The following is a 72089-nucleotide window of genomic DNA, read 5'->3' as shown; positions in this document are numbered from 1 at the left end:
ATATAATGAATTAATGATAATATGATATTATATTATATGGGATATTATATCACAAATTATGATAATATGATACCAAGTCACCAACGAATCTTTTTCTATTATTTTGATTTTTTAAAAATAAAAAATAGGGTTCATAAATTTGACCTCTAAGTACATAATATATATATATATTTATTTATTATAACCGAGTTGCGAAGGATTAATGTACAAATTCATTAAACAAATAAAACTATAAAATGCCAAATTTAGGTATTGGGGACCAGAGGGGGACAAAAGAAAAAAATATGACCTCTAAGTACATATGCAAAGCAACATAAAATGCACGTATAAATAATATCTACAGTAAAATCAAATCATGTCAATAGAGTATTGAATTAGTAAAATTGCGACTTAGGTCGATTCAAAATCATATTTGGTTTAGCTGTAGACCTCTAGTGCTCTACTATAGTATTATACGTCTATACTCTATAGTCTATAGTTCTATACCCATCAAGGCATCAACCTCCACAGCATCAGGGTAAATCGAGGAAAGTAAGACATGGATGTTACTAATTTTAGTATGTCACAGAAGCAAAGAGCAACAGTAAGAGAGAACGAAACTTAGATTGACTGCAATCAGAGGTCAACTAATCATAAATGACCTAACTCAGTAATTTTTTTTTTTGGATTAGGACAAAATCACCGATTTAAGGGAAAATTAGACTCACCAACACAGGGTCTAGTCATTTTCTAAGATTGACAACTGATGAATGTCCATGAGACCATGACTCTTGAGCAGATTTTATAATCTTTTAATCAACTTGGGTGACTCGTCTTGACCGAGTCAAAACCTGGTTCAACTGTCCAAGTATGATTTAAATGTCAAAGTATAAAATGACTAGACCGGTCCAAAACTCTCTTTTCTTTTTTGGGTAGAAAGCGGTCCAAAACTCAAAGTTAATAGTTTATTTAAAAAACCCCAAAGCAAGTGTTCTCTTTTTTTTTTTTTTTGGGCTTAAGCAAGTGAAGTCTTAAAAAGAGTGAATCTCATTCCTTTAAACTCTTCGTTTCCCATTCTATTCGAACCCTAGCAGCCGCAGTCTGCCCCCAAACCCCAATCATCTTCTGATTCTTCTCCATCTCCGATCTACAACCGCCGGTGAATCTTCCTACAAGACTCAAAGCCTCAACTCCTCAACGGTGACGGCGACGACAACAACTCTTTTCCTCCTCTTCTCCATCTCCGTTCGGTTGCAACGACGATGACTCTGTTCCTCCTCTTCTTCTCCATCTCTGTTCGGTTGCAGTGGCGACAGATCTGTTCCACCTCTTCTTCTGCATCTTTGTTGTAACTTGTAAGTTCACAACAACAAAAATAAAGTAAAGATAAATTCACAGAACCAGAAAGCACCACAACACAGCTCCACCGTCTATGCATCCCTCCCTTGTATTTATTGTCTGCTGTCTAGAGATCTCAATTCCTCCACAAGCCCTTACTCGGTTACTCTAGTTTGTTGTAGTTATCTTGGCCATGACTAGTTACTCAAGTAAGTTTTTAGATTATTTGTTTTTTTATTATCTTTTTAATATGAGATTGAGAGTCCTAAATTTGTTTCCCTACATTTTTCAGTGAGTGGCTTTTTCTCTTGTGAATTATCTTCCCTTGCTTCTACAATTTGATGACTGAATAGTCTTTAGAATCCTTAAAACGTTTCTTATTTTCCCCTCTTTGAACATGGGTTTTCCTCTTCTCCAATTCTTCTCTCCTTTTATTAGTGCTTTTTTTATGTGTGTGACGTTGCTGTGTCTGTACAACTTTATATAGCTGAAAATGGTTTTAATGCTGTTCTAGACTCTTTTTTTTTCTGTAATTATTGATTAATTATTTTTTTTTTTTTATTTCTTCATTCTTTAGATGGAAGGCTGAGCATGGTTTTGAGACTGTGAAGGAAGCTCTAGTGTTCAAAGTGAGAAACCCAACCAGTTGTTCATGGAAGCAGGGTCAGGGTCAATAAGCCAAGCCCGGCCCAATCAGGGCGGGCTTAGGCTGGGCTTGGCCCGTCAGGGTCAGGGCGGGTCTGGGCCGAGCTAAGGGGACTCACGGTTGGGTTAGGGTTTTAAAAAACCCGACCCAACCCGACCCTATTGCAGCCCTAGTTTATGAGATGAGAAGGTCAGATTCTAGTGGTGTTTACTTTGGGTTTTGAGAGCAAGAGGTGAGCAAGGCTCCTTCTTCTTATTCTCTTCTTTTAAGTTTTGCTGAACTAAACCCAACGAATATGGGTTCCCTTTTATACTTTATTTTATTTTATTTTATGTATGATTTATGAGAATACAATTTTACCCCTTCTTTATCCTTGTATAACCAATATATTATTTTCTTTATTTAGTATCTTGGGTACCCATCTAAATGTGTAAGGACATGAATGTCCCCATACTTTAAATGAAAAGTCTCTAAGTCCTAAACCTATGAAATTCCAGTCCTACCCTTCCTTGCCTCCATTTTCCACCAATAGTGATTAGTCTTCTTCTTTGTGTAAGGACATGAATGTCCCCATACCTTATAAAGTGAAAAGACTTGATTATCCATTAGTCTTATGTTTTATTTCAATCATATCTACCCTATCCCAACTTGCCACCTATTTATTAATTTGATTTCTTAATTCTCACCAATAGGATCCTTCCACATGGAATGCCATGTGGCCTCCAACTATTGTATGCATGTTCAACATGCAACCTATGTCACTGCTTGAGTGTGTCACGTGACTACCACTTTAGGTGAGCCCCACATGCATATTTGTTTTTAAAATTAAATTTCCACTTCACCACATGTTTTTTATTTAACTTATTTAAATTTTTATGTATATATGTAAAAATATACATGGGTGGGGATTTGAACCTACAACCTACCACTTAAATAGCCAAAGTAACAAACAGTTGGGCTAAGACCTTAATTTGTTATTTTTCGAAGAATAAATTATTTTATCCTTTTGTTCCTACTGTTTTGATCAAAATTTTGTCTAGGAAATCTGGAATTGACTTTTGTCAGCTGTATAGGTTTTGTTTTAAGGTTCTTTTCAATAATTTATTGATCTTAAGAATTATTTCATGTTGTCAAAACTTAATTTCTCATAAGTTGGTATAATTACCCTAGAGTCCCTATATTACAAATATAAATTGTTTTATTGTTTACCGATCGCCAGGTTAGACCGGTGATGCACGAGAGTGTTATGCCAGTACAATCCTAACTTCAAGAGCCTCGGGGGAGACACTATGAATCATGATTGAAGGCCTCCGCAAGATGCAAAAACATGTTAGAATTACAAAACAGTTAGGGAAAGACTCACTTAGATTCTAGTAGAGGACGGTCTGCAGACTGCAAGACATAGCCTCCATGACAAGAGTAAACAGCAAAGGCGACATGAGGCACTCTTGATGAATCCCAACCGAGCTAGAGAAATATCCAACACCTGATCCCAGTCGGTTCAGTCAGACCTGTACTGAATTCAATCTTGTGTATTCCATTGGAGATCTTTGGCAATACTAGCTGGAGGGGCTACCCTAATTATTGTAGACACTGTGGAAACAAATGTTTTTTTAGCAAGGAAGTCCACCACCATATTCACTTTACAAATGCAGTGTGAAATTCTCCATGATATCCTATCTAAGAAATCTTTAAGAAACCGCTATTGTTGGATGAAATACCATGAGATGTTCTCATCTTGAATGCCCGAATTGTTTATTAGTCTAAGTTCACACAATTTATAACTCTAATAAAATGCGTATTATAGATTCTATGGAGAATAGTGGTGCTAACATTTGAATGCCATACATATCAACTTGGTCCAAGTATTTTTTTTTTTGTTTTTTGGAGATACTCAATTTGGTCCAAGTCATTTGAGTTTGATAAAGGGTCTCTTCTTTTTGTTGTAATCATCTTTTTTCTATTAAAATTTATATTAAGTATTAAAAAAAACCATCAAATAATCACAAAAAGCAAATAACAAGGTTGAAAACACCTTTGCATGATGTATTGGCACCAAATGGGGAACATTTGGTTGCTAAGGCCCCTTAAGTGGGTATTCATCCAACCCATACGAAGGAATTTGGATGATCGTCTTGACATAGGCATAAAAATATTAACTTAATAAGCATAGTTCTTTTGGACGTGTAGAAGAAAACAATTCAAATATTGATTTGAATACCTTCAACAACTATGGAAGCCCAACACAATTGATTGGTAGTGACAAGGATCTCAAGGATCTCATTACACATTGTTCAAATATCTTGGAATACAGAGAAGGAAATAAAATCAATAAAAAGGCTGTTGAGAGAGCCAACCGTCTCCTAAGAGATAAAAGAGTCATTGTTAGACTCAATCTCACTTCAAATCATTCCCTTGTCAAGAAGATACACATCCCTTGATTGACTTAATCATCTCCTATAAAGATTGTAATTGCAAACATGTGAGAACATAGTGGAGCTTCAACCCTGAGGACATAGGTTCAGCAAGAACCGAACCACATTAATTCTCTTGTGTCTCTCTTTCTCTCTTCCTCTCTTCCTCTCTCACTCTCTAATCCTATCTTTAACATGGTATCAGTCGTCCAGGCCTTAATGAATAACTCCACTACATCTCTTCCTACTGCTACAACCCTTCCACAAATCCCCTTTACCCCTTCTTTGGATCATGTTGTTTTTATCAAGCTCAATGATTCCAACTACTTGTTATGGCGATCTCAGTTTGTTCCACTGCTCAAAGGCTACGATCTCTATGACTTCGTCACCGGCTCTAAACTATGTCCACCTTAATTTCTTCCCACCGAGAATGATGGTGTCGCTGCATCTGGAAAGAATACCCCTTTAGTCAATCCTGCCTACCTTGTCTGGATTCGCCAAGACCAACTCATCCTAAGTTGGTTAATCTAATCTCTCATAGAATCGGTGCATGCCCAAGTGAAGGGTGCGAAATCTGAAATAAAGGAATGAATTAAGATGGAAGGGAAGGCTATGTATTGAAACTAGCAAGCGATGATTCTTTGAAGAAATAACAAGACAGGAGGTTCATTGGGTTTTATAGAACTCAGAAGTTTGAATGGATCCATTGGTTGATCCACACAACCATGTTTTGAATTTTATTATAATCACTTAGACTTGGAACGAAGTTGCCTTTTTTGAAACCTATTTCAAAGAGGAACCACTTGAATCGAGCAAAGCAGTGATTATGGACCACTTGAATTCACCGTTGTTTAAAGGAGACTCTCCGTCACACGGACTTATATGGTTTGCTGTTATCAAGAGGATCCACTTGAATATGGGGTTTTTAAGCCTACGCTCCATATACGTGTGGTTTCTTTTATCGTCATGTGAGGCTTCTGCTAACGTTCTGTTTGTTTCAACATAAAATTTTACTTGGAAAAATTTACATATAAAATTTTTCATGTTGAAATATTTTCTAGTGTTTGTTTCAAAGAGGGAAATATTAGTATAAAATTTTTTGATGTTTGTTTTTCATTTATTTTACATCAAAAAATTCTTTAAAATAATTACATAATATGCCATTATTACAAAGTTGAATTAAGCAAACCATTTTTACCAAAAAAAAATAAAATTAAGCAAACCATATTATATGGTTGTAAAAACAATGTATTGACCTTTACCCAAAAAATAAATGTATTGACATAGTGCACACAAATACACAAGCCTTATGTAACACATCCAAGGCAACGAATGGATAACAAACAGCCGAAAATTTTCTTTCATATGAATTTTACAATGTTTACAACAAATAGCCGAAAATTAAATTTTACAGTAAAATTTTCATTTTCATCTATCTTACATCGAAACAAATGGATAAGAAAAACCAAAAAATAATGGCATGTGAGACAATCGTGGGAGAATGACGTTTAAAATAATGATCATTTTCCAAGCCAACATGCGAGTTGGTTGGTTTAACGGCATCGGGTTCAAAAATATTATTTTGAGGCACAACTTCATCACTAGGCAAGCTCTTTCTCCATTTTTACCTCTCAATTTTGAAAAGAGTGGTTCGTAGGTGCTAACGTTTTCCAGATCCATTGGTAGTTTCGAGTAAGAGTGACGTAATGTGAAGCGCTATTTCAGTGGGAAGACTTGTTGTGATTATATAGCTAAACTTGTGTTCTGAGCCGTGGTGTATCATATTTTGTTTGAGAGGAATCAAAGAAGGTGGTTGACCTAGTCAAGAATGAACCGAATCATTTGGGATTCGATTGGTTTTGATATTAGATGGTCCATCGGTTCTACAGTACCTAGTTGTTACACCCGCACCCAAAATACACCCTAATACCCCGGGTCAAATTGAACTTTTGCTGACGGGTGATGCCAAGATGGCAATGGTCAACACCTGTGACCTTGAACTCTAGCAGTCTAGGGGGGAAAGCTCGAACATAAGGAATTGTGTTCACACCTTGATGGGCGGTTGGACCACCCCATGGGTAAAACTTGAACCCCAAATTCCATTATAGGTATCCCCTTTGGAGTCCTGGGGGTACGGGTTAAAGCCCCACAACTTTCCTCATGGTTTGGGCCCTTACAGCAACAACGGAGTCATGAACGGACTCACTAGATTGGTTCCATTCGTGGATCTGTCTATACTATTTTTTGCCCTTTTCGATGTATTTTCATGTAGGACCCACGTCCCCGTGTTCCGAACATGATAATTGGATCCTCGGACAAGATGGACTCCAATCCTTACCTTCTTAGAGGTTGTTGGGCCATGAGGGTGGGCCCATAAGACATAATTAAAATAAATAATGGGTTCTTTTAATTAACTTGAGCCAAACCAACCCTAAAACTAAAATGCTGTTATAGGACCTTAGGCTAAGCCAAACGTGCCCTAACTAGTTGGATCTAATAGGGTCTGTGACCTTAGCCAAACAGGCCTTAAGGCCCACTTAAACTTAAAAGATCATTCTTGGCCTTGGGGGCACCTAGGCAAACAAGCCCTAAGGCCCATCTTATCTTTAAAAGAGAGGGCTTAGCTCAAGATCCTCCCATCTCTCCCCCTCCAAGTAAGGGTGTCAATTGGGACGGTTCCCTGTACTTGGGACGGGACGGTACCGGTACCGGTACCAAAAGTGTCAATCCCAGTACCGTTCCATTTACTGAACGGGACCAAACCTAGATCCCAGTCCCGATTACTAGCGGGATGGGACGGTACCGGTTCCTAAACCGTTCTAGGCACTGTAGAAAAAGGAAGAAGTTTAATTGTTCCTAATGGAAAAATCCGATTGTGTTTTCCTCTTTGATTTCCCAAACAAAACCTTATTATCACACATGTTACTGTCACATGGTACTACTGAGTGGAAAAAAGAAAAACCTAGTACATGAAGTTGCTTGCAGGAAGAGAGAGTAGCACTGAACCAGGAATTTGAGAGGCGAGACTTCAAGAGCTGCGGCTGTCCCGTCCCTAATGCATGATAAATATAATTCTTATACCCTATTTTTTCTCCCAAAAAAAAAAAGATCTTATATATTTTTTCTTTTTTAAACGGTACTAGTATGTCCGGTACCATTCCGGTACCTTATTGGTATTTCGGTACTGGTACCGTTGGGAATCCCGTCCCAGAACCGTCCCTACCCATTTATCATTCGGTACCAAAATCAGATGCCAGTACCGTCCCATTTACTAATGGGACGGTACGGTATCGGGTTTTAGCGGGACGGTATTGGGACGGTTCCCAGTTCCGGTCCCAAATTGACACCCTTACCTCCAAGCCAAACCGTGGAGGAGAAGAAGCAAGGAAGGAGGAGAAGAAGAAAGGAAGGAGAAGAAGAAGAAAGGAAGAGGAATGGGAGGGGAAGGAAGAAAGTGGAGGGGGAAGCAAGAGGAGTCTTGCTGCCCTACCTCCTCTCCTATTGCTGTCCGGACAAGGATTGAAGAAAAGAAGAAAAAGGGGAGAAGAATAGAGGAGAAGGTGGATCTTCAAGGCTGGCTGGAGTTGGGGTTTGAGCTCCACTCACCAAGGTATGTTCTATGTCTTGGTACCTCCCTCTTCTCCATCTATCCTTGAGTTGAGTAGGTTTATTGAGGTAGAGCTAACCGAGGGTTTTATTTGGGACTCAAGGAGAAGCTTAGCCCTTAAATGAGGCTCTATTAACGAAGACCAAGCTCTAATGTAAGCTCCCATCAGCCACCTTGCAACCATTGTTGCTGATTCTATGATTTTCAAACCCCAAACCCTATATTGGACCAAAAAGGAGTTAGATCCTTGTGTGATCTTGGATCCATGAGGTAGGATTAGGTTCTAAGTGACCCTAGGAAAGCCTATGACTCCCCTCCATGACCCTCAGGGCCATGTGAACCCCAGGTCCCAAGATGGAATAGAAAACCTTAAGAAATCTCGGAAAGAACCCCGACGGATGCACGAACGGAGTGACGATCGTGGTTCCGTCTGTGAGTCTGTCTAGTGTATGTTAGTGATTGGTTCGAGCGGAGCCAGGAACAGATTTACTCTGTTGCCTCCGTGCGTGGTTTCGTTCCCTCTTGGGAATGTCTCAAGAATGCGGACGGATACACGAACGGATTCATAGAGAGGTTCCGTCCGTAGTTCCGTTCGCTCTCGGGTATGTCTCAGGATTTGAACGGATGCAGGAATGGATTCAGGTGGAAGTTCCGTCTGTGGGTTTGTCTCACCCTGTTGCTTCTATCCGTGAGTCCGTCTGTGTTGTCTTGATTAAAACTCAACTTTAATTTTGGGGGCATAACATAGGACCCCTCTATACATCTATTAATGATTGCTCTTGCATTTTTAGGCCACCCAACTCGATGGAAAGAATGTGCACCTGTGAGATTCATGTCAACCACGCCGGGTGATACCTGAGTTAGGTGAGTGGGTTTTGGGTGACTTGTTTGGGCTTGAATATCTATTAAATACTTAGTATCATGCTACTATATGATTTATAAGCATCTTGCACATTTGCATTATTTATCTTGATTATGAACTGGTACGAATGTGATGTGTTAATGGTTTCATTATTGAAATCGGGTCATGGTGCAGGGTGTACCGGTATCGAAACCCCAGAAATAATTATAAACATATTGACTGTCATCCTGCCTTGTATGCGTCGTGCCGTGCTGGTACCCGGATACTAGATGGAATGGGAAGTTGATGCACCTGGAATACCTCTCGGGACGATAGGACTTGCATGTAGTATATCTGTGGTTAGGATTCTTGTTCCCTTATGCTACGACCCTTACCAACAGGGGTTTATGTGTTGGATAGTCTGAGCACCTATTGCCTGTGGGGGAGAGAGGCCAGGTCAGGGGTAGTGATGGCTATTGGGGTCTGCCACTGAGTGGTCTGATAGCTTCGACCGATGTAGGCTCCCTTGTGATAACAGAGGTTTCATTGTGATGATAAGTTAAGTGACCCACAGTGTCTCCCGAGTTATCATAGTAACATACACTTGACTTAGAATTGTGTTCTACGTGAAAAATAAATCTAACATGTGCATGCATCATGGATTATTTTCAAATTATTTGTGTGTATGTGTGTGCATTTCCCTTTGCTCTCTCACTAGCTTGTGGAGCTAACCCCCGTTGCTCAACCTTTTTTAGTTGATATGCAGAAAATCTCTTGATGAGCTCCTATGGATGCAAATCGAGTGGGGCCGGTGGCTTGGACTTGGATGTCAAAGTACACCCAAGAATGATGTCCTTGTGGCGTGATTTAAATCTTTACTTTTGTATTCATCTTCATTCATGTACAGATTCCACGTATAAATTTATGAGATTTATTGGATGTATATAGGATATAGAGATTATATGTTATCATTAGTGAACCGACATCTTGTATTAGTTGATTTTAAAATGAATTACGCTTCTGCTGAATTTGATCTCTTTATTTTGGAACGATTTACTCCATCGTTTTATGTACCCTGACATCATCAGGCCCTGATATTGGGTAGGCTGTGGATCGGGACACTGTATCTGTGATCCTGGTAGTATTGGGATGACACCTGTCGTCCCAATTACCTCTTTTCTTATAATTTACCTTTTAAAAGGTATGGGGGCGTGACACTAGTGCTCTAGATTCCTCCAGAAACCAGCACTTAGCTAATTGTTGGGGAATTTCTATTTCTTTCTTGTAAACCCTTTGTATTTTCCTTGTTGTGGCGGCCTCCTCCCCCTCCCCCTCCCCCCCTCCCCCTCCCTTTTTTTTCTTACCTCTCTCTTTCCTCTTTCTCTTGTAATTTCCCCCTCTTGGATGGGGTGTTCTTTGAGGTTTGTTGTATAAATTTGATGTTCTTTTTTTTTGGCTAAAGATCAACAACGTATGTATTGATAATAAAAAGAAGTTACAAAGTAGAAGTCTGGAAAACTACCAAACAGCCTTTATCGAAGATCCGACCTATCACCTTCGGCATTGCTATCAACAATAGGCCTGACCCCGAAAAGAACTAAACTCATACATGGATTGAATCCCAAGACCTCTAAAGAGAGAATTAAGAAAATTTGTAACGAGGGTGACCAAGGGCATCCCACAAAACAGCTTGAGAAATGAAAGATGGTGAGTCTTGCCAGGAATTAGAAATGTTCCCTTTTGCAGCAAAATTTGCTAAAGTATCTACTACGACATTAGCTTCCCTATAGCAATGAGAGATTCTCCATTCAATAGAAGGGAGGAATGGAGAAACTGACCACCAACGCTGCATTAAGTTCCAAGGAAACTTGGTAGTGATAATTTCCGCGACAGCCGATGTCGATTCACTTTCAATCCAAAGCTTGGTAATGCTTTACTCACTAGCCTCTTTTATTTGAACCAAAAAAGCCGCCATCTCTGCCAAGTAATTCATTCCAATCCCTTGGAAAGAGGCAAAGCATCTAAGTGGTGAGCCTAAGTGATCTCGAAATATCCCCCCCAACTCCTGTACATCCTGGATTGGCCAACGATGAACCATCAATATTAAGCTTCAACCACCCTGGAGGTGGTGGGATCCATTTCACTTCATAACTAATTTTTGTTGATGACTTGGTGATAGCAACTCTGAATTTCTTTGCAAGAATTAGATCTTGGACTGAAGTAACCCTCACCTCTTCAATACTAGAACAATCTGAAACTTCCCTAAAGCATAGGTTAATTACTTGAGGTGGAGATCGCTTCAGATTTTCATACTGCCGCCTGTTTCACTCCAACCATAATTGATGACAGACAATAATAAGGAGAGACCTCCATACCTTGGGGAGGGGCACTACCTTTGTTTTCCTTCGCCACCATGAAAACAAAAGCTCTATTGAAGGAAAACCACTCCAACTTTCATTAAAGAAATAAAGGATTTCTCTCCAAATGCTGCTTAAGAAAGCACAGTCCATAAAGATATGGTTTCCAGATTCACAATCTGCACCACATAGATCACACCTGGAGTCCAATGCTACATCCCTGCGATGGACTTTATCATCAATTGGAAGAGCACCATAAATCAATCGCCACCCAAACACTGATGACCTGGGTTGTAAACCCTTTCGCTAGACCGCCCAGCCCCACTCAGTAGGAGCAGCCCTGACCCTCAAAGCCTTCCAAGCCGATGCCACTTAAAACACACCCGAGTCAGAGTGAGCCCAGACACGACACTCCCCCCTATTTGTAATCACCAGCTCCCTGCCTTGTATTGTTGAAAAAATATTTTGAAGAGCCAGGTTCGATGTCTCAGGAAAGGTCCATCTTCCCTCCTCCACAAAATCTGAAACCATCACAGAGAGGGAACGAGGAATCTGGGAAGGCTGCAGTAAGTCTTCTACACTTTGATCTCCTAGCCATTTATCATACCAGAACTTGATTGAGTTTCCATCTCCAACCTCCCAACGTTCCGCCAAGCAAACAAAATTCTAAACCTTGCGAAGACCCGGCAGGATCGATGAAGAACCCAATGATTTTTTTAGTGCACCATCGGATTTTACAAACCTGCCATGCATGAATGCTGCAAAAATTGTATCATTCCCTCTTTATAGACCAGGCCAACTTAGATAGCAATGTCAAATTAAGGTCTCGTAGACGACGGATACCAAGACCCCCTTCCGCCTTGGGTTTGCAGAGAGAGTCCCATCTAACAGTGATTGCCTTCACGCTATTAGCATCCCCTGACCATATAAAATTGCGAACCCACCTCTCCATTACATTGATTATTGCAGCCGGCCAGAGATAGACTAAAAAATTATGGATCGGTATACTTCCCATTAAAGATCAAACTAGCTCCACTCGCCCTGCCATAGATAGCATGTGACCCTTCCACGCCGCCAGTCTTTTTTTGAATTGATCAACAAGAGGCATTATCATCTGTCGATTCACCCTACCTTTCATAAGCTGAACCCCCAAATACCTTGTTGGAAATGTACAAATTGGTATTTGCAGCTCCAAGTTCAAGCGTTGTCGTCTGATCACCGAAATACGCCCCATGAAAACTTTGCTCTTAGCAAGGTTGATTACTTGGCCCGAGCACGAACCATAGTCATCAAGGAAACGCTTTACTTTCTTTACCCCTTTTAAATCAGCCTTCTTGAAAATAAATAAATCATCAACATAAAGAAGATGGGATGGGCTAGTCACCTGACGCGGGCCTGGCAGGCCATTGATCCAACCCTTAGCACGCAGCTCCCTGAGACCTCTGCAAAGGACCTCTTCAGATAAAATAAACAGAAGAGGGGACAAAGGGTCTCCTTGCCGTAAACCTCTTTCCACCCCAAAAAACCCCACAGGGCCCCCACTAACTAACACCGAGAGCCTCGTAGATAGAAGAATCTGATGCTGCAAAGAAATCCATAACTAGGAGAAACCAAAAGCTCTTAGGACATCAAACAGATAATTTCATTCCAAAGTGTCAAAAGCTTTTTGAATATCTAACTTCATCCCCAAACCTCCTCCTCTGCACTTTACAAACATTAGATTGGTTAATTATGAAGCCACCCCAATATTTACAAAAATTACTTTTCCTTTTTGGAACGCCCCTTACTCTGCCGAAACCAATTTATGAAGGATGGATGACAGTCAAGTAGCCATAATCTATGGGATCAGCTTGAAGAAAAAATTCCCCAAACAAATCGGGCGAAACTGCCCCACCTTATTTGCATTATCCACCTTAGGGATCAGGCTAAAGAAATTGCTGTTTATCCCTTTAGTAACCACACCTTCCCTTAAAAAATTTTGGATACCCCGACAAACATCATTTCCTACAATATCCCAGCAAACTCTGAAAAAAATTCCTAGAAAGCCATCCGGACCTGAAGCGTTGTTGGATCTAAGTCGAACACTGCAGCCTTTATCTCATCATGCAAAGGGATCTTGACCATCATCTCATTGTCAGAATCCGAAACCAGGGCCGGAATTACAGAGAGTAAATCCCCATTCTTATTAGACACCCCTCGTTTGAAAAAGATTCAAAAAGATTGACCAAACAATTTCCGATCTCAATTGAGTCTGTCAACACCGTACCATCCTCCATTTTGATTTCCCGAATGGAGCTGCGAATTTGCCAAATTTTTGCAGTCAAGTGGAAGAATTCCGTGCACCTATCCCCACACTTGAATTTTTTTCTCTCTGGCCTTTTCACTCCACAGCTTCTCTTGTAGCAACACAGCCTTATCATAAACCTTTCTTGCCGTTAATTCTCGATCAAATAATTCTTCAGAAACTCCATCCGCCTCCATTCCACCTTGGATGGAATCAAGCAAAGCCCTGGTGCGCGAAACCTCATGATCAATATGGGGAAAGGCCTCCCTTGCCCAGGCCCGAAGTGGACCTTCTAAACGCTTCAATTTACTAGCCACGACGAAAAGAGGAGAACCACGCACAGCCTCAGCCTATGAGATTTGCACTATCTTCTTGAAATCCCCATGCTCCAACCAAAATTGTTACATGCGAAAAGGAACATTTGAAGGGCGGAAAGTCGCCTCACAAGAGACCAGAAGAGGGGAGTGATCTGAGGGTCCCCTGACTAGTACCCACTGCAAACAACCTGCATATTGCTGCCACCAACAGTCATTACAGAAACTGCGATCTAAAATTGCTCTAACATTGCTAGCTCTTCTATTATTTGTCCAGGTGAACTTTGGGCCAGAAGATGGAATTGGTGAAAGAGCAGCTGACTCCACCATCGATGCGAAGTCTTCAGCCGATCCCAAGTTGAAACGCCCAGGACCCCTTTTTTCAAAAAAATATAGGCATGCATTAAAGTCCCCTACCACTAGCCATGGACGTGATACCCCTGATAGAGACACTAGATCACACCAGAGTTGACAACGGCCAGCTCTCAAGCAACTGGCATGTATAAATTTGATGTTTGCCAAAAAAATAAAGTATCTAATCTTTTTATTCTTTTTGTTAAACCGACTCATTAGTAGGGAGAAAAAAAAGAAGAGAAAATACTTGGAAACAAAAACCTATGCATACCAGGCAGAAAACACAAGAAAAGGAGCAGCGAGCAGCCCCAACTATGGTAATGCCATCAAAGCTTTGTACTTTATGATTTCAATTTCTGTAAACTTTTTTTTTATCTTCTATTTTGAATATATTTCCCATAATTTAATTAAAGAGGTTGATCATTTTGCTATTGATGGGTCAAAGTATCTATTCCACATACTTTTTCCCCAAACTTCCAAACTTGCTTAATAGACCTAAGTTTTACTTTCATAGTTGACCTCACTATTGTAGTCGCCAAACATTGTTACAGAAACAATTTTTTTTTTTGAGACAAGAGGGGTATCCGACTTTAGGCTGACTAAAGCCCCCCTAGGCTCGTACATGACCCCTGCGCCACGCACGAACTGGGAGCTTCTGGGCCCTAGTGAGTCTCAGGCGGGTGGCCCCAAGAAATTATGCAGCGATGAAGGTTTGATCACGAGACCTCGCTTCCTGAGGCGGAGTCTCATATCCCTTAATTTCTTTGACTGTTTTACTTAGTCATTCATAAATCCATGGGTGGGGTCTATTTGTAACTTTCTTGTCTTTAGTTTTAAATAAAGAAAGAGAATGGATGCGGTGAGAAGCATCAACTGCAATTTCAATCGACTTGGACCAAATCCCTAAGGCATGTCATTTGTTTTTATATATCACTTCATTTCTTTGACTTGGACAATTGAGACCATGTATTTTTGTTTTTTTATAAGACAATTGAGACCTTGTATCCGTCTTCCATCATGTGGCAAGTTTATCTTTTCATTTCATCCGTTGGATTTGCCATGTGGCAAATGCATTCATCTTGAGATTCTTCTCTAGATGGGTCTACATCAAACATCAAGGCCACCCTTTTAAAACTTTTCTTCTAACAGATGACAAATTCAATTTTAAAAGTGGGCCATCTATTCATAAATTACAAAATTTGAGTGCCAATCAAGCGACTTTTCTTCGAACATATGACAAATTCAATTTTAAATGTGGGTCATTTATTCATAAATTACAAAATTTGAGTGTCAATCAAGCGCAATTTAGAATTCGGCTGTTGATAATATTAATAAAAAGAGAAGAGATATCGATTGTTACCTTCGTAGCGTGACATCTACAACGAAACGGAAAAGGATCGAGACCTTTTTGATTGACGGTTGAATGAACAGCAGAAGAGAGCAACTTTCTCACGATGGTGCACTCGATAGGTGATCAAGACAACTCGACTGTCCACACTCCAAGACCAGAGACAGTGGTGGAAGCCTCTTGGAAATACACTCACGATGGCGAGAGAGAGAGAGAGAGGGGAGAAGGAACGTGGGAATTGAGAGGAGCGGCAATTTAATAGTTGTATATGTGCTTCTCCTTCTCATTCAATGTATATAAATGGGGGGGGGGGGACCACCATTTGCCCCCCTTCCTCTAACCCTAACCCTAGTGGGCCCTCTTGACCCACAGCTGCTTCAAGTGGGCACGGGTATGGGCTCGGGTCCGAACCCAATTTGGTTACATCTCTCACTCGCCCACACAGGGCAGATCTACTCAATCGCTCATCTAAGTCTCTCTCCTACATGTATCCCCTCATACAGTAAATGGACCGTGTGATTTAACGAGATAGAAGAAAGGTAGGAGTGCTATATCAAGCTTCTATCTAACTAACATAACACATCACTCACAATCTATCTGGGGTACCCAAAACAATCCAATCACACCAGATCCAACACTTTCCATCCCTCTTGATGAGCAGTGCTAACCCCAAAACATGTAATGTGCTCATGACTAAGTCGAAACACAAATTAGACAAGTCGCCTGGGCAATGAGTCAAACAACAAGGGTGTAATTCGGAATAGTTTTCCCTGAGTCCCACACATCAATCCGACTATTTCCAACCGCTTTCCCAATTGTGTCCCGTTGAACTACATCATCCATGATCCTGGGGAACACGTCAAAGTAGTGTCATTGGTTGTCCTCCTCATGACATGGTCTCAGGTAAAGGGTATCCATAGGATCAATTCAGTTTGATCCATGTGGCTCACACAGTGATGAAGCAGGGATCCATTCAGTCACTCTTACAAATGATCTCAACAAAGCACATATAGTATGAAATGTATGCTATGGTGCTTATTCCACTGAAGTGGGCATGTCACTCATAAAGTATAAAAGAATACCATACAAGTCTTGATCCAGTCGCATTGTCAAGCGTCTAACTTGAGTCTTTCAGTCCGGTTGCCTCCACGAGGCCTCCCTGAAGTCTCACACTCGGATATAAGCAGGCTACACTGAGACGTGGAATCTCTATGTTCGACCATAGAAAGGTCTCATCTTAGCTTTAACTAAGGCACCACTTAGCTTAAAAGTTGTCTGTTCATCTTGCTTGCTATCTCTAAGCACCAAAGTGAATTTGGCTCATCTTGCTCGCTATCTCAAGCGCCAAGGTGAATCACCCTTGTGATTGGATCGATTCAAGCCCAGTGACATATTTATTAAATGCATGTGTACACAATGAATTGCTCAAAGCATAACTTAAAAAAAAATAAGGAAGTAATTTATTTTATTAATGTCCAAATAAGGTGTCCTTACAAGTAGCAATAACTCAAATAAGACGTGCCTAGCAATAGGCTTGGTAAGAGGATCAACCACCATGTTGCTAGTAGAGATGCTTTAGGACCACCTCACCTTGCACAAACCATGTCCCGAATGTAGTGATAACGAATAACAATATGTTTGGCCTTCCCATGATATTTGGGATCTTTAGCATATGCCATGGCGGCTGTATTGTCACTGTGTACAATTACAACTTCATCTAAATGAGCTGAAACACCTAGGTGCCTCAAGAACCTCCTGAACTGCTGTCGAACAAGGAATGTACTCTGACTCCATCGTAGATAAGGCAATGCAGGTCTGCTTCTTGTTGCACCAAGATACAACCCTGTCATCAAGGACAAATGCATATCCCGAAGTGGATTTACGCTCATCTCTATCACTGGCCCAATCCGCATCGCTGTAACCTCTCAGTCTTAAATTTGAGCCTGCTGTAGCTGAGGATGAAGTCAGCGGTATCACATAGGTATCTAAAGATTCGTTTCACTTCCTGCCAATGACTTGGACCAGGGTTACTCTGATAGCGACTAACCATGCCAACTGCAAAGCATATGTCCGAATGTGTGCACATCATCGCGTACATTAGACTACCCACTGCAGCTACATAGGGTACGCTAGACATTTGATTCTTCTCTTGATTAGTTTTGGGACATTGATCAGTGCTCAAGACACAAGCCTTGTCCATGGGAGTTTCAACGGCTTTGAGCTGTACATGTGGAATCGTTTAAGGATTTTCTTGATATAAGTCTCTTGAGACAAACCAAGAAAGTTCTTAGATAGATCTCTAATAATTTTAACTCCCAATACAAAGTTGGCTTCACCCATGTTCTTCATCTCAAATGTGGAGGACAACCATTCTTTAGTGGCGACAATCATCTCAAGGTCATTCTTAGCCAATAGTGTGTCATCTACATACAAAGAAAGAATAAGGAAGTTCTTATTGGATTGTTTGACATACACACAGTGGTCTTCTTCAATCATCTCAAATCCAAAAGATATAACGGTGTGATGAAATCTAAAGTTCCACTACTTGGACGATTGCTAGAGTCCATAAATGGATCGCTTTAAGCAGTAAACTTTGTGCTCTTGACCTTTGACTTCAAAACCCTCTGGTTGAGTTATAAAGATCTCTTCATCGAAATCTCCATTGAGAAATATTGTTTTAACATCCATTTGGAAGAGTTCCAAATTCATTTTAGCGACAATGGTTAGAATGAGTTGAATAGAGGCAATTCTCACCACAGGGGAGAAAGTCTCTTCGCAGTCAATACCCTCCCTTTGGGTACAACCTTTCGCCATAAGGCGTGCCTTATACTTGTCGATTAAACTATCCGCTTTGCGCTTAATTTTTAAGACTCATTTGTTTCCAATAACCTTGCGCCCTAGCGGAAGATCAACCAACTCCCATACTTGGTTCTTACTCATAGAGGCCAACTCTTCTTCTACTGCAGCTAGCCACAGATTTTTGGTAGACAAGGAGAGGGTTTCTCATATAGTAGGCTCATCCTTAATCATTTGGTGCACCAATGGCAATATTCCCCTCAATTGGGTGACGACGAAGAGCTCTGTGTCCATGTGCACTCTTGCACGTAATGGAATCTAGTAGTATACTCCCACTGTCTGGTACACTCCCACTAGGTTGATGATCACTCTCGTTTCCTCCAGCGATTATAGGATGAGGTGATTCCCCACCCTCGCCTGAAGGAGATGTGATGTTCTCAACATCTTCAACCTCGAAAAGGTCAAGGTTCCTTTGTGCATAGAAGGAAACTCATTCTCAATGAAATTGACATCGCGGGACTCAATCTTAGTCATTCCTCTGTCAGGGTGTTCACCATACATGACGTAACCTTTTGAGCTTTCAGGATATCTTATAAGGATATGCTTTCTAGCTATAGGACCTAGTTTCCCAAACTTATAGGTAGTACTGTGAACATAGCCTGCAGCACCCGAAGGGCGCAGGTACCCAAGTTTGGCTTTGTACCCTTCCATAACTCATATGGGGTGGAGAAAACCGACTGGGATGATACTCTGTTAAGGATGTAGGCAGCAGTCAATAGTGCATCCTCCCAGAAGGATATTGTGAGATTAGCTTGCACCATCATCGACCTAACCATATCTAATAATGTCCTATTCCTTCTCTCTGCTACACCATTTAGTTGCAGGGTGTAAGGAATAGTCAATTTCCTTTGAATTCCTTTTTCCTCACACAGGTCTTTGAACTAATCAGATAAATATTCACGACCACGGTCAGTGCACAAAATTTTTAAATTCCTATCTAGTTGATTCTTAACCTCTGCCAAAAATCGCTTGAAGCAATCCAACACTTTGTAGCGGTGAGAAATTAAGTAGACATAACCGTAGCGTGAATAATCATCAATAAATGTGAAAAAATAGGAGGCGCTGTGGCGCGCTTTTACATTCATTGGTCCGCATATGTTTGAGTGGACTAGCTTTAAGGGATGAATCGCACGGAATGCCTTACCAAAAGGCTTCCGATGAGCTTTGCTTTCTAGACAAGGCTCACAGGTTGGTAAGGTGACTTTAGCGAGTGAGCCTAATAGGCCTTCTCGAGCTACCCTAGTCATCCTATCCCTCCCTATGTGTCCTAGTCTAGCATACCAAGTAGTGGATTCGGAACACGTTTTCACATTAATCACACAGACAGAATCATAAGGAGAAGAATCAACAAGATCTAATTTAATAAAACCATCATAAATTAAACCATGTCCAACAATGTCATTATCTCGAAATAAAGTCAAAACTTCTGAGTCAATGGTAAATGAATATCCTAAAGGTAACATAGCTGTAAGTGAAAGTAGATTATGATCGATGTTAGGTGCATAAAGCACATCATGGAGTAGGATGTTGTGCCCAGTGCGCAGTTAGAGTTGGTAGACTCCAACACCTTTGGCATCGTCACTTGTTCCATTCCCCATGAAGATACTCTGAGAGCCAGCTGAAATCCATCTATAGTCTACAAACCTTACTAGATCTCTAGCTATGTGTTTTTTCGCTCCTATATCCACAATCCAATCAGACTGTGTGTTAACGACAAAGACATCTGTATGCACAAAGGTACATAGAGAGCTAGGATGATATGGTACCTTATTCGGCTCAGTGCAGTCACGAGCGAAGTGTCCCTTTTTCTGGTAGTTATAGCTAGTCATCTTACTGATATCCTTCTTACCACCGCGTTTACCCCTTTTATGCTTGGTGACCTTTTCTTCTTGTGGCGCATCGTTCTTAGCCTTACCCTGACCTCCTGGCTTTCCTTGTCTAGTACACTTCTTGTTATTGCGCTTGCCACTTTGGGCGACTAGGGCAGTAGCGCGGTTCACTTCTCAATGCTCCACTTCAAGTTTCACATGTTGAGCAATATCAAAGAAGGTCCTTGATATTGTCATTATGTGTAAGAACAATTTTCATCTAGTTCCAAGAGTCTGGGAGTGTTCAAATAACGGCTTGAACTTGCTACTCATCTGTTAGGGTATTCCCTGCTTCTTTTAGTTTCCTGATCATTTCTCTGACTACCTTAAGATGTTCAGAAATGGTGTGCTTGGGATCCTTCCTATACATTTCAAATTTCAAGGTGAGGCCCCTCAACCTGATGGCGGACGTACCACCATAAGCTATTTTCAGTGCATCCCACATCGATTTTGCTGTGGTGCATGTCTCAAATTCATCAAGTAGGTCGTCATGCATGCTGCTCAATAAAATGTAGCACGCACTACGATATGTTTTGAACCGGGTATTGTATGCCTCAAGGTCCCTGCAAGCTTAGGTCGTAGTGCCCTCAGGGGGCTTTTGCATCTCAGTGGTGATATTGTCCAGAGATTCTTGCTCATTGAGAAGGAATTGAACCTTCTTAGCCCATAGGTCATAGTTGGTGCCATCCAATTTTCCACCTTTGTTCAAGTCAGCAATCTCATTTTTGGTGGCCATTGTTCTACAAACAACAATAGTGCGACATTAATTACACATCTATTAACAGATTCACTCCAAAAAATCCTATCAAAGTAATGGGTTCCATGTACCACGAAGGGTGACCAAAAATTTTGCCTTAGCTCATAATCAAATCTCACATAAGTGGTGGTGGGACCTATAATTTTGATTGATTTTGAATGAATCAAACACAAAAGGAGCAATGGGCATCTCCTATCCACAAATTGCGCCATACATACGTGTGTGCATGGGTCCTACAAAGGAACCCGATTGGTACTTAAAGTGGCATGTCGAGGTAGTGTAAGTGTGTGATATGCAGTGTGGGACGCTAACCTTTTACAAGGCTTCTAAAATCATAATTACATTGTCCAAAAAAAATTACAAATTTCAAATCTTATTACATCATCTATTGAGTAGGGAGCGCCGCACTTTACATCACACACGAAGACTACCTCTAACGCACATACATAGAAACATGTCCACTTATATAAAATAGCAATCATGATCTCCAACCCTAAACATGCATAAACATCTCTAGGCCGGTGGGTGGAGATCGACCACGCATCCCAACAAGTGGAGCGAGTCATAAGTCAATTATCACCGTGGGAGGGTATGATTGAATTGGCAACATACATTCATACATGCCAAAAACACATTAAAGCATTGACGTAAATAAAAAACAACCAATCAAACATAGCCAAGCATCACAAAAAAAGAACACACCATGGCAATCCCAATATGCACATGCCCATTAAATAACCCCCCCCCCCCCACCAAAAAAAAAAGACTCAAAATAAAAGGCCAAAAACCATATTCCCTTTTTTTTTTTAAGTCAAAAGCTGACTCATCATAATAGTGCCCATATTTCCTTTTAAGTCAGAAATATGGGCTCATGAAGGTCCATACAAATGAGGCTCAAAACAATTTGGAAAGAATATGGGTGAAGGGATTCCAATCCTTGACCCATCTTCATCCTCCAAATAAAACAGAATGATGGCCGAAAAGAAAAAATACAACAGAGGCAAGAACAACAACAGCCGCACGCGAGTATAATAACACAGTCAGAAGCCAGCGCAGCCCAAATAGGCGCATGGCAGCAGGGGAGGCTAGCAAGGGAGGAAGCCCGCGACCAACAGGGGAGGCGTGACCAGTCAGATCTCGAGTGGCAATAGAGGAGGGGGGGTGGGGAACGACCACGAAGGCTAGGGAGGTGCGGCCAGTCACAAGAAGGGGCTGGGATTCCCACTGAGTTGGGCCATGCTCACGGTAGCAAGGAACCATGGCGGTGAGGTCTCGCAAGTTATACAAAGCAAGAGGCCAGAGGTCTCCAATGGCAGAAAACAAATTCATACCAGAGGTCAAGCATGCAGGGAAGGATAGGGCATAAAGGCTAGGGGTCATGGGCCAGAGGTTTCACAAGCCAAACCAGGCCAGCAGGGTCATGCGCATAAAAAATTAGCACCAGCATGCCTTGATCGTGTGAGTCACACAGACCCACAAAAGGAGAAGCAAGGAGTCGCGACCATTAATCGCGCAAGCCACACAGGCCCGCGCTGCCTGCGGCAAGATGGCCTCACGGCCGAAAAAAAATAAAATCTCATAAGAAAAATGCAGCATCCATTGCTGCAATAGTGATGTGCACAAAAAAAAAAAGGTTTTCACGATATGGCATAGCTACGGCCAAACACGGTGAGGTGCCGCGATTTGTGACAGTTCACGGTGCAACCAATAACTAAAAAAGGTTATGACATCAATATTAATCAAAAGAGAGGGGATATCGATCGTTACCTTCGTAGCATGATATCCACAATGCAGCGGAAGAAGATCAAGACGTTCTTGATTGATGGCCGAATGAACAGCGGAAGAAAGCGACTTCCTCGTACCGGTGCACTCGATAGGTGATTGAGACAACTCGTTCGTCCACAGTCGAAGACCAGAGGTAGTGACGAAAGCCTCTTGGAAATATACTCACGGTGGAGAGAGGGAGAGAGCAAACCGAGAGAGAGAGAGTGAGGGAGAAGGAACGTGGGAATTGAGAGGAGCGGCAATTCAATGGTTGTATATGCGCTTCTCCTTGTTATTCAATATATATAAATGGGGGGACCACCAAGTGGCCCCCTTCCTCTAACCCTAACCCTAGTGGGCCCTCTTGACCCACAACTGCCCCAAGTGGGTACGGGTATGAGCCTCAGGTCCAAACCCAATTTGGTTGCAGTACCGTTTCAGTTTTTGATGAAAAGAATTTGTTTGATAATCCTAATTTGGGAGAATTTCATGACATATTTTTAGATAAAAAAACATATTTGGAATGAGTATAATAAATTTTTTCTTAAATTTTATGCAAACTTTATTTTTGGACCCATTCATAAACCATAGTCCTGTCATCTAAAATACCTTTCGACCTATGTGCCAAATCATCACTAATACGTTCATTTATATTTTGAAAATACCCTTAAGAACAAGTTAAAATAACCTGATGGAATAAGTAACTAATGTCATTACTAGGGGTGTCACTACGTTGGTCAGTTTCAAACTATTATTGGTGAAGCCTAATCTAAGTCCAGAAAGTGTTGTGGTGATTCTTCGCAGGGCCGTTTCGCCTTCGAAATGCACCAGAAGGGCTAAACAAGTGCATACATCAATGCCGTAGGCACTGATCCCTTAAGAGCTCGTAGAGAACTTCGATTTGATATGTATTCCGAACCGGGTGGGTTTTTTTGGGAGCAATTTTGTACTTTCTGGGTGAGAATTTTCGTATATATTGTAACTATCTCTTTGAGAGATATGAGAGAGGGTTTGTATTTGCTTCACATAAACAGTGTCATACTATCTCTCGACCGTGGATGTAGCCTTCCTTTTTGGGGGTGAACCACGTAAATCTTGTCTTGTGTGTGTGTGATTTCTCTTTCCCTTTACATTTCTTCTACAAAATTGCCATTCTGCTGCATTATTTTTCTAACAGAAACCAGGGCCCTATATTTTTTTGGATTAAAATAGTGTTTTCTAGTATGAACGAGGACTAGATCTGGAGGAAAGAAATGTCCTATATCCCAGGACATGGATGTATAGATGTTTTATTTTTTATACGAGGATTAAGTTAATGTTAGCTATTATTTTCATGCAACAAATTCATGAGAAATTTTTGTCCTTATTTTATGATTTTTATATGGGTAATAGATCGCTACTTGATTGTGTAGTCTCTGCACCAATACGGGGGCCAATGAGAATGCTGGCAAGGACATCAATACAGATAGAATTTTTTATTTCAGAAGATACTAGGTGGTAATTTCATGAGCTCCCATGTCTTGGCACCAAAGCCATGCAACCAAGCAGCGTTATTTTTCCCTTTTTATATTATTCACGTCATTTGTGTTGTTTTATTTCATTTGTTAGAATTTCATGCCATAAGCTAATTTAGTATATTCTGGGAAGTAGCTTTTTTTATTTTTTGAAAATAAGTCGAAGAAGCTTAGAGTAATACAACTAACAGTCTAACAATTGACTAAGGTTTCGGGCACCTTAATCAATACTCGTGTTAATCTAAGTGAACCCATTCATTAAAATTTGAGTAAAGCAGTGATTGTGGACCAATTATTCACATTTGTTTGAATTAGACTTTGCCATATTGACTTATATGGGTTGACGTTATCAAGAGGATCCACTTGAATATATGGGTTTTTTTTTTTGTTTTTTTAAATGAGACTTATGCTTTACAAAAAGAAAATAACAACGGCATATGAGACAACTGCGGGAGAACGGCGTTTAAAATATTGATTATTTTTTTTAATATAACTTATTTAATCTTTACCTTAATAATTTCAATTTCTACAGAGATTTTTTTTATTTTTTTATTTTAAACATATTTTTCATATTTTAATTACTGACACTACATTTTGACACCATGGAAAAGTGTCTTGATGATGATAATGAAGGTTCGATTGAATGATCATGAGGTGACCAAATGATAAATTTTACTATTTTACCCTTGACCTATTTCCATCACCAGCTGTCTGAGATAGAGCCAAGACCCCAAGGACAACCTCATTTAATCATTTTTGACCCATGCGTGAAGTTTCATCCAAATCTGGCATCATTTACAAAGTTGAGTTTCGCCCTCGGTAATTTTCTCGATTTCAAACACCCCGATTTTGATCGAAACTCTCTAAATAAAATATCATAAAAATTCGAAGTGGTTTAAACTTCTATTGGCATGAAACATCATTTCTACAGATTCCTCAATTTTCGTGCCACTTTTCGACAGAATCTGGTCATGGCCACTCTATAGATGGAAAGTACTTGCCACAAGCTTCGGAACGATATGTTGTGCGTTGGATCAACTTATATTGGTATTTTAACCCAAAACCTTTAAAATGGAATCTAAATAAATTTTTTTTTGGTGAACTTGAGTTGAGCCAGCCTAAACCGAGTCAACCCAACCTAGTCAAAACTTGGCCGAGGCCTAGCCAAGGCCATGCCATACTGCGCCTAGCATACCGTTCAGGAATATTGGGATGTCTTGATCCTTTTCTGAATTAACTCAATCTTATCACAGGTCCTCTGTATGATCTCTTGAGCCAATAGCTTGCTCTCTTCTACCTCATTCCAGCATACTGAGGATCTGAACTTTTTTACCATATTGTGCGTCACATGGTGCCATACTAATTTTGGCTTGATAATTGTTGTTGTATATGAATTCCACCAATCGTAAGTACTCATCCCAACTTCTCCTTGAGGTCAATGGTACAAGCTTCAATATATCCTCCAAGGTCCTAATAGTCCTGTCAGTCTGTCCATCTATATGTGGATGAATGGTTGTACTGAAGTTCAGTTGAGTACCCATAGCCTTCTTCAAATTCTACCAGAAAAGTGGAGTGAATATGGGGTATGTGTTATACCCGCACCCCAGATCATAATTAATTATTATTTCTCCCTCATGACGTACAGATACCGTTGCCATGTATGCTAGTGACCTGTTCTCGATGATGGTCAAACCCAGCTACAAAATTATTGACCATGGTACGGGCTTGCCTGTGGAGGAAAGATTTCTCAACCGGCAATGGGGGAAATTCGTTGACGGTGACTTTGTCGATTATCCTCCAAGTACTGGCCCGGGAAGTGAAGGATTCCAAAGGGGGCATCCTGGACCGTTGCCTCAGTTGGACACTTCGTTCAGTGATGAACTTGGCATTGCTGTGGCGAAGCTATTCGGGGTCATGGGGGACAAACCATGACAAGGGAAAAGTAAGTTCTAGCCCTTAATTTTATTTATTTATCCTTTCCTTCGATGTCCTCAAAGTGCGGGTCAAAGTTTGAACCGCCCGGGCTATTTTAGTTGAGTAGAGAATATTTTATTTGTGGGTCCCACTTGCCTTGGGGAAACATGTGAAGAACTTGTATACCCATATCATGTGAACCCATCTTTTATTAGGTTCTTTCCTATTTAGAACTAATGGGTGGACCCATTTAGCTCTCATGACCCATTTAACTTACAGGAATAAGACGTTGATGCATTCGGAATACCTCTCGGGACGATAGGACTTGCATAGAGTATATCTACGGCTAGGACATTTGTACCCTTATGCTATGGCCCTTGCCAATAGGGGTTTAGGTGTTGGATAACCAGAGCCCAGATTCTGTGGTGTGAGAGAGAGCCAGTCATGGTAGTGATGATTATCGGGATCTGCCACTAGATGGTCTTGGAGGCTTTGACCGGCGTAGGCTCCCTAGTGACAATTAAGGATTCAATGTGGCGATGATTGAAGTGACCTACAGTGTTTTCCGAGTTGTCACAGTAGCATATACCTTTGACTTAGTTGTGTGTTAGGTGGAAAATTAATTTAACATATGCATGCATCATGGACTATGTGACTTGTGTGTTTGTGCATCCCCATCCCCTCACTGGCTTAGTGGAGCTAACCCCCTCGTGTACATACTTTGTAGAATGTGATGTAGATGGCAGGTATCTCATGGGACTCGAGGTCCAATCCTCGGGGTATGATGACTTTGGTACGGAGGAGCCGAAAACTATGTTTGAGGAACATGGCGACGGGTATCCTTGTGAAGATTACGCCTACGACCCGTGAGGATATTTGGGACTTGGTCCCCTTTTGATTATTTTGGGGCTTAGGCCCATGTTTAAACAATTACTATTATACCCTTTTGATCGTTATTAGATGGTCTTTGGGAAATGTATTAACTACTGTATTTATCATTAGCCTTTGAACATCTTGAACTAATTGATTTTATACGCTTCTGCAAAATTACTGATCTTTTGGAAATATAATATTTTCTTTCCGCATTCTGATGTATATTACTTTAATATTGGTTATAACTGTGCGTTGGGATACTATGTCAGTGATCCGGGAGGCTTAGTAGGATGACACGCATTGTCCTAGTCACCCCTTATATTGTATTATGTTCCTTGACTGGAATAGGGGCGTGACAGCGTGGTATCAGAGCGAGATGCTCTGCACCAACTACAATCTCGCAGATTCATGATTTATTCTACACAATTAGGGTCTAATTTAAAAGCTTTCAACAAGAATAATTGGAATGTGTGTGAAACTTAGGGAGAAGACTAGTTAAGTGTGAAAGCCGTTGACAATAGTAAATAATAAGAACAACAGTAGAAGGAAAGGACTTATATATATTCTTTAAGTTCAGCTGTTGATTACATTGTCAACAAACCCAAAAGAAAATTACAAAACTTCAGCTAAAATACTAACTATAAGTTCTTACAACTGGAAATAGTTAAAAGGTACTACATGTTAAGGCTAAATAACTGAAAGTCCAAAGGAGAAACATGCTAGGAAAGGACTGGGAGTCTATAACTCCATCTCATCACCACTGCCAGACTCGTCATCGGTCTCTTCATCATGAAGGTAGGAGTGTAGATCATGCATCTGCTTCTCGAGGCTTTCGATGCATTTGTCAGACACATCAAGTCGAGCATTCACACCATCAAAGCCCTGGGCCATGTTGGTGCTCATCTGACCCAAGACTGCGAGGACCCTGTCAATATCAGACCCTCCTGGAACAGTGTCAGATGATGAGGCCATGTGCACAGCTGGCTAGGGAGGAGGCTCCGGTGCATGGTGCTCCGGCATATAACCCTTTGCTAGGGGAATCGATTTCCCGTCGATGTATGTGTCAACTTTGATTCGCATCCTCGCAATTAGATTGCGATCTATAGGAGGATCCTCGGTTAAGTCCTGGTCCTCACCACTGAAGTCAACCCCAAAATGCTGGAAGATGGTGGTGAGCAGCCTCCCATAGGGTAAGTCCAAGTTCTTTGTAGGATTCTATCCTATGTGAGCCATGGTACGCATTATGATGTAGGGTAGGCATAATGGTATGCCCTTGTAGAGATGATATGCCATGTACCCCACAAAGATCAAGGGCATGGTGCGATGTCCTGCTATGGGTACTAGGTTGTGTTGTGCAATTCTACTCAACACCCTCGGGGACGCAGCAAATAGAATTTTGGGCACCTTTTTCTTAAATTTTCCATGGGTAAGTTCTTTGTATAGCTCCATATATGCCTCTTGCCTGATGAAGGAGTAGGGACTCTTTCCCGGTGAACAATGTTTTTGCTCCTCCAGTGGACACATTGATAATGCCGGCCAGTTGTTCTGCCGTGAAGGCTATGGGAACCCCCTTGACATATGAGACAACCCGGTAATTTTGTGTGCCCGGGTTCTCGGTATCCAAATTTGCATAGAAGTGGGGAATGAGTTTTGGGTAGTATGGTTCGGGGAGACTGAGAATATTGGTCCACCCCAATGCCTCGAATCTCTGCCCCACCTTGTAAGCTTTGAGATCATCCACCACTACATCCCTCCCTTCCACTATATTTTTGAAGCGGAAGTAGTCTCGGTAAAGCTCTTGGTCCTCTACCTTTTGAAACCATAAAGGATCTAGGATAGTTGGTGCAGCCTGTTCAACGCGTGCATGTCGTGTTCTTGGGGCCATTGATTGTGTTAACCTGCAGCTAAGAGCCAAATATATGACAAGTTAGTACCTTGAATACTAAGGCCTAAGTAGATGATCAATGTAAGGGTATGGGGTTTAAACCCAGCCTTTGGTTCCTTACCCAAAGCAATTTAAAATTTCAGTAGGATCCTTAGGCTAGAAATTTTGATTTTTTTTCAAATGTGATCAAAGAGAATTTGGGAAAAAAGGAAAGGCATGGCCATTATGTGCATGACATGATAAATAATAAAGATTCATGGTCATATTATGCCTAGAATATGACATCTCATGCAAAACAGTAAGTTCAAGCAAGAAATGAGTCTAATCGATCGTGAAGCATGCTATAAACTTCCAAAAGAATTTTTTAGATGTTGCGCTTGGAAGTTTAAATCATAAGAGATAAGTAAATATGGCTTGTGGCAACTTAAATTAGTGTAGACTAAGGCTACATAGCAAAACCGATTCTAACATGGCAAAAGAGAAGAGGAAAATTCGGTTAGGGTTGAGGTTTTTCCAAAATCCAACCCAAATCATTTAGTTAGATGCTAAGATCGTGTGCAAGCCTCATATAGGTTGCATATGGTGGGAAATTGGTTAGGATTGAGTTATAAATAGCCTAATTAGCAAGAAGGAAGCAAAAACCCCAAGTTTCCAAAACCAAATCGCATTTTGGGGTTTCTCCAAGAGAGAGAAATTGTTGGGAGAGAGAGAGATCGATGGGAGAGAGGGAGATCTTACCTGAACGATTGGGTGTTGTTGAGGAGTGATTTGATCACCAAAATCCACCTAGGTGTGATGAAGAGAGCAAGTACAGTTGCAGTTGGGCTTTCTCCAGAGCTTTAGAGTGTGTTTTGAAAATTAGGAAATGAGCCTTTAAGTCGCGGGTTTTGAATTTTAAAGTTTTGGGCCATGCGGTTTTATCCATGGTTGCAGCCTAGTGAAACCACTTGTGAATCCGCGCTTAACCAAGGCTATTTTCTGGCTTCTGTTAAAGTCGGATTTACCTGCAGTTCTGAAATTTGAGTGAAACCACCCTTAAAACCGCCCAGGCCAGAAAGAGTTTTTGGCTCTGTTTGGTTTAACCAACTTGTTTCTAATGCTTGTTACCTTCATTGTTGCTTCCCTCACTGCTCTTATGACGTGTGTTTACCCTTGTAAATCGATTTTATGATTGGCTTGCTTATGATTAAATTTAACTGTACACGTAATTGTTGGTGTTGACTTTGTTCAAGTGTCAACCATGGTTGATACCCGATCGACTAGGAACTGTCCCCCTCCTAATGAAGAGGTCGGGGAAGCTTTGAACAAAGCCTTATCAGTAGCACCACCAGTCAATAAGAATGTAGATGTTGCCGTGTTATTGGGTAATATATTGCAAACCATACAACGTGGGCATAGAGAGGTGCAGCAAGAGCAACGCCAATTTATGCAAGATATGACTACTCCCTTCACATAGGAAGTCAACTTGAACTCATCGTCCTCCTTAACCAGCACTAAGTTTGAGTAAAATTTCCTGACCAGTGTGGAGTAATAGAGTTCTGGCTGGATCAACATGCTACTCCACCTCAACCTATTGGACCTCGCACCCACCTTGTATGCCAGTAGTCCTTCCACTGTCACATCTCTCGCTACTAGGATCTTTTGGTTGAATAAATGCTCTCGGATGGTCCCCTCGGTCTTTTTCTAACGTGAACCGTCTCACATTATAGGCTATGGGAATGGCTAGTACTATGGCAAGGTACCTCTTTCTTTTGGGAACTATGATCGTTTTTCTACACATAAGACATCACCAAAGAAGGGCAACTAATGTGAGCCAAATTGGGATAAATAAGTTATGACTAGCAATTAAAATTATAGAAGTGAAATGTCTACAAGATATGAAAACTGTATTGCGACAAGTGCATATGAGGGAAAATGAAACATGATAATCATAGGAAGCTGTTTGGAGTGAAGAGAAATGAATATGATCAACGCACGTGTAAAATCCATATGAGATCCCTAGTGCATGGATGCGAATAATGAGACCAATGTGAACAACATGTGCTTTTGACTACTTTACATCTCAACCAATACTAAACAAGCAAGTTATTGGATGAAAATACCCCAACAAGATATAAGAATTATTTATCTGAGGAAAAGAGGAGAAATTCAAGGATTTTATCAACAATCTTGTGTACAAGAGAATATGCTTGAAGATAAGACAATGGGATAATTTTCTATGAGATTTTAAGGCATGCAAAATAATTAATCTTGAACTTGAAGAGTTTTCCCAAAACATCGTGAAGTTAGGATTTTACCACAACCAATAACCTAGACATAATCTAAGTGAAGTTCCATTAGGCATGACGATATAGCAATAATCTCTAAAGTGCTTGCAAAGCCTTGGAAATTTATAAAAGATGCAATAATCAAACAAGGATCCAACAACTTAGTGCCATCGATCAAATAGGGCTTGGTTTACACCTAAAAATTCTAGTCCCAATCGGTTTGGCATGGATTTGGTGTACATGGCTATGGAATTACAAGCGAAATCAAGACATGATCACAACTTGAGATGATTCATCCCAAATCTAAGAAAAAGGAAACGAATATGAAGAGACACAAGCCAAAACTCCACAAATGGAAAGAAGAAGAAAAGAGAAAGGAGACGTAGGAAGAAAGCCATACCTTGAACAAGTGAGAGTTGAACTTTGAGACTTGAGATTACAAGAAAACCATCCAAGGGAGTGCAAGGAAGCTTGAATGGAAGTCCCTGTAGAGCCTTTTTCCCCTGCGGTTGTGTCCGTCTCTTTGGATCCAAAAGTGAGTTTTAAAACTTGTGGCTCTATTTTGTTAAGATTCTGTGAACGGACGAACGAACGGACCCACTTATCGTGACACCGCTCGTGAGCCTGCCTAATTTCTTTAGGATTTTGAGTCCAGATTTTTGGAGACCGACTGACCACACCTATATGTGATGATTATGTGCCTATACCCTAGATCGGACACCCCTGTCGTGTGACCAATTTGTGGGGACCACCTAACTCTACTTAATACCTTGAAATTGAAAGGGATTAGGACTAGGACCCGATTGACCAGCTAATGAGAATGGCAGGCATTGGTGATCGCTGTGACTCCCCTCCTACATAAAAAGAGAAGAGTTACCCTTGTGGGTGAAGATCCTTAGACCCTATAAATTTAAAGACCCAAACCTTATGGGTAAGAAACCTAAACCTATGCGGGTAGAGACCCTTAATGGAGTGCATAGAATCTAAACCTGAAGATAGATATTAAGAAAGGAAAGTAATAGGCTGGTTTGGGCTAGTTTATATGAGTGAGCCATAAAGGTCTCATGTATTTGAAAGTCATTCATAACACCTCAAGCTAGTGACGACTCTATTTGAACTTTACTTGTTTCATCCAAACCTGGTTTAGACTCATAGAGAAAGTCCTACACCGTGATTTGACCTTCTAAAAAGGACTTAGCAAACTGTACCTGAGAACTTCTTGTTCTTGTGGATTGACCTAGATGACAAATATGTCCAGAGGAATATGAATATAATTATTAAATTTATGCCTATGTATTGGTGTAAAAATAAAATATATATAGATATCCCTTAGAACCTTGGACTTGTGTGACTAGAGTGATTCTCTGGTACTACAAGAATGACCCTACCTTGACCTTACTATGATTAGTTAGTTGGGCCCCTACCTTGGTCATGTTGATCATGGGTTAATAGTTAATAAATTTAATAGTGACCGAGTAAATTAATTATTTAAAGAACATAGTAAAATGATTTGACTTGGACCAAAATTATTAGAAGGTTGTTGGTGCTCGAAAGAGGACTGATGTAGACTTTTCCCCGTGGGATAACTGTCTAATAGGTTTAAAGGTTGTGAAAAGCTAAAACTGAAGGATATAACAAGACCTTCTTCAATGACAGATATGAATGGGGTAATGGATCACCAAATGCGTTCCTTCCGTACTGGGAGTGAACAATAGGAGACTCCATCAATATTCTAAATCATTCTAAAGTTGGGTTAGATAATGAGATAACCAGATGTGAAAACCTTCAGAGTGTGAATCCTATCTTGGGAAATGGACGGATTAAGTCCTGTAATCCAAGAATGACCAAAGTAGTGAAGGCCAGAGTGGTATCACCTGATCTGGAAGACCTAGGAAACTTTTGTTCCTTGTGGCTTAGTTTAGTGTATAAAGCTTTTTGTTACCTCTGGAGTGTTCTAACCACTGACCCTTAACCCAATGGAACCTAGGGTTATTGTGAACCAGACCCTTGTGGTAATGTGACCCTATAAGGAAAAAGAGAATTGTAAAACCTGACTTGTCATGCAATGTAGGCACTACCTCATCTTGACCCGACCTTTGACTTAGTTCAAGATGTGGGTGGCTTGGGAAGTTGTTGTTCAACAGCTCTTATCCCTTGAGACCCTAGCTGCCTCAAATTTCAGAGAAGAAATTTCTTGTAAGGTGGGGAGGATGTTATACCCGCACCCCAAATCATAATTAATTATTATTTCTCCCTCATGACGTATAGATACCGCTGTCATGTATGCTGGTGACCTGTTCCCGATGATGGTCAAACCCAGCTACAAAATTATTGACCATGGTACGGGCTTGCCTATGGAGGAAAGATTCCTCAACCAGCAGTGGGAAAAATTCGTTGATGGTGACTTTATCGATTATCCTATAAGTACCGGCCCGGGAAGTGAGGGATTCCGGAGGGGGCATCCTGGACCGTTGCCTCAGTTGGACACTTCGTTCAATGATGAACTTGGCATTGCTATGGCGAAGCTATTCGGGGTCATGGGGGACAAACCATGACATGAGAAAAGTAAGTTCTAGCCCTTAATTTTATTTATTTACCCTTTTCTTCGATGTTCTCGAAGTGCGGGTCAAGGTTTGAACCGCCCGGATTATTTTAGTTGAGTAGGGAATATTTTATTTATGGGTCCCACTTGCCTTGGGAAAACATGTGAAGAACTTGTATACCCATATCATGTGAACCCATCTTTTATTAGGTTCTTTCCTATTTAGAACTAATGGATCGACCCATTTAGCTCTCATGACCCATTTAACTTAAAGGACCCAAGTCCCACTTACTATAAATAGGTCTAAGGAGGGAAGCATTCATTTCTCATTACTTCTCCCATCTACCCTAAAATGTGGAAGAGAGCAAGGAGAGGAAAAGAAGGAAGGAGAAAAGGAGGAAGGAAGGTGGAGGAGCTTGGCTAGAAGCTTGAGACCTCACCTCTTGGAGCCCTCAACGTGGAACTCCTCTATCTTGGGGGTAGGTAAGCCATTAAAACCCACATCTTTGATCGATTTTGGGTTTTGGGGTTTGGAAAATGGGAAAGACTTGACCTAGGGTTCCACTTGGAACCTAAGGATCGATTGAAACCTCTAACCTAGGCTATTGTGGAGTTGTTGCACTCCATTGCTGGCCCTAAGACTCACAATCTCATTCTATTTGAGAGATCTAGGGTTTCTACCCTATTGTGCTTTAGATTAGGTTATTCTTGGTTTCTCCTCTTGAATCCCTTGGGTTGAATGGACCTAATGAGGTCTTAGAACCCTAATGGACCTAGGAAGGAGCTTCCTTGGTGTTCTTATGCCTTCAAACTACTTGGAAATGAAACCCTTGGTGAAAAAACACCTTAAATCCCAGACCTGGAAGTATGAGGTTTTACATGTGGTTTAAGGCCTATGAGAAACCACCCTGAAATTTACCTCCCTGAGAAGGCCTCTGGTTAGCTAGGATTTATGTGCGATTTCATGTTCTGAGACAAACCACCCGTAAAATTGCACTTGGCCGAGACTCTCCTGAGCCCCTGATTAGCTAGGATTTACCTGCGGTTTCAGGAATTGGGCATGAGACCACTCATAAAACCACCTTGCCTCTGAAACCTTATACTTAGGTGATTTTTGGGACACCTTTTGGGGATCTTCTCCTTTACTTATGTAACCCAATTCTCACTCTTTATTTAGGTTTAAATCTCCCATCTTGTGGCATATTACTTAATCGCGACGACAACTTGTAACACCGGGACATAACTTATATGGTGAGTGGGTTTGGTTATTGTTTGGGCTTGCTATTATTAAAAGTACATGTATCATGCTAGTAGTATATCTTATTAAGCATGCTTATGCATTTACATACTTTTAAATAGTGATTGGTATAATGATGTTGTAGTTGCTTTCGATCTTTTGTTGGGTTACGGTGTCGATGAATGCCGGAGCCGGAACCCCAAAATATATATATTACCATTGATTGAATGTTATATTGAACTGTATGTGCCGTGCTGTGCTAGTACCCGGGTGCTAGATGGAATGGGACGTTGATGCACCCGGAATACCTCTCGGAACGATAGGACTTGCATATAGTATATCTGTGGCTAGGACATTTGTACCCTTATGTTACGACCCTTGTCAACAGGGGTTTAGGTGTTGGATAACCAGAGCCCGGATTCTGTGGTGTGAGAGAGAGCCAGTCATAGTAGTGATGGTTATCGAGGTCTGCCACTTAATGGTCTTGGAGGCTTTGACCGGCGTAGGCTCCCTAGTGACAATTGAGGATTCATTGTGGCGATAATTGAAGTGACCTACAGTGTTTCCCGAGTTGTCACAGTAGCATATACCTTTGACTTAGCTGTGTGTTAGGTGAAAAATTAATTTAACATATGCATGCATTATGGACTATGTGACTTGTGTGTTTGTGCATCCCCATCCCCTCACTGGCTCAGTGGAGCTAATCCCCTCGTGTATACACTTTTTAGAATGTGATGCAGATGGCAGGTATCTCGCGGGAGTCGAGGTCTAGTCCTCGGGGTATGATGACTTTGGTATGGAGGAGCAGGAAGCTATGTTTGAGGAACATGGCGACTGGTGTCCTTGTGACTATTGCGCCTACGGGCCATGAGGATATTTGGGACTTGGTCCCTTTTTGATTATTTTGGGGCTTAGGTCCATGTTTAAACAATTACTATTATACCCTTTTGATAGTTATTAGATGGTCTGTGGGAAATGTATTAACTACTGTATTTATCATTAGCCTTTGAACATCTTATAACTAATTGATTTTATACGCTTCCGCAAAATTACTGATTTTTTGGGAATGTAATATTTCCTTTCCGCATTCTGATGTATATTGCTTTAATATTGGTTATGACTCAACGTTGGGACACTGTGTCAGTGATCCGATCGGCTTAGTAGGATGACACGTGTCGTCCTAGTCACCCCTTATATTGTATTATGTTCCTTGACTGGAATAGGGGCATGACAGTATGCATCGGATACGATCATGATGATACTCCATGTAACCTGACTATCTCATCCACATACAACTCAGCCAATCTATCTAGTAAGTAGTCTATCCTGGTAGGTAGGAAACAAGCTAACTTAACTCAATTGTCAAGAATAACCCATACTGCTTCGTGCCCTTTGGAAGTCCTAGGTACTGCTATGATGAAGTCCATCAAAATGTGCTCCCACTTTCATTTAGGAATGGGAAGGGGCTATAGAAGTCCTGATGGTCTCTAATAATTTGCCTTTACCTATTGGAAGGTTAGGCATCATTGTAAAAGTCATCAACCTCTCTATTCATGTTGTTCCACCAATAGACTTTCCTCAAATCACGGGTCATATTGGTACCAATTGGATGCTCTGTATAGGGTGAGTAGTGTGCCTCCCTTAGGATAATCTATTTCAACTCAACATTGTTTGACACATATAACCTGCCCCGAAACTTCACAACAGGTAACTAATTACAATTAATAGGATCAGATTATTACAATTTCATTCTATCCTCCTATTTACTCAAAACATATACATTCAATTCCATTATTATATCATCCCTAAGTATTTCCTGTTACCTTTCAATATCTACACCAATTTACATCCTTAAGATCATTATATCATTGTATTACATCCTCAAAGTACTCCCTCAAATACATGTTAGTCAAAATCACGAAAAGTAGCCTAATCTGTCTTTCCTCCATAACTCTTACTCTGAGAATGCTATAAAACTCCCTCTAAGGGACCACTATAAGGATCCCGACAAAGGTCCATTTGAATGGAAAGAATCAAGAATTCAGCAAACTGGACAGCCTTATGCACATCCCCAAAAGAAGAATTTTTCCAACTTTGAAGCTTCCATTTAACGTTTTTGAGCTTTACCGCTGTCTTGGATAGAGGATTCAAAGTTTCATGCACTGGCATAGGCCATCCGTCCTTCACTACTTTCCTATAGTCCTCTCTAGAAACCCACACATCAAAGTGATGAAAGGGTTTAGGCCCAAAATTCAACTCTTCGGAAATTGAGAGCTTGATGGGACAGTGATCCAAAATACCTAGAGGAAGAAACTTTACTTTAGAAATACTAAAAGAATGTAGCCACTTACAATTAACCATGGCCGTGTCTAGCTTGCAACAGATAAGATCCGTCCCCACCTAACCATTATTCCAAGTACGAAACTCATCTTTCCATTTAAGATCCATCAAGCCTGAATCAAAGATGCATTTGTTAAATTCAAATGCCAACTTCTCTCTTTAAAACTGGACTGAATTAATGTCTCCTAAGGTCACCATGGGACATTAACATGACTGGCCATAAAAACAGAACAACCCAAAGAGCTTGCCTACCATCCAAAGGGTTCGCCCCATAGACAGCCAAACATTCCCACACCATATAAGAATCCGATACTGTAACCAAAAAATATAAATCCCAACTTCTTCATTTATCCTTTCAACAAATTTTAACTTAGTATTTTATTAAAAGAAGCATAAACAGATACAGGGAAGAGATTATGAGGGATGAGGGATGGTCTCAAACTTTGTACGGATATGGGATTCTCGGATTTTCATGTGAACTTGGACTCTAACATGGTTGTTCATTGTATTACCAAGAAAGGGTGCAAAACTTGGAAAGTTTGGTATTGGTTCCACGAGATATTGGCCTTGATTGATGCTTTTTCGCCTGTTGATTTCCTTTACTTTTAGAGAAGGAAACAGGGTGACAGACAGGTTAGCAAATTTTGCATGTGAATCGGCAACTAACTCTCTGTTTAGTTTTGATACTAATTTACCATTGGATTTCAGGCGGATATTGCGTGAAGATGTTTCAGGTCTTCCAGTCTTGAGAAAGCAGTAGGTGTGCCTTTTAAATTTTGTAAGGGGGAGAGATCCTTGTTTGAGTGAGTGATTTAGTTTTTTTTTCTTTTCAGGTTGGGGTAAGGCAGGAATGTCCCTCTTGTATTTATCCTATTTGATTGACGCTGATTTTAATAAAATTTTAAGGGCCAGCCCAGGTCCTAGATAATATTCAGGATAAAAAAATAGCGTAAACAGATACAAAAATAGTAACTTTATTAGGTAAGAGGGCCTTCGCCCATACTAAAAGACAAATGTCAAAAACCAAAATCACATAAATGCCCCCCCCCCCTAAAAAAAATGGTAATGGGAAGAACTCAAGGGACAAAGCAACAAACGCAATGGAGGCACAAAATATAGATCCATACAGAATATCCCATAGAACAGAGTGTAATTGCTCGTATGATCATCAAACCTGGGTTATACTACGCAAGATGATTGTTTCCACAGTTAGACCTGGTCCAAACCCTAATAGCACACCCCAATCAAAACCTTCTCCAGTTGTAGCGTTCCCTTCCCTAATAGACTTATTCCTCATCTCATCCAAAATGAACATCACAGTGGGGCTTGACATATTACCATATTCGCTCAACACTTTTCTTGACGCCTTTAGTTTCTCCTCCTTCAAACCAAGGGTCCCTTCGATCAAATCCAAAATTGCCGGCCCACCAGGGTGAGAAACCCAAAAAATGGAGTTCCAATCACTAATACCAATCTTGCTAAATGCTTCCTCCAAGCATTTTCCGATGTTCCCGGAAATAGTTTTGGCTACATCCTTAGATAAGCTAATTGAAAGACCCGTTTGACGCAAGTGGCCTTCAACCATATCATCCGAGTCTGGGAGAATTCGAGAACCTGCTGAGAAGAGTTGGAACAGTGGGCGCTCAATTGATGTATAGGGGTCTGCACCAACTATTAAAGCTGCAGCGCCATCTGCGAAGATTGCCTGCCCAAGTAGGGTGTGGAAGTCGGTCTCGGTAGGTCCTTTGAAGCCACTAACTGAGTTTAACTCTGAACAAACAACAAGGACACGAGCACCTTTATTGTTCTCAGCGAGGTCTTTGGCAACACGGAGGACACTGCCACCACCGTAGCAGCCTAGATGATACATCATCACACGTTTGACGGTGGGTGAAAGGCCAAGGAGCTTGATGAGTTGGAAGTCGGCACCAGGAGCATCAACACCAGAAATGGTAGTGAATACAATGTGGGTGATCTTTGATTTGGGTTGCCCCCACTCATTGATGGCTTTTAAAGCTGCTTCTTTAGCCAACTTGGGAACCTCAACAACCATAATATCTTGGCGAGCATCAAGTGTTGGAGCCATGGGGTTGTAGAAGTCGGGGTTCTCCTCAATCATTTCCTCAGTCATGTAGAGATGACGTTTTATAATTGTAGATCTGTCACAGATTCGCTTGAACTTCTCCTTCAATCCAGTCATATGCTCACTTTTTGTGGATCTGAAGTAGAAATCTGGGAAATCAGGCTGATACACACAGTTGGATGGATTTGCTGTGCCGATGGCTAGCACTATGGCTGGACCCTGTGTGCACTGCGCTTCATAGATTTCTCCAACTGATCCCATTGTGTGGGTCGATCTAAAAGGTGTGAAAATCCGAAATAGAGGAATGAATTAAGATGGAAGGTAAGGCTATGTATTGAAACTAGCAAGCGATGATGCTTTGATGAAATAACAAGACAGGTTCATAGGGTTTTATAGAAGTCGGAAGTTTGAATGGATCCGCATTGGTTGATCCGCACAACCATGTTTTGAATTTTATTATAATCGCTTAGATTTGGAACGAAGTTGCCTTTTTAGAAACTTATTGTTTTTCTAAGGAAACTAAGTCAAAGTGGCACCACTTGAATTGAGCAAAGCAGTGATTGTGGACCACTTGAATTTACCTTTATTTAAATGAGACTCTCCATCACACTGACTTATATGGGTTCTTGTGAGACTCGTAGTCGAGAAAAACAAAAAAAATAAAAAACATTAATGCCATGTGTGACAACCGCGAGAGAACGGTGTCTCATATGTAATAAAAAAAAGAGCGCCCTGTAGGAGTCGAACCCACAATTATAAGGCAGAAACCATAAAAACTCAAATGATTTTGAATCAAGAGTATGTTTGTCACAATTATTTTATGTTATTTATTATTATTATTATTATTATTATTATTATTTGAATAAAGAGCATGTTTGTCACAATTAATCATTTAGTCATAAGTATTGAGCTACCTTCACCTTCTTTAGTTCTAGTGATCAATTCATCCATTTCCATGTCCAGGGGCTCGCCCATAATCACTGGTGAGATACAACGTGCATTGATCGGGTCATTTTGTGGGTGCCACTGAACTTACTGAAGGTTGATATTCCTTTTTAGTGACTCAAAATGTGGTGGGTGGGACAGTAACATGATGTCTATGTCTATTGGGGTGCATGGAATGTACAATTTAAAATAAAAGGAAGGGAATCGCCACCTGGGTTGTTAAGGGTCTAACAACATTCAAGGTTAATCTACTATCAGAATATCATCCATCATAAGGAATCAAATATGCAAACACTAATATTTATAGTAAAACAGGTTACTATAACGACCTAAATTGATTGGGGGTTCAAAGTAATTGCATAAAGTCATATTAAACACCACCACTGATTAAAGAACGATTAATTACATTAACTACATGCATGCGAGATATTACAAATATCTTAAATGGAAACAACCATAAAATGATGAAAATTACTAAAATGCAGAAATGCAAAAAATACAAATAAAGTCATATTTAACCATCACTGTTGCTTAAAACATGACTAAATACATTAACATCATACATGCGAGGAGAGCTCGCGGCGATTCTATTTTGTGTAGGAAGGGTGCCAGAATTGACGATCTATTCGATTCTATAGATCAAAGGGGTTTTCGGCCTATCTACCTTTTCTCGGGAGCGAGGCCAAAGCCGAGCAAAAGATATAGATATCCAGATAGCTAAATAAGCCTAGGGATATTACAAATATCTAAAATGAAAACAAGCCTAAATTGATTAAATTTACCACAATGCCCCTAGAGGGCAGAAATGTAGAAAATGCGAATAAAGTCATATTTAAACATCATTGTTGATTAAAACATGACTAAACACATTAACATCATACATGTGAGATATACAAATATCTAAAACAAAAACAAGCATAAAATGATTAAAATTACCATAATGCCCCTGGAGGGCAAAATGTGGAAAATGCATAAAGTCATATTTAAACATCACCGTTGATTAAACATAACTAAATACGTTAACAACATGCATGCGAGATATTACAAATATCTAAAATTCAAATAAGCATTAAATGTTAAAATTACCAAAATGCCCCAAGATGGCAGAAATGCAGAAAATACGAATAAAGTTATATTTAAACATCACCATTGATTAAAACATGAGTAAATACATTAATAGAATGCATGTGAGATATTAAAAATATCTAAAATGCAAACTGACGCAAAATGGTAAAATTACCAAAATGCCCATGGAGGGCAAAAATGCAAAAAATGCATGAAAATGTTGTCTTATGCCGAAAAACATGTAGGAAAATGGCAAACTTGTGTTTTGTGCCATTGTGTATCATTTTTTGTTTGAGAGGAATCAAAGAAGGTGCCCAACCTAGTCAAGAATGAACCAAATCATTTGAAATTCAATTGGTTTTGATATCAGAGATGACCAGTGTGGAATTATTTCGGCCTTCAGTTTGTTCATTGGAATTAAAACAAATTATGTTGTTGAATTTGAGGCGGATATGCAAGGCATTAGAAGAGCCAAATAGTTGGGGATTTCAAAATTATGGATCGAATGTGTTTCGGCAATAGTTACCAATGTTATTCACTCCAAATCCATCCCATGGTTCATTATGCAAGAGTGGATCGCACTAGAATCATATCACCTGAAAAATTTCTTATTGCTTTAGGGAAGCCAATCCTATACCGGATTACGCTTTGAAGATTGCAATGAGAAGAGATGTATCTTCTTAGGTGGTAAATAGCTTCATTCTCTCTTTTAGAGATGCTTTATTTGATGATTTTATGGGTCGGGCGAGGTATTGATTATTCTATTAGGTTAAGGCAATGCCTTTGTCTTTATTTTCTGTGGGGTTCTTTTTCCCCAGTCTATTGAAACCATCCGTATCCGGAAAGTTTGGTAAAACACCAGTTCAAAAGTGAAATTGCACACTTCCTCACCTATCACTGTTCATGTGAGTTAGCGATATATCGTAAATGCTCCTCCACCTTTTGTCAGATTCCAAAAGGGATTCCCTTATTGGCCTGAAACAGCACACAACCAGTGTAGGGAAAGGGAGAACCCTCTCCCTAACCTTAATTAGTTAAACTAGGTGAATGTGGTTCACCTATTTTAAATAAACAACCGAAACTCAATGGGTACAAAACATTGCTATCAAGTGAAACATATATATTATGTTGGAAGGACAAATTTTAGTAAGAGCCGCTGCTTTTTTTGGGTATTAACGACTTTTTGGAGACAAAAATTTTTGGCCTTATAAAAGGTCTTCAATATGCATCCCAGCTAGATTACAACATCAAGGAAATCTGGCGCTCGAACATGGAAATCCCTCCTTTGTTTCAAGACCCAACTTCAGTGGTACGGCCATGGAGATTAATTCCCCTTTTGTCTCAAGCAGCCGATGGAACTAGAGGCATTCCAATCAATTGTCCTCAGAACATATATATTTCTAGTTTGCGAATTTTATAACTAAATATGTAGCAGTCCACAAAGAACAATTCATCACAATATTGTAGAGACTCTTATCTTTCCAGTAATATATTTTATTTTCTCATAAAAAAAATAAAACAAAAAAACGAAAACATATATATTAAATGCCGTTCTCACACAGTTGTCTAATATGCCATTCTTTGTTTTTTATTATTATTTTTTTTTAGCACAAGTCTCAAATGAAGAAAAAAGAAACCACACGTTTTCTTTGGAAACCCCAACCATTCAAGTGTATCCTCTTGATAACAGCAACCCATATATATAAGTCAGTGTGACTGACGGAGTCTCATTCAAACAAAGATGAATAATTGGTCCACAATCACTGCTTAACTTGAGTATTGATTAAGATGCCCTAAAACTTACTCAATTATTAATTAGTTTTATTATTCTAAGCTTCTCTGACTTATTTTCAAAATAAAAGGAGTTTCAAAAAAGGCAACTTCCACCAAGTCATTATAATAAAATTCAAAGCATGTTATTGCTTGGGCGCATATGGATCCATTCAAACTTCCTACTTCTATAAAACCCCGTCCATCTGTCTTTCTATTTCATCCAAGAATTATCATTGCTTGCTAGTTTCAATACATAGCCTTCCCTTATTCCATCTTAATTCATTCCTCTATTTCGGATTTGTACACCCTTTAGATCGATCTGAAAAGAGAAGATCAACAAAAGCAATGGGATCAGTTGGAGAAATCTATGAAGCACAGCACGCGCAAGGTCCAGCCACAGTGCTGGCCATCGGCACAGCAAATCCATCCAACTGTGTGTATCAGCCTGATTTTCCAGATTTCTACTTCAGATCCACAAAGAGTGAGCATATGACTGGATTGAAGGAGAAGTTCAAGCGAATCTGTGACAGATCTACAATTATAAAACGTCATCTCTACATGACTGAGGAAATGATCGAGGAGAACCCCGACTTCTACAACCCCATGGCTCCAACACTTGATGCTCGCCAAGATATTATGGTTGTTGAGGTTCCCAAGTTGGCTAAAGAAGCAGCTTTAAAAGCCATCAATGAGTGGGGGCAGCCCAAATCAAAGATCACCCACATTGTATTCACTACCATTTCTGGTGTTGATGCTCCTGGTGCCGACTTCCAACTCATCAAGCTCCTTGGCCTTTCACCAACCGTCAAACGTGTGATGATGTATCATCTAGGCTGCTATGGCGGTGGCAGTGTCCTCCGTGTTGCCAAAGACCTTGCTGAGAACAATAAAGGTGCTCGTGTCCTCGTTGTTTGCTCGGAGTTAAACTCAGTTAGTGGCTTCAAGGGACCTACCGAGACCGACTTCCACACTTTACTTGGGCAGGCAATCTTCGCTGATGGCGCTGCTGCTTTAATAGTTGGTGCAGACCCTGACACATCAGCTGAGCATCCACTATTCCAATTGTTCTCAGCAGGTACTCGAATTCTCCCAGACTCGGATGATATGGTTGAAGGACACTTGCGTCAAACGGGTCTTTCAATCAGCTTATCCAAGGATGTAGCCAAAACTATTTCTGGGAACATCGGAAAATGTTTGGAGGAAGCATTCAGCAAGATTGGTATTAGCGATTGGAACTCCATTTTTTGGTTGTCTCACCCTGGTGGGCCCGCAATTTTGGATCTGATCGAAGGGACCCTTGGTTTGAAGGAGGAGAAATTGAAGGCGTCAAGAAAAGTGTTGAGCGAATATGGTAATATGTCAAGCCCCACTGTGATGTTCATTTTGGACGAGATGAGAAATAAGTCTACGAAGGAAGGAAAATCCACAACTGGAGAAGGGTTTGATTGGGGTGTGCTATTAGGGTTTGGACCGGGTTTAACTGTGGAAACAATCGTTTTGCGTAGCATTGGTACAATTTAATTCTGGCTTGCTGATCTTACCAATTTCATTGCTTTGATTGTTTGGTCCTCTTAGAGTTTTTCCCATGGGGAAGGCTCATTTATGTGTTAATATTGTAATTTATTTTATATAATTTATTATTCAGCAAGGGACCTTTTTCCTAAGTTTCTATGTTTTCAATTGTTTGTGCTTATTTTAATAAAATCCAGCCTTAAATTTGCTGAAGGACAAATGAGGATATTGGGACTGCACGATGTTATTAAGGATCGCTTGCATCTTGTTAAAGAGAGGATTAGAGAGTGAGAGAGGAAGAGAGAAAGAGAGACATAAGAGAATTAATGTGGTTCGGTTCTTGCTGAACCTACGTCCACAGGGTTGATGTTCCACTATGTTCTCACATGTTTACAATCACAATCTCTATAGGAGATGATTGAGTCAATCAAGGGATGTGTCTCTTCTTTACAAGGGAATTAATTGAAGTGAGATTGAGTCTAGCAATGACTTAACTCTTAGGAGTAGGAATGTAAACGGATCGGATTCGGCTCGGATACAGATCGGATGTGATCGGATTTGGATATTCTCTGGCCGAATATGGATACCTCAAAATGGATTCGGATGCGGATCGAATTCAGATTTTCGACCATCCGTTTACATCTCTGCCTTGTGCAACCCGGACCTTCCTCCCCCTAGCAGATACAATTCACTCTCAATCCATATCTCTTATATCATGATTCTATTTTCCTCATATTCTAAAACCTGTTGAATCTTCAAAAACCCTCAAGATCATTATTTACTTAATTTTTTATTATTAAGTATCGGATTTTTTTTTCGGATGGATTTCTATCGGAGTATTCGGATTTTTTTCTAGATATCTCTAAACAAATATGGATGTCCCTAAACGGATACAAATGCGGATTCGGATTTGGATTTCGGTTACCCATTCACATCCCTACTTAGGAGACTGCTGGCTCTCTCAACAACATTTTTATTGATTTTATTTCCTTCCTTGTATTCCAGGATATTTGTTGTGTAATTGAGATCCTTGAGATCCTTGTCACTGCCAATCAATTGTGTCGGCCTTCTATAGTTGTAGAAGACGGTTTGAGCTATTGGATGGGATTTGAAGGTATTCAAATCAAAATTTGAATTGTTTCCTTCTATACACCCTCTCAAGTTCAACAGGGCTGGAAGCACCCTGAGCTTGCTTGCTAGGATGAAAAACATCGCTCAAACAATGCTTTTGTGAAAATATCTATAGTTTGATCATTGATTGAGATGAACCTTACATCGAGATCCCCTTTAGATACCTTATCACGGACAAAATGAAAGTCAATTTCGACATGCTTAGTCCGGACATGAAAGACTGGGATTGCTGTGAGATAGGTTGCTCCCACATTGTCACACCATAAAACAGGCGCATTTTTCTTGTACAAGCCAAGTTCTTTAATAAGCGACTATAGCCAGGTAAGCTGAGTGGCAGTATTGGCGAGAGCCCTATATTCAGCCTCTATGCTTGAATGAGTTATTATTGCTTTTTTGCGAGATTATATTTATGCCATGAAAAATGGCATATTCTCTAGTGGATTTTCTATCATCTGGGCAACCGGCCCAATCAAAATCTGAGTAGGCGAAAAGCTGCATAGACTATTGTGGTTGGAACAGTATCTTATGTAATGCAATATGTTTGAGATACCAAACGATACACTTGACTTTAGCCTAGTGATCTATAGTTGGTTGATGCTTGAATTGGTACACCTTGTTTACTACAAATGTGATATCTGGTCTGGTAAGAGTAGCATATTGGAGAGCACCCACGATGTTGCGATATAGTGTTGGGTCATCCATAAGTGGTCTAGATTTATTTGTTAGCTTCTGGGAAGGAGATAGCAGAGTGGATATTGGATTGCAACCTGTCATGTTAGTTTTTGAAAGCAGATCCAAAATGTACTATTCCTGTGATAGAAGACGACCATTAGTTACAGGGGTTACTTTGATGCTAAGAAAGTATTGTAATGTTCCCAATATGTGATGGCAAAAATAGTGGCCAACTTTTAATAAATGTAGAGACAATGGAAGCGTCACTACCAGTTATGATTATATCATCAACATAGATAAGAATGTATATTGTAACCCCACTACTGTGATAGCTAAATAAGGACATATCGATTTTGGATCCACAAAATCTAGATTCAAGAAGAAATGAGCTAAGTCAATCAAACCATGCCCTTGGGGCTTGCTTAAGGCCGTATAGGGACTTGTGTAACTTGCAAACAGACCTGGAAATTGAGAATTTGTAAAGCCAGAGGGTTGGGTCATGTATACTTCCTCTTAGAGAATGCCATGAAGGGATTTTGGATGTCCAATTGATGAATGGACCATTTGTTGGAAATAGCAATGGAGATAACTAACCGTATTGTGGCTGGTTTCACAATAGGGCTAAATGTTTTAGTATAATCAAGTCCAACCTGTTGATTGTAACCTTTAGCTACAAGGCGAGCTTTGTAGTGTTCAATGGTTCCATTGGCCTTTCTATTTATACAGAATACCCATTTACATAGAATGATGTTCATTAAGGGTTGGGGAGCAACCAAGGTCTAAGTTCCATTTCAGATTAAGGCATTGAATTCAGAGTCCATTGCTTGACGCCATTAAGGTGATTTAGAGGTTGTAGCATAAGTAGTAGGATCAGTAGTGGTGTTGAGAACGTGAGCAATAAGAGGATGAGGAAGAGGATTTTTGGTGGTGAAGTGAATTTTGGGCTGACGTGTCCCATCCCTCGTATGAGTTATCATGGGATGTTGATTTTGTGGTGTAGTAGGGGCTGTGTGAACTGGGAGATCAACAACTAAGTCTAGGGATGGTAGAGAGGAAGTGGGTCTGTGTGAATCCAATTTTGTAGGGGAGCCGGATTCAGCGGCTATGGGAGGAGAGGGTTGAGCTGTATCTATTGAGGATTGTTGTTGAGGTGGAGCAATATTTGATTGGGGAAACCATGATAGTATTGGGGATTGTCCAAGTAAAGAGGGTGTGTGTTACGCCCGTGCCAGGACCCTGACCCTGACCCAAACTATGAACGTAGGTCTGGAACCCGATGGATCCTGGGACTTACCCACTAGTAACCTATGGTGCACCGACCCAGTGCTCATTTTAAGGGGAACCTTCGGTGATGTCATACCTACCGGTCTAGGGGCAACTACCAGACCTGGGTTGCTATTCCATACACTAGTTGATGGACAACCTAAGGTATAGCCCCTGCTTAACAAAAACAGGTTTAAATTTATTTTAAATGTTTAAACAACTGCTTGATGGCCACAAATTATACAAGGGTAATGCCTTAGGCATGGCTCGGGCCTCAGTGGGACCCAAATGCAAAAACAACAGGGATTTACCTACTGGTCCATCCCTACTGGTCTATTGGATCAACCAGTTAGATCGACTAGTACTATTGTATTGTACAGAATGCATCTCAGATGCATGGGGCCCAGTGTTTCGCACCTCGGATCACCTCCCCGTGCCTAGAATGACTTGTGGGGATGTTACCCTAACAATGTGATCATATGGGGCCCACTTTGAAGCCAATTACATTGAAGAATGAGTTTCAAGAATGCATTTTTCACAAAAAAGCATTAAGCAAACAGGCCTTAGTGGCTGGGCCTATATATAAACCAGCCTCAGCCCAAAAGACCCCTCCTATTCATTTCGTTGGAGAGAAGGAAGAGAGAAAGAGAAGGAGAAGGAGAAAGAGAAGAGAAGAGGAAGGAGAAGGCTTGGGACCTCCTTGTGCTTGGATCCTTCAAGGTAAACCAAAAACCAGCTATTCCTTGCTATTTTCATAGCCATTACCATGGCTGTAACCATGATCCATTCCCTGTTGTTGGTTCTACAATCATGTTCTTTTGTGCCTACTATATTTGTCATGCTTTCCTAGCTTTGATGTGAATCTGTGCAGGCTTATGCAACCTACTGTACCTGGCCCTTCACCCAATCTATTTTGGTGTTTGTATGCTGTGCATACTGTTTCCAGCCTTGCATAATTGGTTGTCATGCTTTGGTGTATAGTTAGACCATGGAAGTAAGTGTAGTCCATGCTTGCTTTGAATGCATGATGAATCTATGGCTGTAATTCTTGAAATAGAATTTTTATTGCTTAGATTTAAACCTACTCTTGTGTAATTTCTGTTGATCCTTGCATGAGCAGCCAAGCATGCTTGCATAGGTATCCAAACCCCCAAGAACCCCATGCATGTTTGATTTTTCACCATACATATGTTGCTTGTCATGCATGGAACCTTACTGTAACTTCTGATCATCCATGCATGCTACTGATCCATAGATCCAAGCCAAAACAGCAAGGGCTTTTGAAAATCTAGAGCTTCTCATGCACTGGTTGATTGCAGTGGTCGATTGGATCAACCACTGTGAATCAACCACTGCAGGAAATTAAGACCTGTGTTACCCCTGACTTACCTCTTGGTCTGTGATGCCCTGCATAGGGTCCTACATGAAATCCCAGCTAAAAATAATGCATTGTACCTCTATTTAGAGCTAATCTAACATCCCCGGGATGGCTTTTAGGCAACCAAACTCATATTTGGCATGGAAGCATAACCCAAATCACTGATGGAACTACTACAGTACCATCTAAAACCCCTGGTGTGAACCCTTTCCAATTCTGTGACTGAATCCCCCACTGGTCCATTGCTACTGGTCCATTGGATGGACCAGTACCAATCAACCACTGTAAGGAACCTAAACCTGTGTTGTCCCCGACCTACCCCAAGGTCAGAAATACCTTTCTTAGAGCCATTGGTATAATCCATAACACAAAACACATCATTCCAGCCCTGTTCCTACACTTGGAGCAATGGGTTGATTGCCACTGGTTCATTGGATAGACCAGTCCAATCAACCAGTGTAAGCCATGAATGAAGGACATGACCCTAACCCCTGTAGTTACTTAAAACAGTGCTTGGGCACTCTTTTGGGTCTAAAACCATAAACCCCTTTTGGACTTTTGGCCACAGCAGCTTACTGGTCCATTGCCACTGGTCCATTGGATGGACCAATACCAATTGACCATTGCTATTGTCAGGGCAATTTTGTGTCCTGCTTTGGTCTGAAGGCTCGACCAAGGTCACCCCTAGTCTCCAAGGATAATTTGGTGAATATTAATGTGATATTTTTAATTTATTTACTTAGGCTTTGATTGTCCGCCCGGCGACGCGTGTCTGAGCACCTTTGCGGACCGGCAGTCTTCAGAACCAACGGAGTATAGTCAAGGTGAGTGGAATTATACCATACGAGTAGGTGTAACATAACTAATGAGTTATGATAACAATAAAAATTTACTTTTCTATCTTTATTTTTGTATTCTCATGTTCTTATTGGAATTATGTTGAACACTGTTGATGGAATGCTTGCATATAAATTGTTAGCCTAAATAGAAACGAAGCCGGTGGTAGCTCGTAGAATGGGATGCGGTTGACACCACCTGACTCGCACGAAATCATTAAAATTGCTAGTCTAGATGCCGTAACCGGCTTGGAAATGAGGTTAGTGGTGGCCTATAGAATGGGATGCGAGGTACCACCTGACTCACACTATGTCATGTAGAATGCATATGGCTAGGTAATCATCACCCATGCTACGAACCCTTGCCAATAGGGGTTTAGGTGTTGGATAACACAAAAGTGTGAGGCCAATGTCCTAAAGGGCATTGCTCGGTTAGTTGGCTCATCGGGTCACTAGGACAGGTGATGTCTATTGGCCCATCAGTTAATAGGGCTAGTGGCAGCACAGTGGTAACCTAGAGGGCCAGTCGGGCTGACCTTGGGAAGGGATGCTGGAGCCAACTGGTCTTCTTCAACAACTCAATGGGTGTATCGCAGGAAGGGGGTTAAAGGCGCAGGCACCAGGGATATATGTATTGGGGATTGTAGTAGCACTATACCTGCCTTAGTTTTGTCTGTTAGGTGGCTTAATAATAATAATGAATATCATTCATATAAGCTCATAGTTGTGCTTGCATGTGCACGCATGGTTTATATTTCATTCGCGGGCTCGGTGGAGCTCACACTCTTGTATATTCTCTTTTAGATGATTTTGTAGGTATTGGTTTGCCAATGGACGATGGAGCTGTTGATGGAAATGTTTACCTTCCATACTCTGTGGTCTCTTGAAGACCTTGTGATTGTATAAGTTTCCTTCTGTTGAATATGTAATTATCTGGATATTGTACTTGGAGCATAAATGGATATGTATATGGTATAACATAGGTACTTGGGATTTTATTGTAATTAATATTATCCATCAATGAGTAGTTCAATCTTTCGTTGCACTCTGATATTCATTTATTATCTCTTACCCTCATTGTGTGGTTTGTGACATATAAATACTGCTTCTAGATCCTTAGGGATTGGCAGATGTGGTTCGACATCCGGGTCACCCGTCCGACCCGCTTAGGGGGTGGTTTGGGGTGTGACAGAGTGGTATCAGAGTGAGAAGCTCTATTTATATTCACAAACATCGGAAGTAGGATGTTGGGTGGTCTAGAGACAAGGAAATAAAAATTTTAAATAGACACACAAATAAAGGAATAGAAGAACACAATAAGAGACTAGCTAGGTTCCAAAGCCGGTAACCTCATAATTTAAAGAGCATAAACTATTACATTCCAAGAAAGTGGAAGTACTACTTCCAAACGCAACATGAAAAAAAGAATGCTACTAATAAGAAGAATCAAACATGAACATAAACCGAGAAATTCTAAATTTTAGAAAACGTTAAGACCCAGGCCTACTCTTGAGCTTAACTAAGAGCTTGAAATGATGATCAACGACCATAGATACCTATAGACCCAGCTGTATTATAATCGAACCTTGACAGCCAAGGATTTCTATGTAAATGAAAGGAGAATAGATTACCTCCAAGACTAAACCACCTGTATTGAGAAGTTACTCAATCAATGGTCGGACCAAATCCAGTGCTTAAATTAGGACACATAGGTGCATATTTTATTAACTCTACCTTATGATCACTGCACCCATGCATTTCAAACTTCTTGTTCCAAATCATTCCATTTAAATATTCCACGTACGTAAATGTTAACTCAACATATTAAATATGTTGAACCTTCCTGTTGCACCCAAGTAATCTTAAATCCCGAATTCTTTCCCAGAAAATAATCATGATTCGAACTAGATCCCTTGAAGATATTTTTTGAGGAGCGCGTCCTCGTTCTCCACTTCAACCTTCCAATGAACCCCTTGCTCAGAACACAGAAGCTGCTGCCTCTTCCATAAGTCTACCTGAAGTTCCACCTGTACATGTACCTGAGGTCCCTCTGGCACATACGCCTGCACCTCCCCCGGTTATGACTACTGGAGAAATGACTGCCATCATGACCAACATGATACAGGCCATCCAACAACAACAACAAACCCAGTTGCAAATCCAACAACAACAACAAGAGTTGCTCGCCAACATGAACGCTTAGTTTGTGACTGCAATGCAATAGCAACAAGAGTTGTTGGCCAACATGAACACCCAGTTAGTGACGGCCATGCAAGGAAGAGTAGCACCCTGTCCCAATTGTCCCCAAAATTATCCTCCTATACCTCAAGTTGCACTGGATAACTCCACTGCCAGAGTGATGGAGAGATTCAAGAAGCTACATCCTCCCGCCTTCTCTAAGATCGATTCAGATCCACTACAGCCTGAGCGATGGATTAGCGCTTTAGAAAAGGCTTTCGAGGTATTGGAGTGTACAGAAGCATAGAAATTGATTTATGCTGGGTATCAGTTGCAGAACGAAGCCGAAGCTTGGTGGAAATCAACTAAGCCTAATCTGGAGGTAGCCCATCCCAACCCCACCTGGGAGCAATTTAAGGAGGTTTTCTTTGGGAATTACTTCCCAGAAAGCTTTAGGGATGGAAAAGAAGCAGAGTTTGTGGCCCTTACTCAAGGGTCAAAGTCAGTGTTAGACTACCAACAGCAATTCGAGGACTTGTTCCACTTTGCTCCAGAACACTTGAGGAGCGACGCTTGCAAATCTAAGAAGTTTAAGAAGGGACTCAAGCCCGAGATTAGTGTGATATTGGCTACTCTAGACATCCAATCATATGCCTGGATGGTTCAGAAGGCCAAGGTCGTGGAAGATCGACTGAAAGAGAAGACTCCAGTATCACAGGGATCGGACAAGAGGGTAAATACTTTCCAAAATTGTAACTGGCCAAACAAGTGCTTCAGGGGACCTGATTCCAGTCCTGATCCAATACAGTACTGTGGGCCAGAAATGGGTCAAGCTTATCAACCCATCCACTCTATTTCGAGTCAGCCTACACAGTACTACAACCTAGCACCAAGCCAAGCAAGTCAGGCCTCTTTTCAGTCTATCTGTCCTGCACCTGCCTATCTATTTGCTGGACCTAGCTACTGCCATACATGTAAATAACCCGAACACATGTCTAGAGATTGTCCTCGTAGCAGATTTTGTGCACCATGATGGGATCCACCTACTACTCGGCCTTTCCTGTCCCAAAGCTATACAGTTCAAGAACAAGAATATGCCTTGACCATAGAAGGAGCTGAGGCAAATCCAGATGTGATGACAGGTACTCTATCCGTATCATCTTCCCTAGTTCGAGTAATATTTGAATTCAGTGCATCACCCCCTTTCGTTTTTACTGCTATTTGTGATTGGATGAATTGTGCCCTTAAAGAACTTAGCACACGAATTAGTAGTTAGCATCTTATTGGAAATATTATGAATTTAAACGAAGTATGGGAGCCTTATCTGGTGGAAATATGTGGGTGAAACATGATTGGTTGTCCGCCTACAGAGCTAATGTCATGTGAGTGGAGAAACAAGTTTTGTTTAGGCTAAGAGAAGATGATGAACCCACTTGTAAGAATGTGTAATAGATAGAAGAATGGAACCGGAACTGAAGGATTTGACAAAACCTTGCTCAACGAAAGGTATGGGTGGAGTAATGGATCCCCGAATGTCCCCTCCGTTATTGGGAGCGAACAATAGGGATTCCATCAATATTCCAATTCATTCTAGAGTTGAGTCAGGTATTGGGGAACCTAAATTGAAAGTTTTCATAGGAATGAGTCGTTTAAACTCAGATAGTTCAGACTTATACCTTACAACCCAATACTATAGAAGTATAGATTACTGGACGAAACCTATTGAGATAGATTGTGCGTTCCAGCCGATTGCGATGTGCAAGATCGAATTCTGACGAAAGCCCACAATTCACTATACTCAATACACCCGGGCAGCACAAAGATGTACAAAGACCTAAAGGAATATTATTAGGGGGATTGGAATGAAGGAGATCGTAGCGTTGTATGTATCGGGATGTCTCTCCTGCCAATAGATAAAGGTGGATAGGCACAGGCCATACCGGCTGTTGCAGTCGTTATCGGTCCCTGAGTGGAAATGGGATCTTATTACCATGGATTCTGCGATTGGTCTACCATTGATAAAGACGGGGAGTTGAGCCCGAGGTATATTGGTCCATACGAAATCCTAACAAGAGTTGGACCAGTAGCATACCGGCTAACTCTACCTCCGGCATTTGAAGGTGTTCAAAATGTGTTCCATGTGTCCATGCTAAAGTAGTATAGAACCAATCCGACACATGCACCTTTGGCTGACCAGAACATCTTAACTCCAACATGACCTATGTGGAGCAACCTGAAGAAATTTTGGATCGGAAAGAACATAAGCTCCGCAATCGCACCATTGCCTACGTCAAGGTTCATTGGAGAAACCACACCCTCAAAAAAGCATCGTGGGAAAATGAAGAAGAAATGCATAAAGAATACCCTCACCTTTCAGCTTACAAGGTACGCGAATTTTGAGGACAAAATTCTTGTAAGGGGGGAGGAATGTTACGCCCGTGCCCGGACCCTGACCTAAACTCTGAATGTAGGTTCGAAACTCAATGGATCCTGGGACTTACCCACTAGTAACCTGTGGTGCACCGACCCAGTGCTCATTTTAAGGAGAATCTTCGGTGATGTCATACCTACCGGTCCAGGGGCAACTACCAGACCTGGGTTGCTATTCCATACACCAGTTGATGGACAACCTAAGGTACAGCCCCTGCTTAACAAAAATAGGTTTAAATTTATTTTAAATATTTAAACAACTGGTTGATGGCCACAAATTATACAAGGGCAATGCCTTAGGCATGGCTCGGGCCTTAGTGGGACCCAACATCAAGATGGAGGAATGACAGAGAGTGAGTCCTGCGACGTGGATTTTCTTGAGACTGATTTCCCTAGCATCAGTGACGCTGGCAGAGACTTTGATCTTTTTGAGATAGAGACTGATGAAAGCGTCTCACCTACTCTTGGCGAGGGTGAGGAATTAAACACTCATCATGAGATCGCCGAGAGGATGAGAGTGATCATCAGCCTAATAGGAGTGCGCTACCTAATGAAAGCACACAACCCGTGGGTCAAGAACCCTCTACGTATAAGAGTGCACATGGACACATTCTCCGATGTCATTTTAAGATTGAAGGGGATGCTACCCTCGTTTGTGTCCCGAGGGATGAGGATGAGCCAGCCTCAGTGAGTAAGGCGCTCTCTTCTCCAGCTAAGGAAATGTGGCAAGCTGCTATAGAAGATGAGTTGATTCTTACCAAGTTTGGGAGTTAGTTGATCTTGCACTTGGGCGCAAGGCCATCGGGAACAAGTGGGTCCTAAAGGTCAAGCGAAAGGTAGATGGATCAATTGACAAGTATAAGGCACGTCTTGTGGCGAAGGGATATACCCAAAAGGAGGGTATAGACTATGATGAGACTTTCTCCCCTGTGGTGAGAATGGCCTCAATACACCTCATTCTGACCATTGTCGTAAAGTTGGATTTGGAGCTCTACCAAATGGACCTTAAAACTACTTTTCTCAATGGAGAACTGGACGAGGAGATCTTTATGGCTCAACCTGTAGGCTTTGAGAAGAAGGGACATGAGCGTAAAGTATGCCATCTCAAACGTTCCATCTATGGCCTTAAGCAATCGTCCTGGCAGTGGTACATTAGATTTCACCATGCCATTACCACTGCGGGTTTTGACATGATTGAAGAGGACCACTATGTGTATGTTAAATGGTCTAAGGCAGGGTTTCTTATCCTATCATTGTATGTTGATGACATCTTGTTGGCTGGGAATGACATTGAAATGATTGTCGCCACTAAAGAGTGGTTGTCCTCTACTTTTGAGATGAAGGACATGGGTGAAGCCAACTTTGTGTTGGGCGTGAAGATTATGAGGGATCGCACTACGAGACTTCTTAGTTTATCTCAAGAGACTTACATAAAGAAAGTCCTAGAGCGGTTCCATATGAGCAACTCGAAACCCATTGGCACTCCAATAGACAAGACATGCACTTTGAACCTAGACCAATGCCCTAAGAGTGATGAAGAGAGAAACCAAATGTCCAAAATACCCTATGCAGCGCCAGTAGGTAGTCTGATGTATGCGATGATGTGCACGTGTCTAGATATTTGCTTTGTCGTTGGCATGGTGAGCCGTTACCAGAGTAACCCAGGGTCAGCTCATTGGAAGGGAATAAAGAGGATACTTCGATACCTACATGGCACTGTAGACCTCTCGCTCACCTTCAGTGGTTCAAACTTGAGACTGAGAGGCTACAGTGATGTTGATTGGGCTAGTGATAGAGATGAGCGCAAGTCCACTTTGGGGTATGCATTTGTCCTAGGAGGCGGGGCTGTCACTTGGAGTAGCAAGAAACAGACCTGCATCACCCTGTCCACGATGGAGTTGGAGTATGTTGCATGTTTGGCAGCAGTACAGGAGGCCGTTTGGCTCAGGAGGTTCTTGCAGAGACTTAGCATTTCTGCTCACTCAGACGATGTTGTGCTTATACACTATGACAGCATGGCAGCGCTTGCATTTGCGAAGGACCCCAAGTTCTATGGTAGAACCAAGCACATTGACATACGGTATCACTACATTCGAGACATGGTAGCGCGAGGTGAAGTGGTTCTGCAGCATATCTGCACTGACAATATGTTAGCTGATCCATTGACTAAGCCCATTGCCAGAGATGTTTTCCTAGTTCACGTTAGGAACTTGGGACTCAGGTGGATCTGATATGTATTTGCTTTGAGAACACTTTGTTTGTGACGAACATTTATCTGTATTTCTCTTACATTTATTGATGAGCATATATTTGTTTGAGTAATCTTGTGTGTAGACATTCATTATTTTTAAAGATGTCACTAGGCTTAGAATCGACCCACTCACACGGGTGATTCGCCTCGGCACTGGGGTATAGCGAGCGAGATGAGCCCATGAGCATATGTGCTCTATGGTGCCTTAGTTAGAGCTAAGATGAGACCCTTACTTGGTCCAACTTGGAAGACACCACACTTCCAAATAGCCTGTTAGAAGCCAAATGTGAGGTCCTAGGCAGAAACCATGAGGGTGATTGCGCTAGAGACTCAGGTTAGGCGCTTAGAGTAGCGACTAGACTAAGATCTGTATGGCATTTATTTATTGCGAGTGACATGCCCACCCTAGTGGGAGTTATGCCATAGCATGCATATCATATTGCATGTGCTCATGATGACTGATTGTGAGAGTGACTGCATGGATCCTTGCTTCGTCACTGTGTGAGTCACGTGGATTATATTAATCCCACAATACCCTTATTACCTGAGATGGTGTCATGAAAAAGACACCCAATGACGCTACTTTGACGTTCTTCTTAGGACCGTGGATGAGGCGGTCCAGCGGGAAGCGATTGGGAAAGTTGTTGGGGATATTTGGATTGACATCAGGGGCTCAAGGAAAACCATTGGACATTACACCTTTGTTATATGACTCATTGCCCGAGCAACGCGTCGTATTTATGATCGACGCAGTCATGAGTACATTACATACCGAGGATTAACATTGCTCATCATGAGGGGTTGAGAGTGTTAGATCGGGTGTAAGTGGATCGTTTGGGGTATTTTGAGACTTTTGAGAGTGATGTACTATGTTGGCTAGATGGAAGTTTGATATAGTACTCCTACCTTGTATCATCTCAATAGGTCCCACGCCCCATTACCTGTATGGAGGATAACGCGGAATGAGAGAAACTTGAATGCATAATTAAATTTATGCACCCTATGTGGGCAAGTGGGAGATGTAAAACGTTAATGGGCTTTGGGCCCAACTTGATCGCCCACATGTGGGGGCTGATCGCAGGCCCAAGACGAGAGAGGGAGGAACGATCACTTAAGTGATCGATTCCTTCCCCCCCCCCTTCTTATCCCTTGGATTAGATTCCTAGAGGGAATCGGATTAGTGGGGAGCCCTAGGGGTTTAGCTTATAAATATGTTATTTGGCTCAAACCCTAAGATAGTAACACAATTAGAAACTCTCTTCCTCTTTTTCAAGTTCTGCGTTTTCTAGGGTTTCCATTGTTGCCTAGAGTTTTATGGTGTGGAGTTCTTCTTCGCGGAGAAACCTTTCGAGATTGTTCGTGATCGTGATCTGCTCGTAACTGCAAGCCGCGATTGAACATCCCTTCCTTTGATTCCATTCGGTTCAAGTAATCCCTAAACTTCTGGGATTAATGGAATGCCAATATGCTAACAAAAACCATAGAAAATAATTATAAAACATCCACACCTTATTTGGATTTTCAGCTGAACCATTGCCAAAAGAAATGTTGTTTTAGTAGCTAAAGCTACTATGGTTCTTATTGATGTTGTAAATATAAAATCCAGTTCTCGGTTCTTTGAATTTATCCAATATGTGCTTCATATTTTTGTAGTTTCTCTATGATTATTCTTGAAACTTTTGGACTTGAGTCTCCCGTCTCTTCCGTATTGAGAATACAAAAGAAGTTAGTTTATGATTATTTGCAGTATCTTGGGTTCTAAATTTTAACTGCACTTGCTAAAGCAAAGATAATATTCATTTTTAATGGAGAATTTAATCCTCCAATGATCCCAATCCAACAAATAATCCCACGAACTTGAAAATAATTTAAAATTGTGAGTCCATCTATTATTGCCTTAATTTGCTTGCAAATGGATATTGTGTTTCTTGATTTCACAATTATTTGTCTGTTAATAAGAAACAATATGTTTCAATTCTCTCTCTCTCTCTCTCTCTCTCTCTCAAACACACATACATACATTCCATTCTTGCCCACACGTGCAAGTTTACTAGTGAAAAAAAAAAAGATAAACTTGCCACATGATGAAAGATGGATCCATGATCTCAATTGTCCAAAGTCAAAGAAGTTTTAAGGGATATATATATAAAAACATATGACATGCGTTAGAGACTTGGTCCAAGTCGATTGAATTTGCATCGTTGATGGTTTTTTATTTCAATTGTCCGAGTCAATTGAATTTACATTTGACAAGTTGCAAATAGACCCCATCACCATGGATTCATGCATGACTAAGCGCAGTGAGGTCAACCATGAGTTGGTTTGATTCATCCTTTCAGCTTTGGCGACTACAGCAGTGAGACACATGAAAGTATAACTCAAGTCTATTAAGAAAGCTAGGAAGTTTGGGGGAAAAGTATATGCGGAATAGATACTTTCACCCATCAATAGCAAAATGAGGAACCTCTCCAAAATGAGGTGCGGCTGCTCCTTCTTTTGTGTTTTCTGCCTTGAATGCTTAGGCTTTTGTTTCCATGTAATTTCTTTTTTCTCCTTATTAATGAATCTTTTTAGCAAAAAAAAAAAAAAAAAAAAATAGATATTGGAGATCCCATTTCTATACCAACTCAAGATATGCTTATGGGACTCTATGTATTAACGATCAGAAATCATCGAGGTATTTGTGTAAATAGGTATAATCCATGGAATCGAAGAAACTATCAAAATGAAAGAATTGACGATAATAACTATAAGTATATAAAAAAAGAACCCTATTTTTGTAGTTCTTATGATGCACTTGGAGCTTATTGGCAGAAACGAATCAATTTACATAGTCCTTTGTGGCTCCGGTGGCGTTTAGATCAACGCGTGAATTTTTTTTTTTTTTGGTGAACATCAAATTTATTCAACAAAGCTCAAAAAAAAACCACCCCCCCCCCCCCCTAAAGAGGTAAAAATTGTAGTAGAAATAGGAAAGAGAGAGACAAGAAGAAGGGGGGGGGGGGGAGGCGGCTAGCCCTAGAGAAGAGAGGCCATCACATCAAGGAAATACAAAGGGATTACAAGAAAGAAATAGAAATTCCCCAACAATTAGCTAAGTGCTGGTTTCTAGAGGAATCTGGAGCACTATGTATTTTAATCAACCGTGACGTTTAAATATTACTTTATTTGTATTTTCAACATTTTGCTCTCTAGGGATATTTTGGTAATTTTAATAATTTTGTTCTTATTTTTATTTTGGACATTTGTAATAACTCACATGCATGATGTTAATGTATTTAGTCATGTTTTAATCAATGGTAATGTTTAAATATGACTTTGCATTTTCTACATTTCTGCCCTCCAAGGGCATTTTGGTAATCTTAATCATTTTATGTTTGTTTAGAGTTTAGATATTTGTAATATCTCGCATGCATGTTGTTAATGTATTTAGGTGGTGTTTAAATATGACTTTATGCAATTACTTTGAATGACCCTCAATCAATTTAGGACGTTATAGTAACCTGTTGCAGTGTAAATATTGGATCTGACTCCTCTCTAGGGAGCTCAGCGCCCAGGGAGTGCCCAGTGGGCATCCAAGGGTTGGGCTGTGCCGCACACATCTCGGCGCACACCTAGGGATGTGTGCGGCACAGCCCAACGGCTGGATACCCCCTGGGTGGGCCAATCAATTTAGGACGTTATAGTAACCTATTGCAGTGTAAATATTGGATCCGACTCCTCTCTAGGGAGCTCAGTGCCCAGGGAGTGCCCAGTGGGCATCCAAGGGTTGGGCTGTGCCGCACACATCTCGACGCACACCTAGGGATGTGTGCGGCACAGTCCAACGGTTGGATACCCCCTGGCTGTGCCTAACTCCCTAGAGAGGAGCTCAATCCATAAATATTAGTGTTTGCATATTTGATTCCTTATGATGCATGATATTCTGATAGTAGATTAACCTTGAATGTTGTTAGACCCTTAACAACCCAGGTGGCGACTCCCTTCCTTTTATTTTAAATTGTACATTCCACGCATCCCAATAGACATAGACATCGACATCACGTTACTGTTCCATGCACCCACTACATTTTGAGTCACTAAAAAAGAATATCAACCTTCGGTAAGTTCAGCGGCACCCGCAAAGTGACCCGATCGATGCACGTTGTATCTCACCAGTCGTTATGGGCGAGCCCCTAATGGTTAATTGACCACTGGAACTAAAGAAGGTGAAGGTAGCTCAATACTTATGACTAAATGATTAATTGTGACAAACATACTCTTTATTCAAAATCATTTGAGTTTTTATGGTTTCTGCCTTAGTATTGTGGGTTCGACTCCTACAGGGCGCTCATTTTTTTATTACATATGAGACACCGTTCTCTCGCGGTTGTCACACATGGCATTTAATGTTTTTTATGTTTTTTGTTTTTCTCAACTACGAGTCTCACAAGAACCCATATAAGTCAGTGTGACGGAGAGTTTCATTTAAACAAAGGTGAATTCAAGTGGTCCACAATCACTGCTTTGCTCAATTCAAGTGGTTCCACTTTGACTTAGTTTCCTTAGAAAAACAATAAGTTTCTAAAAAGGCAACTTCGTTCCAACTCTAAGTGATTATAATAAAATTCAAAACATGGTTGTGCGGATCAACATTCAAACTTCCGACTTCTATAAAACCGTATGAACCTGTCATGTTATTTCATTAAAGAATCATCGCTAGCTTGCTAGTTTCAATACATAGCCTTCCCTTCCATCTTAAAGCATTCCTCTATTTCCCATTTTCTCACCCTTTAGATCGATCTAAACAAGAGAAGATCAACAACAAAAGCAATGGGATCAGTTGGAGAAATCTATGAAGCGCAGCACACGCAAGGTCCAGCCACAGTGCTGGCCATCGGCACAGCAAATCCATCCAACTGTGTGTATCAGCCTGATTTCCCAGATTTCTACTTCAGATCCACAAAGAGTGAGCATATGACTGGATTGAAGGAGAAGTTCAAGCGAATCTGTGACAGATCTACAATCATAAAACGTCATCTCTACATGACTGAGGAAATGATCGAGGAGAACCCCGACTTCTACAACTCCATGGCTCCAACACTAGATGCACGCCAAGATATAATGGTTGTTGAGGTTCCCAAGTTGGCTAAAGAAGCAGCTTTAAAAGCCATCAATGAGTGGGGGCAGCCCAAATCAAAGATCACTCACATTGTATTCACTACCATTTCTGGTGTTGATGCTCCTGGTGCTGACTTCCAACTCATCAAGCTCCTTGGCCTTTCACCAACCGTCAAACGTGTGATGATGTACCATCTAGGTTGCTACGGTGGTGGCAGTGTCCTCCGTGTTGCCAAAGACCTCGCTGAGAACAATAAAGGTGCTCGTGTTCTCGTTGTTTGCTCGGAATTAAACTCAGTTAGTGGTTTCAAGGGACCAACTGAGACCGATTTCCACACCCTACTTGGGCAGGCAATCTTCGCAGATGGCGCTGCAGCTTTAATAGTTGGTGCAGACCCTGACACATCAGTTGAGCGCCCACTGTTCCAACTCTTCTCAACGGGTACTCGAATTCTCCCAGACTCGGATGATATGGTTGAAGGCCACTTACGTCAAACAGGTCTTTCAATCAGCTTATCCAAGGATGTAGCCAAAACTATTTCTGGGAACATCGGAAAATGCTTGGAGGAAGCATTCAGCAAGATTGGTATTAATGATTGGAACTCCATTTTTTGGGTGTCTCATCCTGGTGGGCCGGCGATTTTGGACCTGATCGAAGGAACCCTTGGTTTGAAGGAGGAGAAACTCAAGGCATCAAGAAAAGTGTTGAGCGAATATGGTAATATGTCAAGCCCAACTGTGATGTTCATTTTGGATGAGATGAGGAACAAGTCTATGAAGGAAGGGAAAACTACAACTGGAGAAGGGTTTGATTGGGGTGTGCTATTAGGATTTGGACCAGGTCTAACTGTGGAGACAATTGTCTTGCGTAGCATTGGTACAATTTAATTCGGGCTTGCTGATCTTATAAATTGGCATTAATTTGTATGCACACTTTCCTCTATGGGGTTTTCTTTGGGTTTTCTATATAGCTTTATATTATGTGCCTTCATTAATGCTTTGATTGTTTGGTTCTCTTTGGGATTTTTTCTTGGGGATGGCTCATTTCTGTGTTAATAAGATGATTTAGTTTTTGTCATTTATTGTTCAGTAAAGGCCAAAGGCCTTCTTTCCTAAGTTTCTTTATTTTTATTTGTTTAAGCTTCTTTTAATAAAATACAACCTTGATTGAATTTACTGAAAAGACAATTGATGATGTTGGGACTGTACATTGGCCAAGGCTGGATGTTATTATGGATGGCTCGCATGCAAAAGAGTTTTGCTTATTGTTATGGTAAGTTTGTGATGCCCATGTTAAGAGCATCACTCAAATTCCTTCCTATGGATGGATGCATACCAACTTGAGTTGCCTTAGCAACCCAGCAATGTTCCTTATTTGCGGCTAGTACATCATGCAAAGGCGTTGTTAACCTTGAAATTTGCTTTTTGTGGCTGTCATAGTGATTGTTTTTTATAGTTAATATTAATTTATTAGGAAAAATTGAAAATATAATTACATCCAAAAGAGCAGACCTTATAGCATCTGTAGGCTAAGCCCTACTACACCAAAGGTTTTCAACAAAATCAAACCTCCTACTAGAGGAACCAAGACTACAAGACTAATAAGAAGCCCAACGGCTAGAACAATCAGATTGGTAACCTAACAATAGGAGGAACAAGGAAGACCACCAATGATTCTGAAAAAGAGCATACTGGGGCGGGTATGTCCAAGAGCGAGTAATTATCCAAGAAGTTGAAAGGAAAATATACTTGAAAGATTTGGGACCTTTAGGAGAGGAGGTACAATAGAAGCCTTCCATATCCTTATGGATGTAAAGGAAAATAGAGGGACTACGCCAGAGCTTATGTTGAAATAGCCGGAAATTTCTCTCATGGAATATCTACGATATAATACAACAAAAGGCTATGCTCTCTATGTCGGTTCTGGATGAAACTTCAAGCACAGGTCAAAAATGGTTAAATGAGGTTGTTCTTGGGGTCTTGGCTCTATCTGGGACAGTTGGTGATGGAAATAGGTCAAGGTACGTAAAATGGTAAAATTTATCATTTGGTCACCTCGTGATCGGTCAATTAGACCTTGATCATCATCATCAGAACACTTTTCCATGATGTCAAAATGGAGTGTCTACTGCTCTTGCAATAAATATATGAAAAATATGTTCAAAATAAAAAAAAAAAATTCTATAGAAATTAAAATCATTAAAGGAAAGATTAAATAATTTATAATAAAAAATTAATCAAAATTTTAAACGCCGTTCTCCCATATTTGTCTCATATGCCATTATTATTTTCTTTTTCTTAAAGCATAAGTCTCATACTTTAACAAAAAAAAAAAAAAAAACCCCTTATATTCAAGTGGATCCTCTTGATAACATTTTTTTTTTTTGGTAAATATCCTCTTGATAACATCAACCCGTATAAGATGTGGCGGAGTCTCATTCAAACAAATGTAAATAATTGGTCCACGACAATCACTCTTAGAGTGTTAGTTGTATTACGCTAAGCTTCTTCGACTTATTTTCAAAAAGTAAAAAATAAAATAAAAAAATCTACTTCCCATAATATACTAAATTAGCCTATGGGCATGTAATTCTAACAAATGAAATAAAACCACACAAATGGTGTGTATAATATAAAAAGGGAAAAAGAATGCTGCTTGATTGCATGGCTCTGGCGCCCAGATATGGCAGCTCATGAAATTACCACCTGCTAGCACCTCTTGAAATAAAAAATTCTATTTGTATCGATTTCCTTGCAAGCACTCTCATCAGTTCCCGCATTGGTGTAGGAACTACACGACCAAGTAGCGATCTATTGTCCATATAAAAATCATAAAATAAGGACAAAAATTCCTCATGAATTGTTACATGAAAATATTAGCCCCTCGTATAGAAAATAAAGCATCCATACATCCATGTCTTGGGTTATATGACACTTCTTTCCTCCAGATCTAGTCTGGCCTCGTTCTCAATGGAAAGCACTATTTTAATCGAAAAAATATAGAGACCCAATTTGTGTTAGAAAAACAATGAAGCAGAATGACAATTTTGCAGAAGATATGCAGAGGGAAAGAGAAATCACGTATACATACAAGACAAGATTTACGTGATTCAACCCCCCCCCCCCAAAGAAGGAAGGCCTCATCCACAGCCCTTCTGACGCGTTTTAAAGGTGAAACAGCTTGGCGATGAATCACCACAACACTTTCTCGACTGAGATCAAGCTTCGCCAATAACACTTTGAAACCGACCAACTGACACCCCTAGTGATGACATTAGTTACTTATTGCATCTGGGCATTTTAACTGGTACTTAAGGGTATTTTCATAATATAACTGTATTAGTGATGATTTGGCACATAGGTCGCATGGTATTTAGATGAGAGGATTATGGTTTAGGAATGGGTCCAAAAATAAATTTGCCCCATTCCAAATGTGTTTTTGATCCAAAAATATGTCATGAAATTCTCCCAAATTAGGATTATCACAGATTCTTTTCATTGAAAAATGAAACGATACCAACAGCCGAATTCTAAAGTGGCACTCAAATTTTGTAATTTATGAATAGAAGATGGCCCACTTGTAAAATTGAATTTGTCATATGTTTGAAGAAAAGTTTTAGAAGGGTGGCCATACGATTGATGATTGATGGAGACCCTGTTGGTGGTAGAAATGTCCAACACTCTCACAAAATGGCTCGGGCTGGGATGGATGCAGGGCATGCTAAAACTTTTGATGCAGGTTCAAACGGACTGGGGTTGCGGCCTATCACCAGGGAGTGTAGGGTTCCCTCGTGCCTGAGTTACCTCTAAGGACTTTTGGGTTAGACTTTAGGGATAACGATCTCAATGGGGTCTACCAAAAGCGTGTAAGACTAATCAGGAAGGAAATTGACTCACATGCAAGATAAAATGATTAAATTAATAATGAAAAAGTACACCAACCGATTACAAGCAAGACCAAACCTCTGGGGCAATTAAGCACACTTCTTGATCCTCTTTCCCAATGATTAGCCCACCGATGTGGCAAGTACACTTTCTGAAGAAACTGAGAGATAAACTAAAGTAGGAAACTAGCAAATGAAACAAAAACTGTAAAGATAAATGCCAAGAGTTGAGATTGTGTGTGTTGTCCTCTGTGACAGTTCCTGGCCCCTTTTATAATAGCCCTTATCTGGTAATGGCGACTGCACCTCTTTGTAGTGGCCTTCAAACCCTACTTCCTATCTCCCACGTGGCCCCCTCCTGCAGCAGATTCTGTTATTCCTTCCTGGGCCCATACTGACGTGGTGGTGGTGGCCTCTATTTCCTCCCCCTTGGAGGTAGGAGATGCTCCCTTTATGGGAGTGATTCTCTCAACAACCCTTGACAGGGTCCACCTTATCCCCTTCAAGGCTGCTGACGTGACTCTTCACACATCAGTCCTTTTAACGGCGCATGGTCCCACTAATGACGTGGGACCCACCCAAAAAACGGCTCCAACAGACCCATATAGAAATCAAGGAATCTCCAGATGAATGTATTTGCCACATGGCAAATCCAACGGATGAAATGACAAGATGAACCTGCCAAATCACGGAAGAGGAATACATGGTCTCAATTGTCCAATTAAAAGAAATTTTAAGGGATATATAAAAACAAATGACATGCCTTAGAGATTTGGTCAACCATGAGTTGGTTTGATTCATCCTTTCACCTTTGGCGACTACAACCATGATCATTATTTTAAACGCCCGTTCTTCCACGGTTGTCTCACATGCCATTATGGCAACCAATGGTGAATATTTGGCTCAATTCAAGTGGATCCTCTTTGACTTACTTTCAAAATTTAAAAAAGAAATTTTTTTTCAAAAAAGGCAACTTCGTTCCAAGTCTATGTGATTATAATAAAATTCAAAACATGGTTGTGCGGACGGATCAACCAATGGATCCATTCAAACTTCCGACTTCTATAAAACCCCATGAACCTGTCTTATTATTTCATCAAAGAATCATCATATCGCTTGAGTTTCAATACATAGCCTTCCCTTCCATCTTAATTCATTCCTCTATTTCGAATTTTCACACCTTTTAGATCTATCTAAACAAGAGAAGATCAACAACAAAAGCAATGGGATCAGTTGGAGAAATCTATGAAGCGCAGCACACGCAAGGTCCAGCCACAGTGCTGGCCATCGGCACAGCAAATCCATCCAACTGTGTGTATCAGCCTGATTTCCCAGATTTCTACTTCAGATCCACAAAGAGTGAGCATATGACTGGATTGAAGGAGAAGTTCAAGCGAATCTGTGACAGATCTACAATCATAAAACGTCATCTCTACATGACTGAGGAAATGATCGAGGAGAACCCCGACTTCTACAACTCCATGGCTCCAACACTTGATGCACGCCAAGATATAATGGTTGTTGAGGTTCCCAAGTTGGCTAAAGAAGCAGCTTTAAAAGCCATCAATGAGTGGGGGCAGCCCAAATCAAAGATCACCCACATTGTATTCACTACCATTTCTGGTGTTGATGCTCCTGGTGCTGACTTCCAACTCATCAAGCTCCTTGGCCTTTCACCAACCGTCAAACGTGTGATGATGTACCATCTAGGCTGCTACGGTGGTGGCAGTGTCCTTCGTGTTGCCAAAGACCTCGCTGAGAACAATAAAGGTGCTCGTGTTCTCGTTGTTTGCTCGGAGTTAAACTCTGTTAGTGGCTTCAAGGGACCTACTGAGACCGACTTCCACACTTTACTTGGGCAAGCAATCTTCGCAGATGGTGCTGCAGCTTTAATAGTTGGTGCAGACCCTGACACATCAGTTGAGCACCCATTGTTCCAACTGTTCTCAGCAGGTACTCGAATTCTCCCAGACTCAGATGATATGGTTGAAGGCCACTTGCGTCAAACTGGTCTTTCAATCAGCTTATCCAAGGATGTTGCCAAAACTATTTCTGGGAACATCGGAAAATGCTTGGAGGAAGCATTCAGCAAGATTGGTATTAGTGATTGGAACTCCATTTTTTGGGTGTCTCACCCTGGTGGGCCAGCAATTTTGGACCTGATTGAAGTGACCCTTGGTTTGAAGGAGGAGAAACTTAGGGCATCAAGGAAAGTGTTGAGTGAATATGGTAATATGTCAAGCCCCACTGTGATGTTCATTTTGGATGAGATGAGGAATAAGTCTATTAAGGAAGGGAAAGCCACAACTGGAGAAGGTTTTGATTGGGGTGTGCTATTAGGATTTGGACCAGGTCTAACTGTGGAGACAATCATCTTGCGTAGCATAACCCAGGCTTGATCATACCAATTTGCATTGATTGCAGTTACACTATGTTCTATGGGTTATTCTGTATGGATCTATATTTTGTTGCTTTATTGCTTTGGTTGTTTGGTCCCTTGAGTTCTTCGCATTTCGATTTGGGGGTTGGGGGGGGGGGGGGGAGGGACTCCCATTTATGTGATTTTGGATTTTGGCATTTGTTTTTAAGTAAGGGCCGAAGGTCCTCTTACCTAATAAAGTTACTATTTTTGTATTTGTTTATGCTTCTTTAAATAATATACTAAGTTAAAATTTGTTGATAGGACAAATGAAGAAGTTGGGATTGCATTTTTTGGTTACAATGTTGGCTTCTTCTACTGTCTGGGAATGTTCGATTGTACATGGGGGCGAACTCTTTGAATGGTACGCATGTTCTTTGGGTTTGTTCTTTTTTTGATGACCAGTCATAATAATGTTCCATGGATGATGCACATACAACAACAATTATCAAACCACCATTGGTATGGAACCATATGAGACACTTTATGGTAAGAACTATAGATCACCAGTATGTTGGGATGAGGTAGAGAGAAGAAGCTATTGCCATCAGAGATCATGTAGAAGATTTGTCATAAGGTCGAGTTGATTCAGAAAAGAATCAGGACATCCCATTCTTGAATGGTGTGCTAAGTGTAGCATGGCATGGCCTGGGCCTTGGCTAGACCTCGGCCAAGTTTCAACCAGGTTGGGTTGACTCGGGTCTGGCCAGCTCAACTCAGGTTGACAAAAAAAAAATTATTTTTTATTTAGATTCCATTTTAAGAGTTGTGGGTTAAAATGCCAATATCTGTCAATCTCACGCACAACATATCATTGTGAAGCTTCTGGCCAGTACTTTCCATCTGTACAATGGCCATGACTAGATTCTGCCAAAAAGTGGCACAGAAATTGAGTAATCCGTAGAAATGATGTTTCACTCTGATAGAGATTTAAACGACATTGCATTTTCACAATATTTTATGTGTGCACTTAAAAGGATTAAATGATGTTATCCAGATAAATTCAACCAAAATCAGGGGGTTTGGAAATTGAGAAAAGTACCGAGGGAGAAACACTCATTTTCTATAAATGTTGCCTGATTTGGATGAAACTTCACGCACGGGTCAAAAATGTTAAATGAGGTTGTCCTAGGGGTCTGGAAATATGTCAGGGGTAAAATGGTAAATTTTACCATTTGATCACCTTCTGATCATTCAATCGGACCTTGATCATCATCGTCAAAATACTATTCCACAGTGTCAAAATGCAGTGTCTACTATCAGAACAAAAAATTCAATGTCTACACTCTTTCAAATATATCTGTTAACTAGGATTAAAATACTAACGGACTGGGGCTAAGTGAAGCCAAGTTTGAAAAGTAGGGGAGGTCTGAGTAATTGAAAGAAACACAAGGGAGGTTCCCTGAATTGTCAGAAAGGTCTGGGGAGGTCTGAGTAATTTACTCTTTATTTTATTGTTACTCAAATATTAAAAATAATGTGCTTCAATATTGCCTATAGTGTTAAATTATGGACTTAGAGTAAATGGAAGTTTAATTAGGGTTAACAAATGAGGAAAATAAATCCTTAATTGTTGGTTAACAGTCTCTTGTGGCATTATAACATTAGGATTTTGGCTAGCTAGCTACTTGACTTTAATAGTCATGTTAGCAGTGGAATGTTGTTCTTTAGATTAGCTCTCTGCTTTTAGTTCAAGAGTCTATCAGTTCTCATAAGACCGTCCATGGCTTGCAAAGATGGATTCTCTATCAGGAAAACCCATGTCTTGGCTGTTAGCAACAATATTTCAGCACGTATATTGGTTGTTGGATCAACTGCTTCAGCAATACTTTCGGGTGTTGGTTCTGTTCAGCTACAATTTTTCCTCCTAGCTGATGGCTTTTTACTGATTTCCTTTGTATCTTCACAATGCCGTCTTTCCTCTATCATTGTTGTCTTCACTAATGTTTGCTTCTGTTTTTTGAAATCATTACTTATCTTTTAATTTCAGAAATTTAAATCTTTTTCCTCTTTGTCCTTTATTGAAATTTCCTTCTTAGCTATGTAATATATTCATTTTTTTGAGAGCAAGAAGAATTTTGGTCTCTCTCTCTCTCTCTAACACACATACATACATTCTTGCCCACACGTGCAAGTTTACTAGTCAAAAAAAAAAAAAAAAAATAAACTTGCCACATGATGGAAGACGGATACATGATCTCAATACAACCATATAAAGTGTATCTCCATTGTCCGAGTCAATTGAATTTGTAGTTGACAAGATAGTTGCATATAGACCCCGGCCATCACCATGGATTGATCCATGACTAAGGAAACAGTCATGGATTGGAAATTGTTGTAAATGAATTGCTGTAACAATGTTTTGCGACTACAGAAGTGAGGTCAACCATGAGTTAGTTTGATTCATCCTTTCAGCTTTGGCGACTAGTAGTGAGGCCCATGAAAGTATAACTCAAGTCTATTAAGCAAGTTAGGAAGTTTGGGAGAAAAGTATATGTGGAATAGATACTTTCACCCATCAATAGCAAAATGAGGTGGGGCTGCTCCTTCTCTTGTGTTTTCCGCCTTGAACGCCTAGGCTTTTGGTTTCATTAATTTCTCTTTTTCTTTTCTCCTTATTAATGAATCCTTTTAGTAAAAAAAAAAAAAAAAAGATTAGATATTGGATATTCCATTTCCGTATCAACTCAAGATATGCTTATGGGACTCTATGTATTAACGATCAAAAATCGTCGAGGTATTTGTGCAAATAGGTATAATCCATGGAATCGAAGAAACTATCAAAATGAAAGAATTGACGATAATAACTATAAGTATATATATATATAAGAAACCCTATTTTTGTAGTTCTTATGATGCACTTGGAGCTTATTGGCAGAAAGGAATCAATTTAAATAGTCCTTTGTGGCTCCGGTGGCGGGTAGATCAACGCGTGAATTTTTTTTTTTTTTTGGTGAACATCAAAGTTATTCAACAATGCTCAAAGAACACCCCCCACTAAAGAGGTGAAAATTACAGGAGAAATAGGAAAGAGAGAGACAGGAAGAAGGGAGGGGGGGGGGGGGGAGGGGGCGGGCCCTAGAGAAGAGAGGCCATCACATCAAGAAAATACAAAGAAATAGAAATTACCCCAACAATTAGCTAAGTGCTGGTTTCTAGAGGAATCTGGAGCACTGGGTATTGTAAAGCCGATGGACCATCTACTATCAAAACCAATCTATTATTTTTTTTTTTTTGCTAAAGGTCAGCAAGATTTAAATTAATAAAAGAAAAAATACAAGTGTTTTATGTCTAGGCATTCCCAGATAGATACAAAGAAACAAGAGATAGGGGAAAAAGGGACCCTATAGAAAATAAAGACAAAGGCATCGCCTCAACCGAATAGAATCGATATCTCGCTCGACCCATAAAATCGTCAGATAAAGCATCCCTAATAGAGAGAGTCAAGATCCATTACCTTATGAAGAAGATTGCTATACTAATCACCGGCTCAGCAATAGCAATCTAATTGATACTCCAGCCAATAGTGCTCCTCAGATTAGGAAAGTCTACAAAGAGCCATCTCACATTTCTGTAAATAGAATAATAGAATTGTCCTTAAATAAGGATTGTACACAAGAAGGATGATATAGTTGAAAATCTTCTTACCGTGGACGTAGGTGACAACCACCAAACCACGTAACTCTTGAGTTTTACTTATCTCTCTCTCTCTCTCTCTCTCTCTCTCTCTATCTCATTCTCTCAACATGGTATCAGCTGGGACGATTCCTTCTGCTACTGCCTCTGAGACGATTCCTTCTGCTGCTGCTTCTCCAACCTCTATGGCTTCTTTGCTGCCCCAAACCTCTTTCGCAAATTCCGTTTTTCCTT

General features: G+C 40.6%; 1 protein-coding gene and 1 pseudogene across 1 annotated transcript; one reads left to right on the top strand and one right to left on the bottom strand.

Moving 5' to 3' along the window:
- Nucleotides 1-38467: 38467 nt before the first annotated feature.
- Nucleotides 38468-39658, bottom strand: LOC122638406 (chalcone synthase 2-like). Its single transcript, XM_043831355.1, has one exon. It carries the CDS (start codon nucleotides 39641-39643, stop codon nucleotides 38468-38470), a length of 1176 nt encoding a protein of 391 aa, XP_043687290.1. The 5' UTR covers nucleotides 39644-39658.
- Nucleotides 39659-43428: 3770 nt separating this feature from the next.
- Nucleotides 43429-68210, top strand: LOC122672362 (annotated as a pseudogene).
- Nucleotides 68211-72089: the final 3879 nt, after the last annotated feature.

Source organism: Telopea speciosissima, chromosome 8, assembly GCF_018873765.1.
Source record: "Telopea speciosissima isolate NSW1024214 ecotype Mountain lineage chromosome 8, Tspe_v1, whole genome shotgun sequence".
NCBI classification, from domain to species: domain Eukaryota; kingdom Viridiplantae; phylum Streptophyta; class Magnoliopsida; order Proteales; family Proteaceae; genus Telopea; species Telopea speciosissima.
This window is presented reverse-complemented; position numbering and strand designations above follow the sequence as displayed.

Coding starts and splice junctions, on each gene's coding strand:
- LOC122638406 (XM_043831355.1), bottom strand. CDS start 39,643: ATGGGATCAGTTGGAGAAATCTATGAAGCGCAGTGCACACAGGGTCCA.